Source organism: Crinia signifera, chromosome 12 (genome assembly GCF_055691185.1).
Source record: "Crinia signifera chromosome 12, ASM5569118v1, whole genome shotgun sequence".
In the NCBI taxonomy this organism is placed as follows: domain Eukaryota; kingdom Metazoa; phylum Chordata; class Amphibia; order Anura; family Myobatrachidae; genus Crinia; species Crinia signifera.
The window spans coordinates 2,305,603-2,377,691 of NC_139228.1; the positions used below are offsets into that span (position 1 = coordinate 2,305,603).

The window sequence follows — 72,089 nt, forward strand, 5'->3', positions numbered from 1 at the left end:
AGAGCGCAGATGCACATGATGAGACGCAGAGAGCGCGCAGATGCACATGATGAGATGCAGAGAGAGTGCAGATGCACATGATGAGACGCAGAGAGCGCGCAGATGCACATGATGAGATGCAGAGAGAGTGCAGATGCACATGATAAGATGCAGAGAGAGCGCAGATGCACATGATGAGACAAGAAGAACATTGCCCATAGCAACTGATCAGTGAGAATGTGAGACGACCGAGGCGTTAGGACAGGGAGTGAGGAAGAGAGTGTCAGACTGATCATTAGCGAGACAGTCAGGAAACAGACTGAGATATCAGTGGGTTATAAAGGCAGCACAGAGTTGCTGGAGAGCTGCAGAAGTGACAACAGAGTGAGACACACAACAAACGTGACACTGGCAGACTGGGGGAATCACTGCACACTGTGTGACGATGCTGGCCACAGCTGGACATTGGTACTCCTATCTTATGGTGGTCGGGCTCCTGACACTGGCTGGGACCCAGGAAAGCAGCTGCCCAAAGCCAGGTAACATCTACCCCCCTGTGACCTCACCTTGCTCTCTGACCTTTCACCTGCAGCCATACCTCACTCACCTGCCTATTACACCTCTGCAGTGCCTGTCTCCTCCTCTATCTCCAGTCTGTAAGAGTCACCTATTGTATTCATTATCTGTAATACAGAAAGGGATAATGTGGGCAAGCAATGACACCAAGGCTGCCAGTCCTGTACCAAGAGCTTGCAATCTATTGGTAACACATCACTGCTGTCCAGTCTGCTCCGACACTGTGCCCCACAGCTTACAGAACCGGGACACTGCTCCATGCTGACCTCACAGTCTCAGAGTATAATAGCAGACTGTCCCAAAGAGCTTACAGTCTGGCGGAATAACAGGTACCATAATGTATAGTATTAAGTAGCTAATTATTACTTTGGGGGAGGTGTATCATAGCTGGGAGAGAGATAAAGTGCATGGCAGAGAGATAAAGTAACTTCTGTCATATACCTAGAACGCCAGAGCGGATATACATAATACTCATAGGGATTGCTGCAGTTGCAGAGCATTGCAAGGGACAAGCATAATGTATATATACAGTACTGCCGTGTACACCGAGCTCCCTGTATATACCGGGCACATCACACCTGCTGTGTACCCCAAGCTCCCTGTATATACCGGGCACAGCGCACCTCTCCTTCCAGTAACACAGGGGATGTACTGTATAATGTATATGTACAGTAACTGCCGTGTACACCGAGCTCCCTGTATATACCGGGCACAGCGCACCTCTCCTTCCAGTAACACAGGGGATGTTCTGTATAATGTATATGTACAGTAACTGCCGTGTACACCGAGCTCCCTGTATATACCGGGCACAGCGCACCTCTCCTTCCAGTAACACAGGGGATGTACTGTATAATGTATATGTACCGTAATAGCCGTGTACACCGAGCTCCCTGTATATACCGGGCACAGCGCACCTCTCCTTCCAGTAACAGCGGATGTTCTGTATAATGTATATGTACAGTAACTGCCGTGTACACCAAGCTCCATGTATATACCGGGCACAGCGCACCTGCTGTGTACACCAAGCTCCCTGTATATACCGGGCACAGCGCACCTCTCCTTCCAGTAACACAGGGGATGTACTGTATAATGTATATGTACACTAACTGCTGTGTACACTGAGCTCCCTGTATATACCGGGCACAGCGCACCTCTCCTTCCAGTAACAGGGGATGTTCTGTATAATGTATATGTACAGTAACTGCCGTGTACACCAAGCTCCGTGTATATACCGGGCACAGCGCACCTGCTGTGTACACCAAGCTCCCTGTATATACCGGGCACAGCACACCTCTCCTTCCAGTAACACAGGGGATGTACTGTATAATGTATATGTACAGTAACTGCCGTGTACACCTAGCTCCCAGTATATACCGGGCACAGCGCACCTCTCCTTCCAGTAACATAGGGGATGTACTGTATAATGTATATGTACAGTAACTGCTGTGTACACCTAGCTCCCAGTATATACCGGGCACAGCGCACCTCTCCTTCCAGTAACACAGGGGATGTTCTGTATAATGTATATGTACAGTAACTGCCGTGTACACCGAGCTCCCTGTATATACCGGGCACAGCACACCTCTCCTTCCAGTAACAGGGGATGTTCTGTATAATGTATATGTACAGTAACTGCCGTGTACACCAAGCTCCATGTATATACCGGGCACAGCGCACCTGCTGTGTACACCAAGCTCCCTGTATATACCGGGCACAGCACACCTCTCCTTCCAGTAACACAGGGGATGTTCTGTATAATGTATATGTACAGTAACTGCTGTGTACACCAAGCTCCATGTATATACCGGGCACAGCGCACCTGCTGTGTACACCAAGCTCCCTGTATATACCGGGCACAGCACACCTCTCCTTCCACTAACACAGGGGATGTTCTGTATAATGTATATGTACAGTAACTGCCGTGTACACCAAGCTCCCAGTATATACCGGGCACAGCGCACCTGCTGTGTACACCGAGCTCCCTGTATATACCGGGTACAGCGCACCTCTCCTTCCAGTAACACAGAGGATGTTCTGTATAATGTATATGTACAGTAACTGCCGTGTACACCGAGCTCCCTGTATATACCGGGCACAACGCACCTCTCCTTCCAGTAACACAGGGGATGTACTGTATAATGTATGTGTACAGTAATTGCCGTGTACACCGAGCTCCCTGTATATACCGGGCACAGCACACCTCTCCTTCCAGTAACACAGGGGATGTTCTGTATAATGTATATGTACAGTAACTGCCGTGTACACCAAGCTCCATGTATATACCGGGCACAGCGCACCTGCTGTGTACACCAAGCTCCCTGTATATACCGGGCACAGCACACCTCTCCTTCCAGTAACACAGGGGATGTTCTGTATAATGTATATGTACAGTAACTGCTGTGTACACCAAGCTCCATGTATATACCGGGCACAGCGCACCTGCTGTGTACACCAAGCTCCCTGTATATACCGGGCACAGCACACCTCTCCTTCCACTAACACAGGGGATGTTCTGTATAATGTATATGTACAGTAACTGCCGTGTACACCAAGCTCCCAGTATATACCGGGCACAGCGCACCTGCTGTGTACACCGAGCTCCCTGTATATACCGGGCACAACGCACCTCTCCTTCCAGTAACACAGGGGATGTACTGTATAATGTATGTGTACAGTAATTGCCGTGTACACCGAGCTCCCTGTATATACCGGGCACAGCACACCTCTCCTTCCAGTAACACAGGGGATGTTCTGTATAATGTATATGTACAGTAACTGCTGTGTACACCGAGCTCCCTGTATATACCAGGCACAGCGCACCTCTCCTTCCAGTAACAGGGGATGTTCTGTATAATGTATATGTACAGTAACTGACGTGTACACTGAGCTCCCTGTATATACCGGGCACAGCGCACCTCTCCTTCCAGTAACATAGGGGATGTACTGTATAATGTATATGTACAGTAACTGCTGTGTACACCGAGCTCCCTGTATATACCGGGCACAGCGCACCTCTCCTTCCAGTAACAGGGGATGTTCTGTATAATGTATATGTACAGTAACTGCCGTGTACACCGAGCTCCCTGTATATACCGGGCACATCACACCTGCTGTGTACCCCGAGCTCCCTGTATATACCGGGCACAGCGCACCTCTCCTTCCAGTAACACAGGGGATGTACTGTATAATGTATATGTACAGTAACTGCCGTGTACACCGAGCTCCCTGTATATACCGGGCACAGCGCACCTCTCCTTCCAGTAACATAGGGGATGTACTGTATAATGTATATGTACAGTAAATGCTGTGTACACCGAGCTCCCTGTATATACCGGGCACAGCGCACCTCTCCTTCCAGTAACATAGGGGATGTACTGTATAATGTATATGTACAGTAAATGCTGTGTACACCGAGCTCCCTGTATATACCGGGCACAGCACACCTCTCCTTCCAGTAACAGGGGATGTTCTGTATATAACTGCTGTGTACACTGAGCTCCCTGTATATACCGGGCACAGCACAACTCTCCTTCCAGTAACATAGGGGATGTACTGTATAATGTATATGTTCAGTAATTGCCGTGTACACCGAGCTCCCTGTATATACCGGGCACAGCGCACCTGCTGTGTACACCGAGCTCCCTGTATATACCGGGCACAGCACACCTCTCCTTCCAGTAACACAGGGGATGTTCTGTATAATGTATATGTACAGTAACTGCCGTGTACACCGAGCTCCCTGTATATACCGGGCACATCACACCTGCTGTGTACCCCGAGCTCCCTGTATATACCGGGCACAGCGCACCTCTCCTTCCAGTAACACAGGGGATGTACTGTATAATGTATATGTACAGTGTCACGGACCCACCGGTCGCCTGCTCCGATACGTCAATCTGAGCAGCGCCGGCCGTGACTGGGGTTCACTCAGGACACTCGGGTCCTTTCCTTGAGGTACACTGCCACCAGCCAAAACCTGATTTTAGCGCCTGAAACTGCGCAAGGGGCGGCTTGGCTCGCCCCTGACCACACAATACAAGATAACAATGGTAACGTTTTCCAGCCTTTCTCTTATGAGGCTAATGAGTCTTAAGAACACAGAACCAGGACTGAGAATATGTATTATTTATTCCTAGAAATACTACAGAGCTTTAGACAAAAATAGTTACAAGATTTTACAGTGATTTTAAAAGTACACACGAGTTTTAAATGCAAATTTCAGAAATAAAATAAAAGGAAAAAAAGACAGAACCGTATCCTACAATCCTGAAGTGGGGGGGTCCTCCACAAGAAATCTCTCGTCGCCTACAGCCTGCTTGCTCGACCCCCAGGTAGTGACACTGACTATAGGGAGAAGGGTCTTGTTATACCTTGCAGACTCCCTCATCCCTCCCACCCTTGGGATTTTTAACCATTCCCTTGCTGAGCCTAGTGAAGGTCTCCAGATATAGGATCTTTCCCATAAAGAATTTCTCCCTGCTTTGAAGTAGATTTTATACATTCCTCAAGTGATAAGAGGTCATTTAGTGCAGGGCCAGAGCCACTTTGGCCGGTTGGCTGGACACTATTGCTCTCCCCCCCAATCTGGTTTATGAGGGGTCTCAGATCTTATCTTACATCCTAACTCCAGAGGAGTCCACAGATGGCTACACTCCCTGGGTCACCAATAGTCCACACACATAATACATGACATGTTCTGATCTCCCACATAATAATCACAGGCGGCATGATTTTACCAAACATATCAGACATACATTGATTGCACAGATAATCATAACAGGAGGCATACGTTAATTTGATCGATCACCTGATCTGATCGTTACACCTCCCCCTTTTAAAATGGCGCACAGAGGCGGTGACCCACGTCACCGTCTCATCAGTGCGCTATTAACTAAATCACCTGGATGGGTAGCAGTGGTCTCTGTGCTGAGACAGACTGCCACTGATTCTGCTGAATTTGTACAAACACTTTCTTATACTTGACGTCTGTCATGGCACCACCTGACGCCATAGCCGTGGCTAGGGTGGGCAATGGGCATAGTCCCTGTCCCTCTCGCAGGAGATGGCAAACTAAAAGCACACAGGTGTCCTCGAACCCATAGTCTGTGAGCACACTGATATAGTGGGAGCTGTGCCCTTCCCGGCTGGTATTGACACAGCCCACCACAGCTGTGCGTCGGACTCCTGGACACGGATTCTCCCCTGCAGCTGGCAGTTTGGCCTTACTCACTGAGATCAGTACCAGACCATTCCGCCACACCCCACACGGCCATCCCCCTGGGATTCGTAACTCAGCACGTTTAACTATACCACAGGTGTGGGGCATTCTCCCAGCACTATATACAGACTTAAACATGTCTTCCCAGCACCTCTCCTGAGCTGACTGACCCCCCCTCCCCTTCACTGGGGGGAAGGTCCACTCACTCAACACCTCACACCTCATCCTTTTGTGAGGAGATTCGCTCTCTGTGTCTGTGTGTGTGAATTGTGAAGGGGGGCACGTTTCTGCAAGGGGGAATACCAGCAGGTCATTGTCCCCTGTCTTGGGAACATCCCAGCTCAGCTTTTCTGAGGTTAATGGAGCTGAGTTTCCCTGTGCTTCGCGGGCCCTCCCACCCTTCTGGTTACACACAGCAGCTTCCCTACTAGCCACTGGCTCTATTCCTGAAACAACCCTCTCACTGTACTCAGGGGTATCTTTCCCACTTCCCAGGTATAGGGCAGCCTGTGCATCTTCCACAACACATGGGGCCCATCCTGCTGGCTTACAATTGCACCGTGGCAAAAACACTATATCTGGATCCCATTGTCTCTGAGCAGGAATGGGGTTATCTGAGCATGTTGTCACCAGTAACTTATTGGCAGGTACATGCGCTGCCTGCAACCAACTCAGATCGGTCCCATTTGTGTAGTTAGCGTCCCCGGGCACCATGTCACAACCAGACATCACTGGAGGAACAGGGTTAACGTCTAGCACAGCAACCTGAATGACATCACCAGCAGCACTCCTACCACTGGTGAGTGAGGGTGTCTCATTCCCAACTAGATTAGGGCATTCATTTAACCCCACAAACTGGCAAGGATTACCCACTATACCTGTCTCTAACTCACCCTCCACCTCTACCGAAGGTACGGCACTATCACAGATCATCCCAGGGGCTTCACACAAAATAACAACATTGCAATGTTCAGCATGGTTACATACTACCTGAGATGCATCATATGGTTCAGAAGGGTTAGTGACAGATATGTGTGGAGTTAATAAAAGTCCCACATCAGTAGTCCCACACATACTTGTGTGCAAACAGTCAGAAAGTCCCATTCCTATTTCCGACATAGTCTCTCCCCTGCATACTTTCACTATGCAGCCAGCCGCTTCCGGCAACAAATCTGGAGCAACGGGAGGGAACATGCTGCTCACATCTTCCAGCAGTTTAAACTGGGCCTTGTGATGTGAGGTCTCCTGAGCAGGTTCCATGACTGCTGTAGTAGGCAGAGGCACCTTGTCCTGGTAGGGCACCCCTGGTGAGAGCAAGCTGCTGACATCCTCAGATTCTGCTTCTCCCAACCGTTTAAACTGGAACTCTGCTTCCAGAGCTGGTAACACCAGCTGTTCTAGGCGACGCCACTCCACACCTATCCGGCGGCACTGATCTCCCCAAAATGGGGTATCCAGCTTTCTCCAAGCATCGACCTCCTGCTGCGCAAATTTGTAACATTGTCCCAGTTCTCTCAGCAGCACCCAAGGAGACGCGGATGGACCCCAGAAACGAAATGCTGCACGATACTGGCTGAAGGCATTGCACTCATCATAACTGGCCTGGATGAGCTGCATGATCATCTCCCCACGAGTATGGTTGTGGCAGGAGATACCTTGCAGCTGGCATTCTTCCGTTAGTTCCTCTGTGCTCAGTAGGGTAAACATATCATCATCCTCCACTGGGTCAATATACCCACTGGGCTCTTCTGGTGCTGTAGGGGATTGGTACTCTGCAGTCTCCCCGACTGCCACACATCCTACAGTCTCCCTGGTGCTAGCAGAGATGTCACCTCTCTGAGCATCTGTGGTAGTGTCCAGGGCCAGCTCATTATTCACAACCAAGCTGACACTCACTTGGCTTCCTCTGTCTGCTTCCAAGACAGGGAACTGTGCATGACGCGGTCCGGTGAAATTCGCGTCAGCGGTCATTTGGGACCTCTGTCCCTTGTTAGGCTCCCCATGATTGATAACAGAGTCCACACCATGATCCAACACATTATTTACTTCCGCAGACAGTAAAAGTTCAGTACGAAGCCCATCTCCTGCTAACTCAGTAGCCACGGCAGATAAAGTCTCACGTAAAGGTTCGCCATCATGATGCCCTGTATCATCCTCCACTGGTTCACCAACAGCGATCAGCCCCCTGAGCCTCACCAGTTCCAACTGGTACTCACGCTGGGCCTGACGCTCTGCAGCCTCACGTACAGCTTTGCGCTCCTCAGCCTCTCGTCTGGCTTTGCACTCCGCAGCCTCTCTGTCGACAATGGCTTTGCGCTCCGCAGCCTCTCTGTCGACAATGCCTTGGCAGAACTGCACCAGCTGCAAAGCGAATACGGGGTTCACATCCTTCAATTGCCTGCTAGCAGCTAGAAGGTCGCTCGGCAGTGTAGACTTGCTGGGTCCAGCAGAAGTGTTTGACCCTGGCGCGGAATCGTTTGTACTGTCCAGTGCTGACTGAGCCCCTGGGGTAGGATTGTCCATGGACTGGTTTCCTCCAGCAGCTAGAGTCCGATCGGCATCCACTAGTGCCTGAATCATACGTTTTCTACTCTGGCCAGACCAAGGGATATTCCTCTGCACACACACGACCGCCAGGTCATCTCTCCTCATCTGCTGGTAATCAGCCATCCTGAGTCTCACACTTGTCAAATAAAATGATAGGAAAGAAAAACAAGAGAAGGGAGGGAACAGAAATTGCATCCACTGTGTGACTTTTAAAACTATAGTAAAGCTCTGAGTTCTGATTCTGGTGATGTGGGTATTTCACACAAAATTCTACCCACACTCACTTAAGTTCTTAAAGAGAAAAATGAATTCTCCACCCCACCGCTTGCCACCAAATGTCACGGACCCACCGGTCGCCTGCTCCGATACGTCAATCTGAGCAGCGCCGGCCGTGACTGGGGTTCACTCAGGACACTCGGGTCCTTTCCTTGAGGTACACTGCCACCAGCCAAAACCTGATTTTAGCGCCTGAAACTGCGCAAGGGGCGGCTTGGCTCGCCCCTGACCACACAATACAAGATAACAATGGTAACGTTTTCCAGCCTTTCTCTTATGAGGCTAATGAGTCTTAAGAACACAGAACCAGGACTGAGAATATGTATTATTTATTCCTAGAAATACTACAGAGCTTTAGACAAAAATAGTTACAAGATTTTACAGTGATTTTAAAAGTACACACGAGTTTTAAATGCAAATTTCAGAAATAAAATAAAAGGAAAAAAAGACAGAACCGTATCCTACAATCCTGAAGTGGGGGGGTCCTCCACAAGAAATCTCTCGTCGCCTACAGCCTGCTTGCTCGACCCCCAGGTAGTGACACTGACTATAGGGAGAAGGGTCTTGTTATACCTTGCAGACTCCCTCATCCCTCCCACCCTTGGGATTTTTAACCATTCCCTTGCTGAGCCTAGTGAAGGTCTCCAGATATAGGATCTTTCCCATAAAGAATTTCTCCCTGCTTTGAAGTAGATTTTATACATTCCTCAAGTGATAAGAGGTCATTTAGTGCAGGGCCAGAGCCACTTTGGCCGGTTGGCTGGACACTATTGCTCTCCCCCCCAATCTGGTTTATGAGGGGTCTCAGATCTTATCTTACATCCTAACTCCAGAGGAGTCCACAGATGGCTACACTCCCTGGGTCACCAATAGTCCACACACATAATACATGACATGTTCTGATCTCCCACATAATAATCACAGGCGGCATGATTTTACCAAACATATCAGACATACATTGATTGCACAGATAATCATAACAGGAGGCATACGTTAATTTGATCGATCACCTGATCTGATCGTTACATACAGTAACTGCCGTGTACACCGAGCTCCCTGTATATACCGGGCACAGCGCACCTCTCCTTCCAGTAACATAGGGGATGTACTGTATAATGTATATGTACAGTAAATGCTGTGTACACCGAGCTCCCTGTATATACCGGGCACAGCGCACCTCTCCTTCCAGTAACATAGGGGATGTACTGTATAATGTATATGTACAGTAAATGCTGTGTACACCGAGCTCCCTGTATATACCGGGCACAGCACACCTCTCCTTCCAGTAACAGGGGATGTTCTGTATATAACTGCTGTGTACACTGAGCTCCCTGTATATACCGGGCACAGCACACCTCTCCTTCCAGTAACATAGGGGATGTACTGTATAATGTATATGTACAGTAATTGCCGTGTACACCGAGCTCCCTGTATATACCGGGCACAGCGCACCTGCTGTGTACACCGAGCTCCCTGTATATACCGGGCACAGCACACCTCTCCTTCCAGTAACAGGGGATGTTCTGTATAATGTATATGTAACTGCTGGGTACATTGAGCTCCCTGTATCTACTGGGCACAGCGCACCTCTCCTTCCAGTAACACAGGGGATGTTACTGGTAGAGGGGGCAGTAACTGATGAGGACTCTGTGTGACAGTACAAAGGTCACGGCCTGCACTGTCAGTGTTTTCCCTGAGGCGCCCCTTATCTCAGTTATGGACAATGTAGATGTAATGACGATGTGCGGAATCGCAGCCCCTGTGACCTGACTTATGAGCTGGTTAGGTGAGAGAGATGGGAGGTTCCAGCAGTATAATATTCCGGTTCTGCATTTATATTGCCAGAACCACGATGGATCTTCCAATGCTGAGGCAATTGGCCACCATCTACTCCTTACTATGTACTCCAGGGGTGGCCAAACCTGTCCTCAAGCTCTACCAACAGTTTATGTTTTTCAAGCAACCTGTGGATCTATAGTAGGATTGAATGCAGCATGTTTGAAATGTGACAGTTAGTAATGACCACAGCTGTGCACCGGCTAGGTGATCTGGGGAATGTGACCGTTAGTAATGACCGCAGCTGTGCAGCAGCTAGGTGATCTGGGGAATGTGACCGTTAGTAATGACCGCAGCTGTGCAGCAGCTAGGTGATCTGGGGAATGTGACCGTTAGTAATGACCGCAGCTGTGCACCGGCTAGGTGATCTGGGGAATGTGACCGTTAGTAATGACCACAGTTGTGCACCGGCTAGGTGATCTGGGGATTGTGACCATTAGTAATGACCGCAGCTGTGCACTGGCTAGGTGATCTGGGGAATGTGACCATTAGTAATGACCGCAGCTGTGCACCGGCTAGGTGATCTGGGGAATGTGACCGTTAGTAATGACCACAGCTCTGCACCGGCTAGGTGATCTGGGGAATGTGACCATTAGTAATGACCGCAGCTGTGCACCGGCTAGGTGATCTGGGGAATGTGACCATTAGTAATGACCACAGCTCTGCACCAGCTAAGTCAGTGGTCAGGAAACTCGGTCCTCATTACCTCACGCAGTGCATGTTTTGCAGGTCTTCTCACAGAATCACGAGTGAAATAATTAACTCCACCTGCGGACCTTATAAAATGTGTCTGTGAGTAATTAGTACACCTGTGCACCTGCTGGGTTACCTACAAACCATGCGCTGTGTGGGGTAATGAGGACCGAGTTCCCTGACCACTGGGCTAGCTGATCTGGGGAATGTGATCGTTAGTAATGATCACAGCTGTGCACCGGCTAGGTGATCTGGGGAATGTGACCGTTAGTAATGACCGCAGCTGTGCACCAGTTTGGTGATCTGGGGAATGTGACCGTTAGTAATGACCGCAGCTGTGCACCAGCTAGGTGATCTGGGGGATGTGACCGTTAGTAATGACCGCAGCTGTGCACCAGCTAGGTGATCTGGGGAATGTGACCGTTAGTAATGACAGCAGCTGTGCACCAGCTAGGTGATCTGGGGAAAGTGACCGTTAGTAATGACCGCAGCTGTGCACCAGCTAGATGATCTGGGAAATGTGACAGTTAGTAATGACTACAGCTGTGCACAAGCTAGGCGATCTGGGGAATGTGACAGTTAGTAATGACAGCAGCTGTGTACCAGCTAGGTGATCTGGAGAATGTGACCCTTATGCCCCTTTCAGACCGCACTTAAAAAACGGTATTTTGCCGATTTTTAACCGTTTTAAAACGGTAATCTGTGCTGTCTGAAAGGTGCAGGACCACTTTACCGTTTAAAACGGTTAAAATGGAGGGTCCTACCCGTTTCAGACCCGGTATTTTGGCATCAAAATCGGGTCTGAAACGGTATTTAGGACCCAGCCAATGAGCTGGGTCCTAAATTCAGCGCAGTGAATATTTAATGAGCGCTCATTAAATATCCACAGCATTGGAGCACTGGAAATAGTATATTCATGGAAATCACTGTAACATAGCATTCCGTATGCAGGTACAGCCACAGTCTCACACAGAATATAGGCATGCCACATATCATTTTAATCATCGGAAGCTCCTTGTCCTGGTCACATAACAATGCAAATAAGATGAATTTTCATCAAAAAACGGCACCCAACTGGCCGGGAGCTGCATGGCCTATTGAGGCAAGATGTATGAGGAAACATCTGTATCCAAGCAGAGGCAGAGGTCACAGTGTTAGCGGCTGTGCGAGTGCTGTCTGCGGGTGGGTTGGTTGTGCAATAGTGTTCGGCATATGTGTAAGGGGCATTATGTGTGTCATGTGTGTAAGGGCATTAATAATGTGCGACATGTGTAACAGGCGTTATGTGTGTCATGTGTGTAAGGGCATTAATAATGTGCGACATATGTGTAACAGGCGTTATGTGTGTCATGTGTGTAAGGGCATTAATAATGTGCAACATATGTGTAACAGGCATTATGTGTGTCATGTGTATAAGGCAGGGCTGGGCAACACCGGCCCTCCAGATGTTGATGAACTACACATCCCAGCATGCCTTGCATCAGTTTCAGCATGAACACATAGCAAAACTAATGCAAAGCATCCTGGGATGTGTAGTTCATTAACATCTGGAGGGCCGGTGTTGCCCAGCCCTGGTATAAGGGCATTAATAATGTGCAACATATGTGTAACAGGCATTATGTGTGTCATGTGTATAAGGGCATTAATAATGTGCAACATATGTGTAAGGGGCATTATGTGTGTCATTATGTGTATGAAGGGCATTAAATCAAGGTTGGCATAATGTGTAAGGGGCATTATGTTTATAAGGACATTAATAATGTGTGTCAGGTGTAAGGGGCATTACTGTGTGGTATTATCAGGGGTTCCGAGAGAAAGGGGTAGGGGGTACAAACTACCCAGGCCAAAGTCTGATGGAAGGGCCCAGTGGGGGCCCCGGGCCCCCTCCCCTTAAGTGACAGCAGCAGCTGCAGCTCTTCTCCTCTGCCCAGCACACACTGCTTTGTGCTGGGTTGCAGTGTGGCCATGGAGGTGCTTAAAATACAATATTTTCTCAGGATTGTTTTCTAAGGGTATAATGTGAATATTGTGAGGAGTAATGTACATAAGGTAAAGTGGTACTACTGTGTGATGTAACATGATATAAAGTTGCACTACTGTGTGGCATAATTTGAATTGGGGGTACTATTGTGTGGCCATGCCCCTTCCCCTGTTTGGGCTACGCACCGAATGTGTGCACTGTTTCTATTTAAAATATTGCGGGTAGGAGCACCAAAATGATGACTGCTATGATGAGGGTTGATGGTGCTGGGAAAGGGGAGCAGGGTCAGAGGCAGAACTAGTGGCGGTGCTAGGGGGCACCAGCCAAATTCTTGCCTAGGGCGTCATTTAGGCTAGGGCCGGCTCTGCGGTGGCGACACATACATGTTAGTTAGCACCAGAACCTTCTATTACTTATTGTCATTATGTTTTGGCATGTAGGATACAGACACCGGCTCATTTGCAGAAGTAGGACATGCAGTCTGTGTAACCCTGTAACCATTGTCTTCCTGCCCCATGTAGGACTCGGCCTCCGGCAGATGTTACCAGTATGTAAATGAGGCTGATTTGCATAGAATGCGCCCCCGGAATACATCCTGCGCTGAGCACAGAGGCAGGTGCTGTGGGTGCAGGATATTGGAGGACCCACATCAGCTTCCTCTGTACCAGAGGGCTCAGCTTCTGGTTGTCAGTGATTGCCCTGTGCTGGAGCTGTCAGAGTCTCTGTACCAGGCTGCCGCCATATTGGATTCTATGTCGCTGAGTTGCTGGACAGAGAGTGGACTGTCATGTATCAGTCACTAGGGGTCTCACCTCTTGGCCATACGTAACGAGGGCTTGTAGTGACGCAGTGCCCAATCACACATCAGGAGCGGGGTTATGTGTTGGGTGCTGGACGGCTCACCAACAGTCGGAATTCCGACAGTCATTACTCGGAATCGCGACTGCTCCCTCGTGGTGGTCCACGACCCCCATAGAGGGAGAATAAAATAGGTGGCGAGCGCAGCAAGCCCGCAAGGGGCTTCATTGCGCTCCCCCCGCTGTGCAGTCGGGACTCCGACGTCTGACTAATGGCTGTCGGTGTGTTATACCACACCCCATGTGTCAGTCACTAGTTTGCTGAGGGAGTCTATTTGGAGTCTCACGGCTTGGCACACCTAGGCCTCACGTAACGAGGGTTTGTAGTGACGCAGTGCCCAATCACACATTAGGAGCGGGGTCATGTGTCAGTCACTAGGAGTCTATTTGGAGTCTCACGGCTTGGCACACCTAGGCCTCACGTAACGAGGGTTTGTAGTGACGCAGTGCCCAATCACACATTAGGAGTGGGGTCATGTGTCAGTCACTAGGAGTCTATTTGGAGTCTCACGGCTTGGCACACCTAGGCCTCACGTAACGAGGGTTTGTAGTGACGCAGTGCCCAATCACACATTAGGAGCGGGGTCATGTGTCAGTCACTAGGAGTCTATTTGGAGTCTCACGGCTTGGCACACCTAGGCCTCACGTAACGAGGGTTTGTAGTGACGCAGTGCCCAATCACACATTAGGAGCGGGGTCATGTGTCAGTCACTAGGAGTCTATTTGGAGTCTCACGGCTTGGCACACCTAGGCCTCACGTAACGAGGGTTTGTAGTGACGCAGTGCCCAATCACACATTAGGAGCGGGGTCATGTGTCAGTCACTAGGAGTCTATTTGGAGTCTCACGGCTTGGCACACCTAGGCCTCACGTAACGAGGGTTTGTAGTGACGCAGTGCCCAATCACACATTAGGAGTGGGGTCATGTGTCAGTCACTAGGAGTCTATTTGGAGTCTCACGGCTTGGCACACCTAGGCCTCACGTAACGAGGGTTTGTAGTGACGCAGTGCCCAATCACACATTAGGAGCGGGGTCATGTGTCAGTCACTAGGAGTCTATTTGGAGTCTCACGGCTTGGCACACCTAGGCCTCACGTAACGAGGGTTTGTAGTGACGCAGTGCCCAATCACACATTAGGAGCGGGGTCATGTGTCAGTCACTAGGAGTCTATTTGGAGTCTCACGGCTTGGCACACCTAGGCCTCACGTAACGAGGGTTTGTAGTGACGCAGTGCCCAATCACACATTAGGAGCGGGGTCATGTGTCAGTCACTAGGAGTCTATTTGGAGTCTCACGGCTTGGCACACCTAGGCCTCACGTAACGAGGGTTTGTAGTGACGCAGTGCCCAATCACACATTAGGAGCGGGGTCATGTGTCAGTCACTAGGAGTCTATTTGGAGTCTCACGGCTTGGCACACCTAGGCCTCACGTAACGAGGGTTTGTAGTGACGCAGTGCCCAATCACACATTAGGAGCGGGGTCATGTGTCAGTCACTAGGAGTCTATTTGGAGTCTCACGGCTTGGCACACCTAGGCCTCACGTAACGAGGGTTTGTAGTGATGCAGTGCCCAATCACACATTAGGAGTGGGGTCATGTGTCAGTCACTAGGAGTCTATTTGGAGTCTCACGGCTTGGCACACCTAGGCCTCACGTAACGAGGGTTTGTAGTGACGCAGTGCCCAATCACACATTAGGAGCGGGGTCATGTGTCAGTCACTAGGAGTCTATTTGGAGTCTCACGGCTTGGCACACCTAGGCCTCACGTAACGAGGGTTTGTAGTGACGCAGTGCCCAATCACACATTAGGAGCGGGGTCATGTGTCAGTCACTAGGAGTCTATTTGGAGTCTCACGGCTTGGCACACCTAGGCCTCACGTAACGAGGGTTTGTAGTGACGCATTAGGAGCGGGGTCATGTGTCAGTCACTAGGAGTCTATTTGGAGTCTCACAGCTTGGCACACCTAGGCCTCACGTAACGAGGGTTTGTAGTGACGCAGTGCCCAATCACACATTAGGAGCGGGGTCATGTGTCAGTCACTAGGAGTCTATTTGGAGTCTCACGGCTTGGCACACCTAGGCCTCACGTAACGAGGGTTTGTAGTGACACATTAGGAGCGGGGTCATGTGTCAGTCACTAGGAGTCTATTTGGAGTCTCACAGCTTGGCACACCTAGGCCTCACGTAACGAGGGTTTGTAGTGACGCATTAGGAGCGGTGACATGAATACACACTGGGCAGAGATGAGGCACAGTAGGTGCTCCCCATAATTCCAGGGGTAGTCCTGGGGATGTGTGTACACAGAGAATTGGCTCCTGACTGCCAGGTTACAGTATGGGTTTGAGAAATGACAGTTAGGAGCTGGTTGGTACTTTATCTCTATCCAAGGCTTATTACATCTCATAAAATACAGAGGATAATACACAAAACTCCCGGCGGTGTGGGGGCATCACCCAGGTGTTGGAGGGCCAAGGTCCGGACACACCTTATGCGCAGATGCCGCTGCGACCCAAAACATGGCGGCTTGGTGATTGGGGTGTGCAGCCATGGGCTACCAATGCATACAGCACAGCGCTCACATGTACTAAACTAATTAGTTGCCCATGGAGAAATCGGGCAAATCGACTGTTAGTTAATGTGTGTTAAAGCCCCATCGGTTACAACCAATAAGTCGGTGAGATACGGTCCTAGGAGTATGAGACTATTACTTTGCATTACTGCCCATGGTGACTGACTCTCTCTGTTCTAGCGCTCTCAGAGAACACCAGGCTGGTTCCCCTCCTGTCCAGTGTGAGCCTGACCTGCCCGGGGTGTGAAGGCCGGGTGTACTGGACACGTAATAGCCAGCAGGTCCCCCCCAGGACGTTGGGGGAGACAGAGGGTGGCCATTTTGTCCTGAATGCGGTGACGTACAGCGATGAGGATAACTACACCTGTTACATGGACGGGGACGCTGTGTGTGTGGTGGAGCTAATGGTTAGAGGTGAGCGGGGACCATGGGAGGAATGAAATCACAGCCTTGGAGAGTGATAAGGCGCCACAAATTATATCAGGCCAGATGTGAGTCCGAGTGTGTGCTAGCTGATGAGTGTGGTAGGTGTGTCATATAGTGATGCTCAATCTAGTGTCAGAGGAGGAGTGAGTGTGTTACATACAGTAGTGGTGTATAGGTTATTGGCATAGGAAAAGTGAGTGTGAGTGCAGGATGATGGGTGTGTCCTCTGTATTACATAGTGGTGTATAGGAGACGTGAGTGCAGGATGATGGGTGTGTCCTCTGTGTTACATAGGGGTGTATAGGAGACGTGTGAGTGCAGGATGATGGGTGTGTCCTCTGTGCTACATAGTGGTGTATAAGATATTAGCAGAGGAGGTGTGAGTGCAGGATGATGGGTGTATCCTCTGTGTTACATAGTGGTGTATAGGAGATGTGAGTGTGAGTGCAGGATGATGGGTGTATCCTCTGTGTTACATAGTGGTGTATAGGAGATGTGAGTGTGAGTGCAGGATTATGGGTGTATCCTCTGTGTTACATAGTGGTGTATAGGAGACGTGAGTGTGAGTGCAGGATGATAAGTGTGACAGATGTGTTACATAGTTGTGTATAGGAGACATGCGTGTGAGTGCTGGATGATGAGTGTGACAGATGTGTTACATAGTGGTGTATAGGAGATGTGAGTGTGAGTGCAGGATGATGGGTGTGTCCTCTGTGTTACATAGTGGTGTATAGGAGACGTGAGTGCAGGATGATGGGTGTGTCCTCTGTGCTACATAGTGGTGTATAGGAGACGTGAGTGTGAGTGCAGGATGATGGGTGTGTCCTCTGTGTTACATAGGGGTGTATAGGAGACGTGAGTGTGAGTGCAGGATGATGGGTGTGTCCTCTGTGCTACATAGTGGTGTATAGGATATTAGCAGAGCAGGTGTGAGTGCAGGATGATGGGCGTGTCCTCTGTGCTACATAGTGGTGTATAGGAGATGTGAGTGTGAGTGCAGGATGATGGGCGTGTCCTCTGTGCTACATAGTGGTGTATAGGAGATGTGAGTGTGAGTGCAGGATGATGGGCGTGTCCTCTGTGTTACATAGTGGTGTATAGGAGACGTGAGTGTGAGTGCAGGATGATAAGTGTGACAGATGTGTTACATAGTTGTGTATAGGAGACATGAGTGTGACTGCTGGATGATGAGTGTGACAGATGTGTTACATAGTGGTGTATAGGAGATGTGAGTGTGAGTGCTGGATGATGAGTGTGACAGATGTGTTACATAGTGGTGTATAGGAGACGTGAGTGCAGGATGATGAGTGTGACAGATGTGTTACATAGTGGTGTATAGGAGACGTGAGTGTGAGTGCAGGATGATGGGTGTGTCCTCTGTGCTACATAGTGGTGTATAGAATATAAGCAGAGGAGATGTGAGTGTGAGTGCAGGATGATGGGCGTGTCCTCTGTGCTACATAGTGGTGTATAGGAGACGTGAGTGTGAGTGCAGGATGATGAGTGTGACAGATGTGTTACATAGTGGTGTATAGGAGACATGAGTGTGAGTGCAGGATGATGAGTGTGACAGATGTGTTACATAGTGGTGTATAGGAGATGTGAGTGCAGGATGATGAGTGTGACAGATGTGTTACATAGTGGTGTATAGGAGATGTTATTGCAGGATGATGAGTGTGACATATGTGTTATGTAGTGGTGTATAGGAGACGTGAGTGCAGGATGATGAGTGTGACAGATGTGTTACATAGTGGTGTAAAGGAGACGTGAGTGCAGGATGATGAGTGTGACAGATGTGTTACATAGTGGTGTATAGGGTATAGGATATTGTCAGAGGAAAAGTGAGTGTGAGTGCAGGATGATTGGTGTGTCCTCTGTGTTACATAGTGGTGTATAGGAGACGTGAGTGTGAGTGCAGGATGATGAGTGTGACAGATGTGTTACATAGTGGTGTATAGGAGACATGAGTGTGAGTGCAGGATGATGAGTGAGACAGATGTGTTACACAGTGGTGTATAGGGTATAGGATATTGTCAGAGGAAAAGTGAGTGTGAGTGCAGGATGATTGGTGTGTCCTCTGTGTTACATAGTGGTGTATAGGAGATGTGAGTGTAAGTGCAGCTGTGTAAGATTCTCCAGTCACACTCACTCCTATCCACAGATGAGCTGGAGAAGCCGGAGATCTTGTGTTACCTCAGGCATCCAACCCATAATATCACCTGTGAATGGAAACCCACCAAGAATGTGCACCCACTAATAAATGTCACCTTGACTGCATGGAGGTAAGTGCACAATGCCGCCCCCAGCAGATGTGCATGTGGAGTATATTGTGAGGGGGACATGGGTGTGAATGTAAGCACGAGGTATACCGCTACATACCTCAGTGAGCGTGTATTATACCGGAACATACCTCAGTGAGTGTGTATTATACCGGCACATACCTCAGTGAGCGTGTATTATACCGGTACATACCTCAGTGAGCGTGTATTATACCGGTACATACCTCAGTGAGCGTGTATTATACCGGCACTTACCTCAGTGAGCGTGTATTATACCGGTACATACCTCAGTGAGCGTGTATTATACCGGTACATACCTCAGTGAGCGTGTATTATACCGCTACATACCTCAGTGAGCGTGTATTATACCGCTACATACCTCAGTGAGCGTGTATTATACCGGCACTTACCTCAGTGAGCGTGTATTATACCGGCACTTACCTCAGTGAGCGTGTATTATACCGGCACTTACCTCAGTGAGCGTGTATTATACCGGAACATACCTCAGTGAGCGTGTATTATACCGGAACATACCTCAGTGAGCGTGTATTATACCGGCACATACCTCAGTGAGCGTGTCTTATACCGGTACATACCTCAGTGATCGTGTATTATACCGGTACATACCTCAGTGAGCGTGTCTTATACCGGTACATACCTCAGTGAGCGTGTATTATACCGGAACATACCTCAGTGAGCGTGTATTATACCGGCACATACCTCAGCGAGCGTGTATTATACCGGTACATACCTCAGCGAGCGTGTCTTATACCAGTACATACCTCAGTGAGCGTGTATTATACCGGTACATACCTCAGCGAGCGTGTCTTATACCAGTACATACCTCAGTGAGCGTGTCTTATACCGGTACATACCTCAGTGAGCGTGTATTATACCGGTACATACCTCAGTGAGCGTGTATTATACCGGTACATACCTCAGTGAGCGTGTCTTATACCGGTACATACCTCAGTGAGCATGTATTATACCGGTACATACTGTACCTCAGTGAGCGTGTATTATACCGGTACATACCTCAGTAAGCGTGTATTATACCGGTACATACCTCAGTGAGCGTGCATTATACCGGCACATACCTCAGTGAGCGTGCATTATACCGGCACATACCTCAGTGAGCGTGCATTATACCGGCACATACCTCAGTGAGCGTGTATTATACCGGTACATACCTCAGTGAGCGTGTATTATACCGGTACATACCTCAGTGAGCGTGTATTATACCGGTACATACCTCAGTGAGCGTGTATTATACCGGTACATACCTCAGTGAGCGTGTATTATACCGGTACATACCTCAGTGAGCGTGTATTATACCGGCACTTACCTCTGTGAGCGTGTCTTATACCGGTACATACCTCAGTGAGCGTGTCTTACACCGGTACATACCTCAGTGAGTGTGTATTATACCGGTACATACCTCAGCGAGCGTGTATTATACCGGCACATACCTCAGTGAGCGTGTATTATACCGGTACATACCTCAGTGAGCGTGTATTATACCGGTACATACCTCAGTGAGCGTGTATTATACCGGCACATACCTCAGCGAGCGTGTATTATACCGGCACATACCTCAGCGAGCGTGTATTATACCGGCACTTACCTCAGTGAGCGTGTATTATACCGGTACATACCTCAGTGAGCGTGTATTATACCGGTACATACCTCAGTGACCGTGTATTATACCGGCACATACCTCAGTGAGCATGTATTATACCGGCACATACCTCAGTGATCGTGTATTATACCGGCACATACCTCAGTGAGCGTGTATTATACCGGTACATACCTCAGTGAGCGTGTATTATACCGGTACATACCTCAGTGAGCGTGTATTATACCGGTACATACCTCAGTGAGCGTGTATTATACCGGCACATACCTCAGTGAGCGTGTATTATACCGGCACAAACCTCAGTGAGCGTGTATTAATTAATTAATTTTGAGTGTTCTCCTGTCCCGGACAGCACACATCTCTGATGAAGTGGGCAGGAGTCCCACGAAACGCGCCACAATGCTGATTTCCAGCTGTTACTATTTCACCCATCTCTAGGTTTACATATTCATTTTTTTCCGAACACCCCTACAAGCTATGAGTCTCTCAGCCATATACAACATATTACCCAGTAATACTCTTCATTCTGTCGCCCACGGTTAACATACCCTCCTAGGTGAGACTGAGTGAATGGAAGGTATTTGAGGAAACTGTGTGATACTCAGTAGTGATAGTGGTCTATGCCTCTCACTTGTAGTATTACAGGGACCCACACTGTCAGCATCTGCACCTTTATAAACTTCACCAAGACATTCACCTGTTCCTCACCATACAGCGAAGGAACCAACGGTCAGCACACGTTATCCATGTGTGTAACCAGCCGGACAGCCAGCCAGTCCAGCAACACTGTGATGACATACATGAAAGATCAAGGTAATTATATTCAGAGCCTTGCAATAGTGTCCAACCACTAAAAAGGTCAAAATGTAGTAGGAGACTATGATATCTCCCATCCATTCCAGGAGAGTAGGAGACTATGATATCTCCCACCTGTTCCAGGAGAGTAGGAGACTATGATATCTCCCACCCATTCCAGGAGAGTAGCAGACTATGATGATCTCCCACCTATTCCAGGAGAGTAGGAGATTATGATTATCTCCCACCTATTCCAGGAGAGTAGCAGACTATGATTATCTCCCACCTATTCCAGGAGAGTAGGAGACTATGATGATCTCACACCTATTCCAGGAGAGTAGGAGACTATAATTATCTCCCACCCATTCCAGGAAAGTAGCAGACTATGATTATCTCCCACCTATTCCAGGAGAGTAGGAGACTATGATTATCTCCCACCTATTCCAGGAGAGTAGGAGACTATGATTATCTCCCACCTATTCCAGGAGAGTAGGAGACTATGATTATCTCCCACCCATTCCAGGAAAGTAGCAGACTATGATTATCTCCCACCCATTCCAGGAAAGTAGCAGACTATGATTATCTCCCACCCATTCCAGGAAAGTAGCAGACTATGATGATCTCCCACCTATTCCAGGAGAGTAGGAGACTATGATGATCTCCCACCTATTCCAGGAGAGTAGGAGACTATGATGATCTCCCACCTATTCCAGGAGAGTAGCAGACTATGATTATCTCCCACCTATTCCAGGAGAGTAGGAGACTATGATGATCTCCCACCTATTCCAGGAGAGTAGAAGACTATGATTATCTCCCACCTATTCCAGGAGAGTAGCAGACTATGATTATCTCCCACCCATTCCAGGAAAGTAGCAGACTATGATTATCTCCCACCTATTCCAGGAGAGTAGGAGACTATGATTATCTCCCACCTATTCCAGGAGAGTAGGAGACTATGATTATCTCCCACCTATTCCAGGAGAGTAGGAGACTATGATTATCTCCCACCTATTCCAGGAGAGTAGCAGACTATGATGATCTCCCACCTATTCCAGGAGAGTAGGAGACTATGATGATCTCCCACCTATTCCAGGAGAGTAGCAGACTATGATGATCTCCCACCTATTCCAGGAGAGTAGGAGACTATGATTATCTTCCACCCATTCCAGGAGAGTAGGAGACTATGATTATCTTCCACCCATTCCAGGAGAGTAGGAGACTATGATGATCTCCCACCTATTCCAGGAGAGTAGCAGACTATGATTATCTCCCACCTATTCCAGGAGAGTAGCAGACTATGATGATCTCCCACCCATTCCAGGAGAGTAGGAGACTATGATTATCTCCCACCTATTCCAGGAGAGTAGCAGACTATGATTATCTCCCACCTATTCCAGGAGAGTAGCAGACTATGATTATCTCCCACCTATTCCAGGAGAGTAGGAGACTATGATTATCTCCCACCTAATCCAGGAGAGTAGGAGACTATGATTATCTCCCACCTATTCCAGGAGAGTAGCAGACTATGATGATCTCCCACCTATTCCAGGAGAGTAGGAGACTATGATGATCTCCCACCTATTCCAGGAGAGTAGGAGACTATGATTATCTCCCACCTATTCCAGGAGAGTAGCAGACTATGATGATCTCCCACCTATTCCAGGAGAGTAGGAGACTATGATGATCTCCCACCTATTCCAGGAGAGTAGCAGACTATGATGATCTCCCACCTATTCCAGGAGAGTAGGAGACTATGATGATCTCCCACCTATTCCAGGAGAGTAGGAGACTATGATGATCTCCCACCTATTCCAGGAGAGTAGGAAACTATGATTATCTCCCACCTATTCCAGGAGAGTAGCAGACTATGATGATCTCCCACCTATTCCAGGAGAGTAGGAGACTATGATGATCTCCCACCTATTCCAGGAGAGGAGACTATGATGATCTCCCACCTATTCCAGGAGAGTAGGAGACTATGATGATCTCCCACCTATTCCAGGAGAGTAGGAGACTATGATGATCTCCCACCTATTCCAGGAGAGTAGGAGACTATGATTATCTCCCACCCATTCCAGGAGAGTAGGAGACTATGATGATCTCCCACCTATTCCAGGAGAGTAGGAGACTATGATGATCTCCCACCTATTCCAGGAGAGTAGCAGACTATGATGATATCCCACCTATTCCAGGAGAGTAGCAGACTATGATGATCTCCACCCATTCCAGGAGAGTAGCAGACTATGATGATCTCCCACCCATTCCTGGAGAGTAGCAGACTATGATGATCTCCCACCTATTCCAGGAGAGTAGCAGACTATGATTCCAGGATAGAGGGAAGCTACAATTAGCTCCCACCCATGTCTGTGCCTGCATTCTGAAGTCCTTGGGAAAAGGTGTCGACATTGTAGCATGAAATGCGCTGTTGGGCCAATACACCCACATGGAACACAGGCTGTTATTTAAATTTCATTAAGCTCTACCTAAAAAAAAATGTTTTCCCTTTAGGCAGGGTCACCCCTCTCAGACATAGAAGTCTATTGTATATTCAGTAGTGGGAAATGGCTGTAACAGATATCACTGTTTTGTTCTCATCAGTGCGACCTGACCCTCCCATCAATGTCACAGTGACTCCCGTGAAGAATGAACCCTGGAGACTCCATGTCTCATGGAGATGCCCACAGCTGTGGGTGGGCGGTTTCTACCAACTGCATTACCAGGTCCAATACCGTGTAGAGAACTCACAGCACGTCTCCAATGTGAGCTTTGGTAACATCCGGACATAACTTTTACCTCACCATCAATGTTTTTAGTGAAAGTGAAACCGTGCTGTGGTGGAAACAGACAGGGCTTGTGTCATGCTCACCTCTACTCTTTATCACCACAATCTTCTATCTGCCTTGCACAATCAGCTCTTTCCTTTGTTAAAAAAAAAAAACACAAAACACATAAATCCTACCATAGAAACCACCTCCCCACGATGACGGCTGCGGCTGCACAAACTTTTGTCCCTAACAAGGCAACAGATGATTGCTCACATTCTACATGGTGAAAACAATGCTCACTGTAAGTAATCTCATTCCCTACACTAACATACACTATACTGAGAAGGCAGATATGTAACATGCAATACATAACGACAATGGTGTCTACCCCTACTAGGAAGATTGTACTGTACCAGCCTGCACTATACCCAATATGTGACACAGGCTGGCTGTGCCCAGGTGTGCTTTGATTTTAATTAGCACTCCAAGGCGGCACATAATTTCAGCTTCTGGGAGACTTGGCGGCAAGCTAGAAGGGCAGAAAAGTCTCCCAAGGTGCCAATAAGTCTCCCAATGGCCCTTACTCTGTACGGACGGCTGCGTGTTCGGTCGGACGGTCGATGTATTGTGTTTGCGCATGTGCATAGGTGTTTCTGCGCATGTGCGAACGCCGTGCACGTCCGAATACGGCGTGAATTCCATACAGGAAATGATTGGTTGGAACAATCCGAGCAGGGGGTGGAGAGTGGCGTGACGGCCTGTTTGAGCTCATTACCATTTTCGTATGCCCCACATTTCATGATCATTCCCATGAAAACTCTGGGTGTGCGTATGGTAATGCTGCCGTGACGCACGTGTAGGTGGCAGACAGCTGACATACCTGGATGTCAGCTGCTGCCCATATCCCTGCTTTCATACAGAGAAATGTCCGAGTGGTCTGGAGCACTCAGTGCTGCCTGACTGCTCGGTCCATCATTCGATGGTCGGCGACCATCGGAGGATGGGGGAGGTTCCCAAAGATGGGGGAGTTGTTCACATGAAACATCCACTTGCGGTCAGTACGCTCGGCGTATTACCGCATTCGGTCGCTGTGAGCGATCCGTACGGTAGGCGTGGCTAAGAACATTCGGTGGCCGTCCGAAAATACGCATCGGTCCGAGTCAACTAGAATAGGGGCCTATGTGCAGAGAAGTCTCTGCAGAAGTGTTTCCTGAAATAGTCACATCATGGCACAGCGTTCCACAATTAAATAGAATTTTAAGATCCAGCCCTACCGTAACTGCACAATACAGAACTATCAATAGAACATACAGGTGCATATATGTGTGTGCGCACAGAACATTTGGTCGTTTACTGCAGTTTTGTGCAGATTTTACTATTAATATATATATATATTGTACTTTCATCCAGGACACAACTACAGAGACCTTCTTTAAAATTAATGATGCTTTGATGGGGCAGAGGCATGTCATCAGGGTGAGAGCTAAGGAGGAGTTTCTTACACTTTGGGGCTCTTGGAGTGAGGAGGCGGTGGGCACTCCATGGACAGGTATGAAAACCATATGGTGCCAGCGGTCTATATAAAAAGCACAGACTCCGCTATCATTGCTGCAAGGACACTCACGCTCCTATTCACTAAACTACACTCTGTGGCAGCTGACTTGGGAACTGCGGCACTTCTGTGCAAAGGGTGGGGGGGGGGGGGTGTTTAGCAGCTCGGACACTGCACAAAGTAACATAGTAGTTGAGGTTGAAAAAAGAGTTACGTCCATCAACTTCAACCTTATACAAGACCCGTTGGAGGGTATAGACTATAGATGTGATATCCCTTTTTCAATTTTACTCTTTGTTTCAAGGCTAGATAGTGATTGGTCATGTGCCCCCCAGCTCATAACACACCACAGCAGAGATGTATTTATAGCATACTGACATTGATTTCCTGTAAACATCGGAAAACATCTGTCCTGCTACTGCCATATGCACTGTGCCGGCCAGGATCTTACTGACAGGACATAAATAACTTACACACAACACAATCCCCAGCTATTTCTGTGCCTCTGTAACGGTCTCCCGGTCAGAGCAGCACTGGATCCTCTGCACAGACATTTATAGTCAGCTCTATAGCCAAGCTGCAATGTCACCAGATTCGGGAGATCTCAGCAGTTACTCCGCACTTCCTCCTTCGGCAGCTGCCCACTCAGCCGATTTCTGTGCGGTTATTACCCAACTCTGCGCTAGTCTTTCCATGTCCCACAGCATTTACACCAGCCAATCTGCGTGAGCCTGACTGCGTCCCGTTTCGGATGCGCCATAACTACCTCCAAGGGGAGATTAGTGATTTTGAAGAGCTATGTTGTACCATCAACACCAAATCTGCATTGCTGGATATATCGGGTCCCAGAATTGGGGCTGTCCTGCCTAACTCAGGAATTAGGGGACAACAACGTCCTTAGCACTAAGGGCTTATTCTCAGTCAGACATACAACCGTCCCAAATTCAGCTTTTAGGACTTTCATCGCAATTTCCAGCAGGCTGGAAGGGAATAACATACAAACACTGTAAAAATGTAATTTGTATGTGAATAATGCAGGCCAGGGGGCGTGGCTACTCACACTATGGCATGTCATACAAGTGACATCACTACTCTCTCTCTCTAGATATATATATATATATATATATATATATATATATATAAATATATGTACACAACACATACATCAGAGCATATGGTGGTGTTGTACACGGATAATAACAACCCTTTGTTCTCTGTACAGATGATAAAGACAAGATTCAGACAACACTGGTGAGTGTAAGTGGGAGTTGGGGAGGGATATGTCCTTATAAAGAGAATTTGTTACTAATTCTGGACTTTCCCTGGCAGGTCCCCAGTGCATATTACGCATATCAGGAAGAAGACCCAGAAGATAATAGTAAGGGAGTCTGAATAGTATAATGTCTTATTTAAGGATGTGATGTGAAAAGAATTTTCTGGAAAATAAATATATGGAAAACTACTGACATTGGGTTCAGCCCCCTGGTCACGGTCTATACAGACATAATAAGTCCGCTGAGCAGAGTTTTATAGATTCGGTTATGTCATTGTGGTGGTGGTGAATAGCATTGAAGAGATAGGGTTGAAGGGTGCATAGGGCCAGGATAAGGGATACAGAAGGTAAAGAAGAACAAGAGAAGATAGGCAGATGGTGAAGAGCACCAAGAAGAGAGGGGCATAGAGTAGAAAGCACATGAAAAGATCGGCAGAGGGTTAAGAGGAGCAGGAGAAGAAAGACAGACTAGAGCAGACCAAGAGGAGGGACGCAGATGTGTAGAGAACCAAGAAAAGATCGGCAGATGGTAAAGCCCAAGAAAGAGAGGCAGGCGGTGAAGACCAAGAACAGACAGGCAGATGGTGGAGAGGGCCACAGAAGAGCTAGAGTAGAGGGGACCAAAAAGGAGCAAGGCAAATGGTGGATAGACAGAAGGTGAAGAGGTTAAAGAGAAGTGAGGTGTATGGTGGAGAGTATGAAGAGAAATGAGGTGTATGGTGTAGAGCATCAAGAGAAGTAAGGTGTATGGTGTAGAGCATCTAGAGAAGTGAGCTGTATGGTGTAGAGCATCTAGAGAAGTGAGCTGTATGGTGGAGAGCATTAAGAGAAATGAGGTGTATGGTGTAGAGCTTTAAGAGAAGTGAGGTGCATGGTGTAGAGCAGTGGTAGCCAACCCTAGCCCTCGAGAGCTACCAACAGTTCACATTTTCCAGACAACCTAGCTGCTGCACAGCTGCACTCATTAATCACTGACACATTTTAAAAGATACACAGATGGAGCTAATTAGCTCACTTTTGATTCTGTGAGGAGACCTGCAAAACATGCACTGTTGGTAGCTCTCGAGGACTAGGGTTGGCTACCTCAGGTGTAGAGCATCTAGAGAAGTGAGGTGTATGGAGTACAGCATCAAGAGAAGTGAGGTGTATGGTGTAGAGCAGTGATTTTCAACCTTTTTACCTTGCGGCACACTTAGGAGGTTATTCTGATCGGAGCGGCCAAACGTGCGTACGTTCACTATTAGCGTACGCTCTCCGTACGCGGCCGTTGGGGTTAAGTCCACCCACAACTCAGCCGCATACGTACGGCCAGAAACAACGTCGAAGGGGAGTGGCGTACAATTGAGCGTACGCCAACGTACACGGACGGACCAGCCCTTACACTCCGACAACTGGCGTACAACAGAGCGTACGCCACCGTTTACGGACGTCTCTCGTCCGTCTTCCCACCGACTTCTTGCGGCTATCTGAGCGTACGCCAGCTTGCACGGACGGGTCCCTATTGTTTTCAATAGAAAACTCAGCTTATGTCACCGCTCGTGAGAGTGAGCGTACGTCCGTGTACGCTGGCATACCCTTCACATATATGGACCTGCAAATCTTGCCTTTCAACTATAATTATGAAAATTAATTAATTGATTGAATTAATTAATGTGCAAAATAGTGGGCATGGGCTTAAAACATTGCTGAAACATCCTTTGTAGGTGTTAGATGTGGTTTATGTTATTGTATCATAAATACAAAACCTATGTTTGTATTAGAGTGAACACGTTGACACATGTCGACTTGTGTAGATTGAGTGTGCTACTGTGTAAAGTCTATGAAAGCACGTAGTGAATGTGTATAACTGTTTAACAAATACCTACCTTAGCATATATAAGCAGGTCTTAAAAAGATTCTTACCTTAAATTAAACAAACCTTTAAATGTAGAGAAGTATAGAAAGATAAGCTTGCAATGTGTTTGAGTGCTGTGTGTGGCTTGCAGGTAGTGAAATCATGGTTTGGACTTAATAGACTGCAGCATTGCTTATTACATTCAGGTGTATGTGTTTGAGTAGTAATCAGCGTAAATTAGCAAACCCAGGCGCACGCTGGCATGCGGTATCTGTAGGGGTGGTCTGAGGTGGCGGTTGGCGGCCGCCTGTTTTGTGTCCGAAATGAACGGTGCTTTAGGCGATCGTGCGGTAGTAGCACCGTTCATTTTTGGTGCACACCCCCGTGTACGCCCATGTTTACGCCCATTTTCCCTCATTATTTCGGCCGCTCCCCTCAACACGCCCCTATGCCGCCCCCAATGCCCGTACTCTCGCGTACAGGTTTTTTCGCACGGAGAGACCCGTCCGTAAGCGTTGTGGAGTGTTCGCGCCTGCGCATTGGCGATTGTACGCATGCGCAGATTATGAAAAACCCCGGAACGTACGCGTACGGCCCGGCCGCACCAACCAGAATAAGGCCCTTAATAAGATTATAAAATGGCCAAGGCACACCATGAGATCCCCACAGGGCAAAACACATTCGCCCCCACAGGAAAAAACCCATTGGCCCCCACAGGTAAAAACGATCACAGTGGTCCCCACAGGTAACAAGAATAAAATGCATTGGCCCTTTACATGAAAAGAAGAGACCAGTAAATACCAGTTGAACTGGTGGTGGCTGTAAACTGGTTTGGGCATCTCTAGATCTGGGGGCACACTTGAGAACAGCTCAAGGCACACTAGTGTGCCACGGTACAGTGGTTGAAAAACACTGGTGTAGAGCATCAAGAGAAGTGAGCTGTATGGTGTAGAGCATCAAGAGAAGTGAGCTGTATGGTGTAGAGCATCAAGAGAAGTGAGGTGTATGGTGTAGAGCAGTGGTCGCCAACCCTAGCCCTCGAAAGCTACCAACAGTTCACATTTTCCAGACAACCTAGCTGCTGCACAGCTGCACTCGTTAATCACTGACACATTTTAAAAGATACACAGATGGAGCTAATTAGCTCACTTGTGATTCTGTGAGGAGACCTGCAAAACATGCACTGTTGGTAGCTCTCGCAGACTAGGGTTGGCTACCCCAGGTGTAGAGCATCAAGAGAAGTGAGGTGCATGGTGTAGAGCAGGCATTCCCAACCACGGTCCTCAAGGCACACCAACAGTGCAGGTTTTAGTGATATCCAGGCTTCAGCACAGATGGTTTAATCAGAATCACTCAGGTACTAATTAAATCACCTGTGCTCAAGCCTGGATATAACTAAAACCTGCACTGTTGGTGTGCCTTGAGGACCGTGGTTGGGAATGCCTGGCGTAGAGCATCAAGAAAGTGAGGTGCATGGTGTAGCACATCAAAAGAAGTGAGGTGCATGGTGTAGCACATCAAGAGAAGTGAGGTGCATGGTGTAGCACATCAAGAGAAGTGAGGTGTATGGAGTAAAGGTTAAAGAGAAGTGAGGTGCATGGTGTAGAGCATCAAGAGAAGTGAGGTGTATGGTGTAGAGCTACCAACAGTGCATGTTTTCCAGATCTACTTACAGAATCACAAGTGAAGTAACTAGCTCCACCTATGGATCATTTAAAATGTTTCAGCTAGTAATGAGTGCACCTGTGCAGAAGCTAGGTTGTCTGGAAATGTGAGCTGTTGGTAGTCCTCGACTGGAGTTGGCTACAACTGGTGTAGAGCATCAACAGAAGTGAGGTGCATGGTGTAGAACATCAAGAGTAGTAAGTTGTATGGTGTAGGGAATCAAGAAAAGAGAATCATATGGTAGGGAAGACCAGGGCGAAAGGCAGAGGGTGGAGAGGACCAAGAGAAGTGAAGTAGATGTGGAGAGGACCAAAGGAAGCGGGGCATATAGTGGAGAAGAAAAAGAGAGAAGATGCTGATGTGGAAAGGAACAGGAGAAGGGAGATAGATGGTGGACAGGACCAAAAGAGTAGATGCTCATGGTGGAGAGGACCAAGGAAAGAGGGGCAGATGTAACACTCTCCCACATGCACACACATTACTACACTCACTGCTACTGCTTACTGAATAGGGTAACTACACGGCTGTTGGGTATTAATATGTCCCACCCTTCAGTTGAATTCCTACCCTTAGAATTAGTAGACAACATTACAGAAGTAGCCGGCAGTCTCTTTACAGGACGCGCACGTCTGTAGGTGGTGATGTAGGTGAATATCCTCTCCACAACAGGGAGAGACTCAGCATAAGTCATTACATGTTATTAACACTAAACATATATTGCACATTCTACTCTAATAGAAAATGTATGCAAAAACAATGTCTTCTCTGTAATCGTAGTGTTCGCAACTGTCGCTTATAATCAGTGAAGGCGGCCATATTATGACCCAAGCACTTCATTGGCTAAGAGACAGTGACACCAGGCAGGCACACACAGGGAATCCCTATGGGCACTGTCTAGAAAATGGCCGCCTTCACTGTCTGCAGGTGACGGGCGTAACTATACACGTGGTTATGCACATGACAGGTTTAGAGCAATGTAACTATGTATTCTACAGGTACGGAGTCAACGGTGATGCCGGCAGCCCCCAGATACCCCTGGCTTCTAGCCGGACTCAGTGCGGCCGTGGTCATTCTGCTCTTCATGATGATATTGATAAGGTGAGAGGAACAACAGGTTAGATTGAAATTACTACGTTTTTTGTTGGACAGGTCTTTGCCAGACCTTGCTTAGCGTCCATGTAAGCGTCCTGTGGGCACATGCAGCTAGAGGTGCAAGTTATTCTGTGCTGCGTGTATGGAGAAAGGGAGGCCGTAGCTGATGGATATCTTGATGCAGCTTCCGGCACACGGTACAATTTGCACTATAGATTTTGACTATATACTCAATATCGCATAGCACATAGGCCCTTATTCTAGTTGACTCGGATGGATGCGTATTTTCGGACGGCCACCGAGTGTTCTTAGCCCCGCCTACCGTATGGATCGCTCTCACTGTCCGAATGCGGTAAGACGCTGACCGAACGGACCGCGGGTGGATGTTTCATATGAACACCTCCTCCATCTGTGGGAACCTCCCTCATCCTCCGATGGCCGCCGACCATCCAATGATGGGCCGAGTGCTCCAGACCACACGGACATTTTTCAGAATGAAAGCAGGGATATGGGCGGGCAACTGGCATCCAGCTATGTCATATGTCCGCCCCCCACACGTGCAGCGTCACGACCAAACGTACGCCCAGCGCTTTCATGGGAATGCCCATGAAATGCGGGACGTACGCATATGTTAAGGAGACTAAACAGCCCTTCACGCCCCTCTCCACCCCCTGATTGGATGGTTCCATATGATCATTTCCTGTACGGAACTCACGCCATGTTCGTACGTGTGAGGCATTCGCACATGCGCAGATATGCCTCCGCACATGCGCAAACACCAACCATCGGCCATCCGTCCGCATTCAAATCCATCCGACTCAACCAGAATAAGGGCCATAGTGCAAATTGCACTGTGCATTAGCCCTACTCCCAGGAAATGGACACACCCACTTACACTCAACCACGCCCTTGCTTAATGAAGCTCCACTGACCTCAACAAGCACAACCCCTGCGCTACACAACCACGCCCATGCACTCTGCTACCAGGGCGGTAATTGTATCCTTCCCTATGTAATGTGCAGTGTTACTCATGTATTGACTGCAGAAATATCAAGTGCTTTATGCGCAGTGGCATACACACGTCTCTTATTAAAAAATGTATATAGTGTATAACAAATACATATTACAAAAGTGTATTTACATTGTCCGGACCCTGGATATTGCAATCTAAAATGTCTTCTTTTTAGGCACCATAAGGCGAACCTCCGAGGTTTGAAAAACAGACTGCTGAGGACCCTGTTCCAGGCCCTGCCGAAAGTCCACAGAGCGCAGCCGATGGCGGGCGAAGGGCTCATGCTTTCCTGCCCGCCCCCTACAGCAGTAACCATCTCTGCCCCTATTCTGACTGGCAGTGACTGGGAGCTTGCAGAGGGCACCAAACAGGAAACGTATATGGCAGCAGCAGCAGGACTCTGACATCGCTGAGGGTCATAGACCTTTTATGATCATGAGAACATTTTATGGAGTTTTACCAGAGAAACATTATTATAGACTTTGGATAAAGTTCCTGTGTCCATGGCACCAGCCTGGCGAATACGGTGTGGATGGCGAACTACCTGGCAGTGTGTATGTACTGTGCGGGCGTCTGGAGGATGCGGCTTGCTGGTGCCAGGAAACCACAAATCTGGCTGTGACATTACAGTGACTGCGGGTGTTACATGTCAGAGGAGGACTACACCGTCACCAGGAGCGGCAATGTATATGATTGTACATAAGATACAAAGGGTCTATGTCTTACTGGGCTTTTCACCTCTTCATAAACAGACTCACCATAGTGGTCTATGGGCACAAGTTTGTCATTGATCATCTGCAGGATATTTCCCGGAATTAAGGATGTACCATGCAGAGATCCCAGCAGATAACTAGAATATTCGCCACAGTTCCTCCATTTCCCACTGCAAAATGTTTGTGTTTACATAGCTGGAGTGCGAGCGCTTTCCTATACAGCGAATACCGGCTGCCCCCTGGCTGCACAACATAACCGCGACACCAAGAGCAGGCCAGCCGCGTTGTCCAGACCGTACCCCAGAAATGGCCAGTTGCCGTACCAGATCTTGTGCAAGACCATTGGCCAAATCAGTGACCCTGTGTTACTCACACTGACCCGCCAAGCTCCACAGGAGAGACCCTGATAATGTAGACCACAGTCAGCTAGGAATCAGGCCCTATGTGGCAATGTGTAGTGATCTGGGGCACTTTGTGAAGTGTGTGTGTGTGTGTGTGTGTGTGTGGGGGGGGGGGGGGGTGCAAAGTGTGCCACTACAATGCTTTAAAGAGACCATTCAAACTATATAGAAACTGCTTTATTTTGGTATATCAACAAGATGGACTCAATACAATATACAGCATAAATCAGTGACCGTCCAACAGGTTCGCAAGATCTACCACCATTCCATGTTTTCCAGAACACCCAGCTGGGGCACAGGTGCAGTCATTACTAACTGTCACATTTTCAAACCTGTGCTGCATTCATTCCTAACTGCCACATTCTATAGATCCACAGGAGGGCTTGAAAACATGGAGTGCTGGTAGCTCCTGAGGACCGGTTTGGCCACCCCTGGCATAAATGAACAACCACTTTGGACTAAGGCAGGGCTGGGCAACACCGGCCCCTCCAGATGTTGATGAACTACACATCCCAGCATGCCTTGCATCAGTTTCAGCATGGCCACATAGCAAAACGAATGCAAAGCATCCTGGGATGTGTAGTTCATTAACATCTGGAGGGCCAGTGTTGCCCAGCCCTGGACTAAGGTGTCTAAAGAAAAACACAGGGGACCCCCAAACGGTCCCTGTCTGACTGCCGGGGCACAATTGTACTGTAACTTAGATGCAGGGCATGAATTGGGTTGGGTTTGGTGTCCATCAGGCCCATAGTTTGGCAACCACGGTGTTCCCATCTATTTGTAGCAGCGGTGATTCCACAAAGTCACCGAAACTTTCCCTAATCTCACAATAGTATCAGTTCTGCTTCTCCGCAGTCGCTAGCAGAAGTCACAGAAGGGGAAGAAGCATCTAAATGTGTGTGTATATATATACATACACACATACACATATATATATATATATACACACACACACACACACACACACACACAGTATAAAGGGACCAAATTCCTCCAGTTACCCACATATGTGCTGACAGCGCACAGGGTGCGGTATGTACAAGAGGAACAGGCACAACTACCCCCCCCCCAGAAGTGCTGATAGTGCAGAGGATGAGGTGTGTACCAGAGGAACAGGAACAACTACCCCCCCCCTCCCCGCCCACAGATGTGCTGATAGTGCAGAGGATGAGGTGTGTACCAGAGGAACAGGCACAACTACCCCCCCCCCCCCCGAAGTGCTGATAGTGCAGAGGATGAGGTGTGTACCAGAGGAACAGGCACAACTACCCCCCCCCCCCCCGAAGTGCTGATAGTGCAGAGGATGAGGTGTGTACCAAAGGAACAGGCACAACTACCCCCCCCCCCCCCCCCGAAGTGCTGAGAGTGCAGAGGATGAGGTGTGTACCAGAGGAACAGGCACAACTACCCCCCCCCCCCCCCACACCACGAAGTGCTGATAGTGCAGAGGATGAGGTGTGTACCAGAGGAACAGGCACAACTACCCCCCCTCCCCTCCCACAGAAGTGCTGATAGTGCAGAGGATGAGGTGTGTACCAGAGGAACAGGCACAACTACCCCCCCCCCACGAAGTGCTGATAGTGCAGAGGGCGAGGTGTATACCAGAAGAGCAGGCACAACCCCCTCCCCTCCCACAGATGTACCGATAGTGCAGAGGGCGAGGTGTGTACCAGAGGAACAGGCACAACTACCCCCCCCCCCCCCCGAAGTGCTGACAGTGCAGAGGATGAGGTGTGTACCAGAGGAACAGGCACAACTACCCCCCCCCCCCCCCGAAGTGCTGATAGTGCAGAGGATGAGGTGTGTACCAGAGGAACAGGCACAACTACCCCCCCCCCCCCACAGAAGCGCTGATGAGGATGAGGTGTGTACCAGAGGAACAGGCACAACTAACCCCCCCCCCCCCCCTCCACGCCCACAGAAGTGCTGATAGTGCAGAGGGCGAGGTGTGTACCAGAAGAGCAGGCACAACTACCCCCCGACAGAAGTGCTGATAGTGCAGAGGATGAGGTGTGTACCAGAAGAACAGGCACAACTACCCCCCCCCCCCCCGCCCACAGATATGCTGATAGTGCAGAGGATGAGGTGTGTACCAGAAGAACAGGCACAACTACCCCCCCCCCCCTCACCCACAGATATGCTGATAGTGCAGAGGGTGAGGTGTGTACCAGAGGAACAGGCACAACTACCCCCCCCCCCCCACACAGATGTACCGATAGTGCAGAGGGTGAGGTGTGTACCAGAAGAACAGGCACAACCCCCCCCTAACAGATGTGCTGATAGTGCAGAGGATGAGGTGTGTACCAGAAGAGCAGGCACAACTAGCCCCCCCCCCCCCCCCCCCTCCCACAGATATGCTGATAGTGCAGAGGGTGAGGTGTGTACCAGAGGAACAGGCACAACTAGCCCCCCCCCTCCCACAGATATGCTGATAGTGCAGAGGGTGAGGTGTGTACCAGAGGAACAGGCACAACTAGCCCCCCCCCCCCACCTCCCCACAGATATGCTGATAGTGCAGAGGGTGAGGTGTGTACCAGAGGAACAGGCACAACTACGACCCCCCCCCCCCCACCCCCCCCCATCCACAGATGTGCTGATAGTGCAGAGGGTGCGGTGAGTAATGGGCACAACTACCCCCCTCACCCACAGATATGCTGACAGCACAGAGGGTGCGGTAAATAATGGGCACAACTACCCCCTCACCCACAGATATGCTGACAGCACAGAGGGTGCGGTAAATAATGGGCACAACTACCCCCTCACCCACAGATATGCTGACAGCACAGAGGGTGTGGTAAATAATGGGCACAACTACCCCCTCACCCACAGATATGCTGACAGCACAGTGGAGAGATTGGAGATATCTCGAAACATGTTGATCTTCATACTCAGTCTTTTTATCTAGAAATTGGCTGAAGCTATTTGGGTGAGTAGAAGTTCAGTGTGTCTAGGGATTCCAGATCCGGATCTTTGGTTTCCCAGGGTAACGCTGTTACCTCCCTCACACCATACTGAAGCTGATACTAGACTTTATTTTTATTCCTGTTATTTGTTTTTACTATTTTTTATAATAAATACATTTACACCTGAAAAACAAAAGAAACCTTGATGGGAGTATCTTTGCACCGTATATCGTGTGTACCAGAGGAACAGGCACAACTACCCCCCCCCCCCCCACACACAGATGTACCGATAGTGCAGAGGGTGAGGTGTGTACCAGAAGAACAGGCACAACCCCCCCCTAACAGATGTGCTGATAGTGCAGAGGATGAGGTGTGTACCAGAAGAGCAGGCACAACTAGCCCCCCCCCCCCTCCCACAGATATGCTGATAGTGCAGAGGGTGAGGTGTGTACCAGAGGAACAGGCACAACTAGCCCCCCCCCCACCCCCCCCATCCACAGATGTGCTGATAGTGCAGAGGGTGCGGTGAGTAATAGGCACAACTACCCCCTCACCCACAGATATGCTGACAGCACAGAGGGTGCGGTAAATAATGGGCACAACTACCCCCTCACCCACAGATATGCTGACAGCACAGAGGGTGCGGTAAATAATGGGCACAACTACCCCCTCACCCACAGATATGCTGACAGCACAGAGGGTGTGGTAAATAATGGGCACAACTACCCCCTCACCCACAGATATGCTGACAGCACAGTGGGAGAGATTGGAGATATCTCGAAACATAGTTCAGTGTGTCTAGGGATTCCAGATCCGGATCTTTGGTTTCCCAGGGTAACGCTGTTACCTCCCTCACACCATACTGAAGCTGATACTAGACTTTATTTTTATTCCTGTTATTTGTTTTTACTATTTTTTATAATAAATACATTTACACCTGAAAAACAAAAGAAACCTTGATGGGAGTATCTTTGCACCGTATATCGTGAGTACCGGTACGCCATTGATTTTAACAAAGATACCTTTATGAATGTAACTGCAGTGCACCATTACTCATGTGAGTCCTGGTACGCATTTGCTTCCAAAGAGAACCAGTATACAAGAATCTGAGAGTTTGTGTTACAGACTCACCCATTGTATATATAAACCACGATCCCCTCAATGTAAACAACGAACTTGGAGGAAAAAAGAAAACAGAAAGAAGACACACGTGAAAGGGGCGCCTTGTCTTAGTATCAAAACCTGTCCCCTTACCTGTACCTATTAGGAGATCTATGGGTAGTTCTCCGTATACATAGACTGGCCGAACCCCAAGTGTAGCGCTTATTAACCCTTCAAAAACCTTTATATCTTAGCGCAGAGGATGCGGTAAATAATGGGCCACAACCACCCCCTCACCCACAGATATGCTGACAGCACTGAGTCCATAGTAATGGGCACAACTACAAACAGGAAGTTCAGAGCGCTGTTGCTGGAAGTACGCTGTATGCGTTCCACGTGCGATCCATCTCCTAATTCAGGAATGGAGGGATAACACAACCCCCTCCCCCCTTTTTTATCGTCTTCTTGTAATAAAAACATACTTTGTGACTTCCGGCTCTGGCGGCTACATGGACAGCGGCTGAGAGAAGCTGCTCCGCGCATACAGCCGTCCAAATCACCTTTTACAAGGCCCTGCGCCTCCACAAACAGCCCCCTGTGACCCCGCTGTGCCACTGACCATGTCCGCCACAAAGACAAATACTTTGCGGCAATGCTCAGCACCAAAAGCCACACTCACAAGGAGGAGAAGAGGGACAGAGAATCCAAGATGGCACTGAGCGCCGCAGCCAGCGTGTTTCTCCCTGCCTCCCCTGCACACAGCCAGCATGTGTCTGAAGATGAGCAGCTGAATGATGATACCACAGGTACCTCCTGACCTCCCTTCCCTAGCCCTGGTGCACTACTCAGTCAGTGTTAGAGGGTGTTGTGACCTGCCTGACTGTTAAAGGGCAAAATGTGCCCAGCCCCTCTAGCAGCGCCCTGTCCCTGCCGGAAGCACGGGGAAGCCCAGCGCCGCCGTAGATGCCCGATGCTTCCCCAGCAGTGACTTTGGCGGGGCCAGACCCACACATTTTGGCAATGTTGGTGGGTCCAGCCAGCCTCCTTTCTTGATGCCGTGGCCAGGCCCGCCCCCTTTCATGATGGCGGTGGCTGGGCCCACCCCTTTCATGATGTCGCACCCGGGCCCGCCCCCTTTATGCTGCCCTTGTGCAGCACCGTCCTGCCCAGTTCCTAGAAGGAACACTATCAGTACAGCACTTCCAGACCCCGCTGCCCCTGTTACCTATGGCGAATTGATTACAGCAATGAGGATGGCCATTAGTCCTCCTTACGGAACAAACTGCAGACATCACTAAGCAGCTAGCTCAGTTGCAGCAGAGGGTTCTTACCACGGAACACAGGGTGGGAGAGACATTAGCTGAGGTTACTGAAGATAAAAGGGTGACTGAAGCCCACACTGCACAATAAGGTCTAGGACCTGGAGAACAGGTCGATGCAAAATAATGAGACTTATTGGGCTGCCAGAGTCAGTCAGGAGCCGAGAGCTCTATGATTGTGTTAAAATCACCCTGACTGGCCTGCCACAAATACAGGACAGATGCAATGACCTCGTTACTGAGCGTGGCCATAGATTGGGCCCACAGAAGCCACAAGAGGGCGCCAGACCTACTATTGTCAAGACTTTGAATGTATTTTTTTTTTTTTTTACTCAATAATTTTTATTTAGATTATTGCATATAAAACAAAAACAGCAAACACCCCACACATAGAGGAGGGCAGTTAGGGTAACAATGTAAAACTGCAAAACAGTCAGGAGGAAATACAGCATAACTATACAGTGGTATTACATAAATAATTATTTTGGGTCGCTTCACGCAAGGCAAAGAATATATCCTGGGAGGGTCAGAAAACCCTGCTTTCCAGGACTATTCCGCTGAATGCTACATCCGGCTCTCTATGCTTTTATGCCTCACTAATATAACCCTCAGGCTGAAAATGGATATACAGTATAAGGCCATAGAGCCTGGCAATAATGGTTATTGTATGCTCCCTTTATCATTACATATTGTTACTTCATACCATTGTGAGAGCCACAATGCTACACAACGCTACACAATGCTACACAATGCTACTACCTTTTTTGCACTTTTTCATATAGAATTGTTTATTGAAACCCCCTTAGACAAAGATGCGGTTTACCTTATATAAATTGCTGCTCACATGTTCTAGTAAATATAAAATGGACGCTTGGTCTTAGGAGCCAGTCTTCTTAGGTATGCAAGTTTGGGGTACCCCTCCCCTCCCCTCCCACCCCTCTCTGACGACCTTAGTATGTTACAGGGAATGGGTTCTGCTATAGAGTGGACCTTGATTATGACAGTTATGCATGATATGTTATCTTACCCTCTACAGCAGGCATTTCCAACCACGGTCCTCAAGGCACACCAACAGTGCAGGTTTTACTGATATCCAGGCTTCAGCACAGATGGATTAATCACAATCACTCAGGTACTAATTAAGTCACCTGTGCTCAAGCCTGGATATCACTAAAACCTGCACTGTTGGTGTGCCTTGAGGACCGTGCTTGGGAATACCTGCTCTAGAGGACCCTGATGTCCCTCAGACTTGGAAGCTGGAACATTGGAGGCATTAACTCACCATGGAAATGTACGAGTGCCCTGATTTATTTGAACAGGCTAAGGGGCGCATTTATCAAGATCGCATTTTACAATGCGATCTGGGCGGAATATTACCGCCCAGGATCGCATTGTAAAATGCGATCATATCGGGGCAATGTATCATTTTTAAGGGCGCAGGGACAGGGCTCCGATAGGAGCCCGTCCCTGCGAAGCCCTAACCCGGAAGGTCAGCGCATGCGCGGTTATGCGCTGACCCCCGCCGACCTCTCTGACTGCACTGCCACTCGGGCAGTGCTAAGTGTAGCCATAGCCTACAGCGGGCTATCGCCATATCAGAATAGCGATAGCCCAGGACTGCGATGCCGGGCTGCCCGATGTTAATACATCGGGCAGCTTCGCATCCCCCATAGAAACCTATTGGGAATGCGGGCGGCAGCGCTGCAGGGGGGATCGCAGCAGGGATCGGAGATCCCTGCTGCGGTCCCCCTTTGATACATTTAGGAGATAGTTAATATTTGCGACTAAACCCCGAAAATGTGCGTTTTCGGGGATTTAGCCGCAATATAGTTTGATAAATGGGCCCCTAAATTTGAATGTGCCTCTTTTGCAGGAAACGCACCTAACCGCGGCTGCGGTTAAACTTTACTCCCTAGGCTGGAAGCTTACAGCCTCAGCCCCATATACCTCGGAAGCCAGGCACCTGGCTATTGTAGTGAGATTAGTGTCTCCAATGATGTAACCTTCTCAGCAGGCTGGTACGTATTGTGTCACATGTCTTATGAATCTCAATCATTTATTGGAATGACGGTATATGCCCCAATGTGTACTTTTCTGAAACTAGTAGCTCTTCTTATACCACACTTACACTTACCAATCATCCTGGGCGGTGGCTCTAATTTAATATCTTCACCTACACTAGACAGAGTTACCAAAGCTACCCAAATTCGGGGCCCCATCTTGTCTGCCCAACTCCAACTTTTTGATGTCTGGAGAGTGCTACACCCGATAGAAAAGACTTTACATGCCTCTTGGCCTCTACCGGTCAATGATCCAGAATAGACTACATTCTGACATCCTCCTGCCTCCTTCCCAGGATTGAGGAGTCTCATATTGAACCCATCACACGCTCAGACAGTGCTGTGTCATGGCTGAAACTGAAATGAACCAGGGAGAAATCCTCCCTTATCCTGGAGATGGCCATCTTCCCTTTTCACATCCCCGAAACTTAAAGAATTAATGCACACTGCATGGGATCCATACCATGTACACAACAGCTCCCCTGTCGCCTCAGACCCCAGCCTAGGGCCACCATTCGCGGAGAGATTATCTCTTTCTCTGCGTTTCAGAAACTCGAGACTACCCGGGAATACCTTAAAGCTCAACAGAGCCTCACAGATTCTTTCCAGACATTCAAAACCAATCCCACTCCTTTATCTAAATCCCAATATTCTATAGCTAGGACAGCTTACAAGAAGATACTATCTAAAATGGAGGCCTGGTACTCTTTTAATAAACCAGGGCCGACTTTTCCTATGGACTTAATGGGCACTTGCCCAGAGGCCCCAGGTGTATAAGGGCCCTATGCTGATACCTGAGGATCCCCTTTTTACAGGGATACCAGAATTTTGAAAATCAGCCCTGGGGAACTGGAGATCTGGAGATATCCAATATCTGGTGACGCTCCACGTCCCCCCCTTGTCAGGATTTCGGCGGTCAAGATTCCAGCTTTGGGATTTTGAACCCCGGGATTCCGACTGTCGGGATTCCATACCGAATCCGGCGACGACATTCTGGGATGATCTCCCTCAACTTCCACCGGAATTTAGCGAATCTTTGATTTGAGATATTACGTTAGAAGAAGTGGTTAATGCCATCTCTACACTTAAACCTTATAAAGCCCCGGGCCTGGACGGTCTTATGTCCAAATATTATCGACTACTTTCTCTTAAAATAGCGCCCTGTCTGGTAGTGGTCTTTAACTCTGTACTAAAGTCGTCTTCTGGTTTTAGCATGGCGAATGTCCGCATACTGCCTAAACCAGGCAGAGATCTGTCTGATCCGGCCTCTTACAGGACGATATCATTATTGAACTTAGATTACAAGCTATTAAGAGACACTTTAAAACCTGGTACCACTGTTGGTACATAGGGATCAGACAACGGATGAGGAATATTAGGCAGGTGCTAGCAGTGGTGTGTGACTCCCGGTCTCAAATATGCCTAAAGCCATATTATCCTTAGATGCGGAGAAAGCCTTCGACATGGCCCACTGGGACCACTTATTCCACACTCTTCAAGCTTTGGATTTCCCCCTGCTTTGTCGCCTGGCTCAGAACTATATGCACTGGCTCCTCATCGCGGATCCTGTGCAATGGTAATATCTCAGACCCTTTCCCCATCTTACGTGGCACGAGACAGGGGTGCCCCATGTCTCCACTCCTTTTTGCCTTGGCCTCTGACGGTCGCTCTTTGAGACTCACCATTATACCAGGGTATCTCGGTGCGGGGTGTGGACATGAGGGTATCCCTCTTTGCTGACGACATGTTGGTAGCTTCTCTGGCTACGGGATTAATGTCTAGAAGTCAGAACTACTCATGCTATGAGGCCCTACTCCATCCTTTTCATCTTCCCCGGATCTACCCTCCATCCAAATTAAACGCTCCCATATTAAATACCTAGGGATTCAGATCGCTAACAGACCAAGTGCTCTGTACATGCTCAATTTTATTCCAGCTACAGTATCTCCAAAGCTAAACATTCCACAGAGTCCTGGCAGGACCTACCTCTGTCCCTCTTGGGCAGAATAGAGGTTATTAAAACTAACGACCTCACATATTCAGGTACTAATGCAAATGTGTACAAAATGTATTTGGAAATCAGGCAAACCCCATATCTCTCTTCCTAAACTACAACTCCCGAAATCCGAGGGTGGCTTGGGATTTCCAAACTTAGTATTATACTCTAGAGCCTTACCTAATAGATGCGCCATGGTCTGGCTACTGGAATCAGATAACATAACCATATCGTACTCTCCTGGTGCCCTCTTCCATACGCCCAAATCTCAGATTCCTTAACACATTCTCTTCAAAGACACATACGAAGCATGGTGGTCTACATGCACAGCCATAGGGTGCTCCCCACTACTCTCTGAATGGTTACCATTACGGGGCAACCACATGTTCACCCCAGCTATCGAGAACCCTACTTTCCACCACTTGTACTCTAAAGGCCTCCAGCTTATCTCACAGGTCTTTGACCCAGGGGGCTGTCTGCTGACTTTCCAACAACTGAATCTTATGATGTGTACACACGGTGAGATTTGACGTTAGATTTTTAGTATATAGTCAAAATCGCATGCAGATCTCACAGGTTTTGACTGTGTAATGGTTACATTACTGCCTCACAGTGCTGAGGTCATGGGTTCTATCCCCACCATGTGTTATATATACAGGGCAGTACGGACGGTGTAATGGTTAGTATTACTGCCTCACAGCGCTGAGGTCATGGGTTCTATCCCCACCATGCAGTACAGATGGTGTAATGGTTAGCATTACTGCCTCACAGAACTGAGGTCATGGGTTCTATCCCCACCATGTGTTATATATACGGGGCAGTACGGACGGTGTAATGGTTACATTACTGCCTCACAGCACTGAGGTCATGGGTTCTATTCCCACCATGGCTCTAACTGTGCAGAGTTTGTATATTCTCCCCGTACTTGCCTGGGTTTCCTCCCACAATCCAAAAATATACTGGTAGGCTAATTGGCTCCCAACAAAAAAAATTAACCCTAGAATGTCTGTGTGTATATGTGGTAGGGAATATACAGTGTAAGCTCCACTGGGGCAGGGACTGTTCAAATATTCTCTGTACAGCGCTGCGGAATATGTGTGTGCTATATAAGAAACTGTTAATAAAGAATTAAAATAATAATACTGTACATTAATGCCACGTTTAATACCCAGGTCTCCTTACACCCCTTTCCATTGTTGTTTGCCAACTTTGATGTGTGTCAGTTCAATAGTAGACACACACACACACACACACATTATCCCTTTCCTAAGCTTCTTTGTCACGGCTGCAAAGAAATTGGATCCTGAGATGCTGGATCATACGGAAATCACCGTCACTGACGGAACGGCTCCAATTCCTCACAGGAACCATGTCGTATGATAAACACGATGCGTTATTGCATTCCACAGACTCTTCCAGTTTCCAACGTCGATGGGGTCCATTTGAAGATAGCATGTTGCCTTAACCCTATGCCTCCTTACAGTAGATATGTTTCTGTGTTTGCTGGTTTCATAAGATAGGTACCAAATCTGAAATTCCCTCCTGAAATATATTCTATGTTTCCAAGGATTCGACAGACCTACCCCTCATTACTTTCCCTCTTCTTCCCCCTCCCCAACATCAACTTTCTTTAAGTTGCAAATGTTTATATTGTGTTTAATGCCGGCCACTAACTGCAAGACATGGAAGATCACTGGGCATAGGCACCGTTGCCGGGTTTTGGCCACCTATGTATCTTACATCCCTATTTGTGTTTTGAGTGTTGATCGTGCTAATAATGTTGTAATATCAATTTACATTGGTGATGTTGAAAAACTCAAACGTATTTGAAGAAAAAACAACAACAACATACTGTGTACATAGAATACTTTCTGTGGTCACAGTGATTTCTCTGTCCTGATATTATCACCTTATTATTTATGGGGTATGTGCCAGAAGTATATAGATTGTTGGTACTTTATATGAATTAGGAGGGAAACCAAATGAAACCTCAGGCAGATACTTCATCCCGTCTCCCGAGCCGCAGGACCAGTGCAGACAGATACACAACTGTATGGAAATGCCGCCCACAGAAACCTCCCAGATGTGTGAGGGGAGAAGAGCTGCAGGTAGGGAGAAGGACACCTGTGATTTTATTATGAATTGCACATACAATGCTATCTGGGTAGTATCTTACCACCCTGCATCACACTGCAATAAACTGTACGCACTAATCAGCTGAAAGGAGCCCATCCATCAGGGGGGGGGGGGGCGGCATGTGCGGTCAGAGCTGAACCCTGGGTGACCACAGCTTTCCAGCACAGTAGCCACTGATTGTGCCGGTGGTGTGGGGCCAATGTCCACCATGCTTTGAATTCCAGATATTGGTAAATCTGGCAGCATCACATCCCCTATAGAAACCTATGGGGGATGCGGCTGCATGCCAGACTGGGGGGATCGCGGCAGGTATCGGCGTTTAGAGTTAAACTCAAACTGTTAAGGTGCCCATACATTAGTAAGATTTATCTGCAGATCTGGCTGGTTGGAATAAATACATGGTTATGGATGAGTGACAGTTTGTCAGTTTTCCAGCATTTTCAAGCAAATGGTCAACTGTCATTTGCGCACATCCGTAACCATGTTTTTGTTCCAACCAGCCAGATCTGCAGATAAATCTGTGTGTGTATGGCCACCTTCTTAATCACATTTTCTCTTCTAGACTATAGCGGCCTTAAATGTCATTTTACCAAATTGTTATACAGAAAATCTGGGGACACAGTAATTAGTACACAACACTTTATTACATCAGGTGTTTGGCCAAACTCACCGCTGCACTTACTGGACCTTAGAACTTGGGTATTGTTTGAATATCGCAGGATATAATGAATTAAGGTTGTATATAATTATGTGGCTGACGCTATTCACCAACACTGACATCTGCACCTAGTATATGGAATGGTATAAACAAGCTGGACATTTCTCCAGTCTGGTGCTGATGGCTGGTGAAGTTGTCACAGTCAGTTAGCTCCTTGTGACATCACACACGTGGTAGAACCAACTGCTGCCTCTGTACCCTCACTTCTCAATACGAGTTGCTTGGTGAAGGAGCTTTGAAGTGATTGCGAGTGAGATACCAAGAACAAGACCGAAAATTGTGAGACAGAGTCTGAAAATGACTCTGATAATGGAGGAGATGACCGCTGCCAATTATAGGCAGATGGTCAGGTACCATACCATGACATTTGGCACAACTCTTACCACCTACATTGGGGATGAAGAGACCACGGCCCCAAGGGTTGTTTACTACAATGGTGATGAAGAGGAGGATGGAAAGACCACTGCCCCAAGGGTTGTTTACTATAATGGGGATGAAGAGGAGGAAGAGGAGGTGGTCACCACTGAGGAGACACAGCCAGATTTGTGCACTGACACGGTTCATCCACGCGCTAGTGTCCACGTTGGAGGTGACAATGACGAAGAGTCTAGAGAGAATCTAGGTGAGAGGAACGCTCCCGGCCCCACTATTATAATGGAGGTGATGACTGCTGGTAATTATAGACAGATGGTCAGATACCACACTGTGACATATCGCACACTTGTCCCACCCCTCGCTGGTGACACAAAGGAAGATGGAGAGGCCCAAGGCCCAAAGGTTATATACTACACTGAGGATGAAGAGGAGGTCACCACTGAGAAGGGCTCTCTAGATGAGGCAGAAGAACCTGCAGGCCTCACACACATAGAAGCGGACAATGATCCAACTGTTAGTGTCCCCGTTGCTGGTTGGAAGGATGAAGAGGATGGCAGAGAGGCAGCCACACCTGATGCTGGCAAATATATCCAGAAGTCTAGCCAATACCTGCCAGATGATGGAGATACAGACGGCATCAATGAAGAAAAAGCCATCTGCAATAAAACACCTGTAGGTGAGGACACATTCCCCGGCCTCAGTGTCATCGAAGTGGACGAGCCACATTTAAGAGGCCATGAATATCTGGCGAATGCCACTATGGTCACCAGAAATAAAAAGGCCAAAACCAATGTCTGGACCTGGATTCAGACAAAGCTGGGCAGAAGACCTAAGATGGCCAACACTGAGAAAGCCAACATGGCAGTAAGAAAGACCAAAATAAGCTTTGTTGACTGGATCCGAACAAAGCTGGCCAGAAGACGTAAGACTGCCGACGCTGATAAAGCCGACACTGAAGATGGAAAGCCCAAGAAAGGGTTTATTGTATGGATCAGAAGAAAGCTGGGGAAAAGACATAAGACTGCCGATGCTGAGGAAGCCGACAGTGATGATGGAAAGCCCAAGAAAAGCTTATTTGCATGGATCCGAAAAAAGCTGGGCATAAAACCAGTGAGGTCCATGTAAGTAGTTTACAGTGAGGACAATCCATCCCCTGACCACCTACAGATGGAACAAATTCATTATTTACCATCCTAAACTACCAGCTGTATAACATCAAACCGCTGTATACCACCATAATATATCTTATACTAATAATAAATGTCACCACCACCAACAATCCAGTCTTCTCCGTTATTACCATTTCTTCCATTACTACGTATACTGTTATCTACTACATTGGTGCTGTTATATCTATGTATAAATACAGGGGCCTGGTAAGGTGACAACAGCCCTGATGCTATATAAACGCTCTGTGTATGTGATGGTTATGTGCAGGGTACAGTACAATGATAAGGAGGATTACTGGGATTACAGGTAGCGCACTGAGGACAGCGCTGTGCAGGATATAACTGTACATTGGACACATCACGGGGTATATACAGATGCAGTGTCACTAACACATACTGGAGCGCTGTGTATGTGATGGTTATGTGCAGGGTACAGTACAATGATAAGGAGGATTACTGGGATTACAGGTAGCGCACTGAGGACAGCGCTGTGCAGGATATAACTGTACATGGGACACATCACGGGGTATATACAGATGCAGTGTCACTAACACATACTGGAGCGCTGTGTATGTGATGGTTATGTGCAGGGCACAGTACAATGATAAGGAGGATTACTGGGATTACAGGCAGCGCACTGAGGAGAGCGCTGTGCAGCATATAACTGTACATGGGACACATCACGGGGTATATACAGATGCAGTGTCACTAACACATACTGGAGCGCTGTGTATGTGATGGTTATGTGCAGGGTACAGTACAATGATAAGGAGGATTACTGGGATTACAGGTAGCGCACTGAGGACAGCGCTGTGCAGGATATAACTGTACATGGGACACATCACGGGGTATATACAGATGCAGTGTCACTAACACATACTGGAGCGCTGTGTATGTGATGGTTATGTGCGGGGTACAGTACAATGATAAGGAGGATTACTGGGATTACAGGCAGCGCACTGAGGAGAGCGCTGTGCAGCATATAACTGTACATGGGACACATCACGGGGTATATACAGATGCAGTGTCACTAACACATACTGGAGCGCTGTGTATGTGATGGTTATGTGCGGGTACAGTACAATGATAAGGAGGATTACTGGGATTACAGGCAGCACACTGAGGACAGCGCTGTGCAGCATATAACTGTACATGGGACACATCACGGGGTATATACAGATGCAGTGTCACTAACACATACTGGAGCGCTGTGTATGTGATGGTTATGTGCAGGGTACAGTACAATGATAAGGAGGATTACTGGGATTACAGGCAGCACACTGAGGACAGCGCTGTGCAGCATATAACTGTACATGGGACACATCACGGGGTATATACAGATGCAGTGTCGCTAACACATACTGGAGCGCTGTGTATGTGATGGTTATGTGCGCGGCACAGTACAATGATAAGGAGGATTACTGGGATTACAGGCAGCGCACTGAGGAGAGCGCTGTGCAGCATATAACTGTACATAGGACACATCACGGGGTATATACAGATGCAGTGTCACTAACACATACTGGAGCGCTGTGTATGTGATGGTTATGTGCGGGGTACAGTACAATGATAAGGAGGATTACTGGGATTACAGGCAGCGCACTGAGGAGAGCGCTGTGCAGCATATAACTGTACATGGGACACATCACGGGGTATATACAGATGCAGTGTCACTAACACATACTGGAGCGCTGTGTATGTGATGGTTATGTGCGGGTACAGTACAATGATAAGGAGGATTACTGGGATTACAGGCAGCACACTGAGGACAGCGCTGTGCAGCATATAACTGTACATGGGACACATCACGGGGTATATACAGATGCAGTGTCACTAACACATACTGGAGCGCTGTGTATGTGATGGTTATGTGCAGGGTACAGTACAATGATAAGGAGGATTACTGGGATTACAGGCAGCACACTGAGGACAGCGCTGTGCAGCATATAACTGTACATGGGACACATCACGGGGTATATACAGATGCAGTGTCGCTAACACATACTGGAGCGCTGTGTATGTGATGGTTATGTGCGCGGCACAGTACAATGATAAGGAGGATTACTGGGATTACAGGCAGCGCACTGAGGAGAGCGCTGTGCAGCATATAACTGTACATAGGACACATCACGGGGTATATACAGATGCAGTGTCACTAACACATACTGGAGCGCTGTGTATGTGATGGTTATGTGCGGGGTACAGTACAATGATAAGGAGGATTACTGGGATTACAGGCAGCACACTGAGGACAGCGCTGTGCAGCATATAACTGTACATGGGACACATCACGGGGTATATACAGATGCAGTGTCACTAACACATACTGGAGCGCTGTGTATGTGATGGTTATGCGCGGGGTACAGTACAATGATAAGGAAGATTACTGGGATTACAGGCAGCACACTGAGGACAGCGCTGTGCAGCATATAACTGTACATGGGACACATCACGGGGTATATACAGATGCAGTGTCACTAACACATACTGGAGCGCTGTGTATGTGATGGTTATGCGCGGGGTACAGTACAATGATAAGGAGGATTACTGGGATTACAGGCAGCACACTGAGGACAGCGCTGTGCAGCATATAACTAGTTGTACATGGGACACATCACGGGGTATATACAGATGCAGTGTCACTAACACATACTGGAGCGCTGTGTATGTGATGGTTATGTGCAGGGTACAGTACAATGATAAGGAGGATTACTGGGATTACAGGTAGCGCACTGAGGACAGCGCTGTGCATCATATAACTGTACAGAGAACACATGTCAGGGGGTATATACAGGTGCAGTGACACTAACATACTGGAGCGCTGTGTATGTGATGGTTATGTGTGGGTACAGTACAATGATAAGGAGGATTACAGGTAGCGCACTGAGGACAGCGCTGTGCAGGATATAACTGTATATGGGACACATCACGGGGTATATACATGTGCAGTGTCACTAACACATTCTGGAGCGCTGTGTATGTGATGGTTATGTGTGGGTACAGTACAATGATAAGGAGGATTACAGGTAGTGCACTGAGGACAGCGCTGTGCAGGATATAACTGTACATGGGACACATCACGGGGTATATACATGTGCAGTGTCACTAACACATTGTGGAGCGCTGTGTATGTGATGGTTATGTGCAGGGTACAGTACAATGATAAGGAGGATTACAGGTAGCGCACTGAGGACAGCGCTGTTCAGGATATAACTGTAAATGGGACACACGTCAGGGGGTATATACAGGTGCAGTGTCACTAACATACTGGAGCGCTGTGTATGTGATGGTTATGTGCGGGGTACAGTACAATGATAAGGAGGATTGCTGGGATTACAGGTAAAGCACTGAGGACAGCGCTGTGCAGGATATAACTGTACATGGGACACATGACAGTGTATAAACAGGTGCAGTGTCACTAACACATACTGGAGCGCTGTGTATGTGATAATTATGTGCAGGGCACAGTACAATGATAAGGAGGATTACTGGGATTACAGGTAGCGCACTGAGGACAGCGCTGTGCAGCATATAACTGTACAGAGAACACATGTCAGGGGGTATATACAGATGCAGTGTCACTAACACATACTGGAGCGCTGTGTATGTGATGGTTATGTGCAGGGTACAGTACAATGATAAGGAGGATTACTGGGATTACAGGTAGCGCACTGAGGACAGCGCTGTGCAGGATATAACTGTACATGGGACACATCACGGGGTATATACAGATGCAGTGTCACTAACACATACTGGAGCGCTGTGTATGTGATGGTTATGTGCGGGGTACAGTACAATGATAAGGAGGATTACTGGGATTACAGGCAGCACACTGAGGACAGCGCTGTGCAGCATATAACTGTACAGAGAACACATGTCAGGGGGTATATACAGATGCAGTGTCACTAACACATACTGGAGCGCTGTGTATGTGATGGTTATGTGCAGGGTACAGTACAATGATAAGGAGGATTACTGGGATTACAGGTAGCGCACTGAGGACAGCGCTGTGCAGCATATAACTGTACAGAGAACACATGTCAGGGGGTATATACAGATGCAGTGTCACTAACACATACTGGAGCGCTGTGTATGTGATGGTTATGTGCAGGGTACAGTACAATGATAAGGAGGATTACTGGGATTACAGGTAGCGCACTGAGGACAGCGCTGTGCAGCATATAACTGTACATGGGACACATCACGGGGTATATACAGATGCAGTGTCACTAACACATACTGGAGCGCTGTGTATGTGATGGTTATGTGCGCGGCACAGTACAATGATAAGGAGGATTGCTGGGACTACAGGTAGAGCACTGAGGATTTGGAGAACCTGGTAACTTAGATAAGCAGGAAATAGAAGCATTTCCCCCGGATTTATGCTGTGGTACGATCACGCAGACTATGGTTATACGGGGAACACCCTATAATGAATTAAAGCAGCCAATCTGAAGAGGGAAAGGCCTGCAGAGAGCGCAGGGAACAACAGAAATATATGTAGTAATGGACGAGCCTACAACCACAGGACTATACCATTATACACAGCTCAGTGACACCTGTACCGTTATATACCACTGTATTATACACACACAGGACTATACCATTATGCACAGCTCACTGACACCTGTACCATTATATACCACTGTATTTTATACACACAGGACTGTACCATTATACACAGCTCAGTGACACCTGTACCGTTATATACCACTGTATTATACACACACAGGACTATACCATTATGCACAGCTCACTGACACCTGTACCATTATATACCACTGTATTTTATACACACAGGACTATACCATTATACACAGCTCAGTGACACCTGTACCGTTATATACCACTGTATTATACACACACAGGACTATACCATTATACACAGCTCACTGACACCTGTACCGTTATATACCACTGTATTTTATACACACAGGACTATACCATTATACACAGCTCACTGACACCTGTAACGTTATATACCACTGTATTATACACACACAGGACTATACCATTATACACAGCTCACTGACACCTGTAACGTTATATACCACTGTATTATATGCACACAGGACTATACCATTATACACAGCTCACTGACACCTGTACCGTTATATAGCACTGTATTATATGCACACAGGACGATACCATTATACACAGCTCACTGACACCTGTAACGTTATATACCACTGTATTATACACACACAGGACTATACCATTATACACAGCTCACTGACACCTGTACCGTTATATACCACTGTATTATATACACACAGGACTATACCATTATACACAGCTCACTGACACCTGTACCGTTATATACCACTGTATTATACACACACAGGACTATACCATTATACACAGCTCACTGACACCTGTACCGTTTTATATACCACGGTATTATACACACACAGGACTGTACCATTATACACAGCTCACTGACACCTGTACCGTTATATACCACTGTATTATACACACACAGGACTATACCATTATACACAGCTCACTGACACCTGTAACGTTATATACCACTGTATTATACACACACAGGACAATACCATTATACACAGCTTACTGACACCTGTAACGTTATATACCACTGTATTTTATACACACAGGACTATACCATTATACACAGCTCACTGACACCTATACCGTTATATACCACTGTATTATACACACACAGGACTATGGCCCCCATTTATCATTGATCGCATTTACAATGCGATCTGGGCGGAATATTACCGCCCAGGATCGCATTGTAATATGCGAACATTTTGTCCGAATGTATCACCTGCTGTGCGCAGGGACAGGGCTCCGCCTGGATCCGGAAGCCAGGGGGGTCTGCGCATGCACGGTTACGCGCTGACCCCCCGCGACCCCGCTAACCGCGGCTACATAGGCTAGGCTGCAATGGGCTAGGCTACAATGGGCTATCGCCATATCAGAATGGCGATAGCCCAGGGGTGCGCTGCCGGGCTGCCCGATGTTGATACAGGTTTCTGTGGGGGATGCGGACGGCGGCGCTGCAGGGGGGATCGCAGCAGGGATTGGAGATTCCTGCTGCGATCCCCTGTGATACATAAGGGGGATACTTAATATTTGCGGTTAATCCCCGAAAACGGGTGTTTTTGGTGATTTAGCCGCAAATATTAGTTGATAAATGCGGCCCTAAACCATTATACACAGCTCACTGACACCTGTAACGTTATATACCACTGTATTATACACACACAGGACTGTACCATTATACACAGCTCACTGACAACTGTACCACTATATACCACTGTATTATACACACACAGGACTGTACCATTATACACAGCTCACTGACACCTGTACCGCTATATACCACTGTATTATACACACACAGGACTATACCATTATACACAGCTCACTGACACCTGTAACGTTATATACCACTGTATTATATACACACAGGACTATACCATTATACACAGCTCACTGACACCTGTACCGTTATATACCACTGTATTATACACACACAGGACTGTACCATTATACACAGCTCACTGACACCTGTAACGTTATATACCACTGTATTATATACACGCAGGACTATACCATTATACACAGCTCACTGACACCTGTAACGTTATATACCACGGTATTATATGCACACATGACTATACCATTATACACAGCTTACTGACACCTGTAACGTTATATACCACTGTATTATATGCACACAGGACAATACCATTATACACAGCTTACTGACACCTGTAACGTTATATACCACTGTATTATATGCACACAGGACGATACCATTATACAAAGCTCACTGACACCTGTACCGTTATATACCACTGTATTATATGCACACAGGACGATACCATTATACACAGCTCACTGACACCTGTACCACTATATACCACAGTATTATACACACACAGGACTATACCATTATACACAGCTTACTGACACCTGTAACGTTATATACCACTGTATTATATACACACAGGACTGTACCATTATACACAGCTCACTGACACCTGTAACGTTATATACCACTGTATTATATACACGCAGGACTATACCATTATACACAGCTTACTGACACCTGTAACGTTATATACCACTGTATTATACACACACAGGACGATACCATTATACACAGCTTACTGACACCTGTAACGTTATATACCACTGTATTATATGCACACAGGACAATACCATTATACACAGCTTACTGACACCTGTAACGTTATATACCACTGCATTATATGCACACAGGACAATACCATTATACACAGCTTACTGACACCTGTACCGTTATATACCACTGTATTATATGCACACAGGACGATACCATTATACACAGCTCACTGACACCTGTACCACTATATACCACAGTATTATACACACACAGGACTATACCATTATACACAGCTTACTGACACCTGTAACGTTATATACCACTGTATTATATGCACACAGGACGATACCATTATACACAGCTCACTGACACCTGTAACGTTATATACCACTGTATTATATACACACAGGACTATAACATTATACACAGCTCACTGAGACCTGTACCGTTATATACCACGGTATTATATGCACACATGACTATACCATTATACACAGCTCACTGAGACCTGTACCACTATATTATACACACACACACACACACACACACAGGACTATACCATTATACACAGCTCACTGACACCTGTACCACTATATTATATATACACACACACACACACACACACACACACACACAGGACTATACCATTATACACCGCTCACTGACATCTGTACCACTGTATTAAACACACACAGGACTGTACCATTATACACAGCTCACTGACACCTGTACCACTATATACCACTGTATTATATGCACACAGGACGATACCATTATACACCGCTCACTGACACCTGTACCACTATATTATACACACACACACACAGGACTATACCATTATACACCGCTCAATGACACCTGTACCACTATATTATACACACACACACACACACACACACACACAGGACTATACCATTATACACAGCTCACTGACACCTGTACCACTATATTATATATACACACACACACACACACACACACAGGACTATACCATTATACACTGCTCACTGACACCTGTACCACTATATACCACTGTTTTAAACACACACAGGACTGTACCATTATACACAGCTCACTGACACCTGTACCACTATATACCACCGTATTATATGCACACAGGACGATACCATTATACACAGCTCACTGACACCTGTACCACTATATACCACTGTATTATACACACACAGGACTGTACCATTATATACAGCTCACTGACACCTGTACTGTTATATATACCACTGTATTATATACACACAGGACTATACCATTAAACACAGCTCACTGACATTTGTACCGTTATATACCACTGTATTATACACACACAGGACTGTACCATTATACACAGCTCACTGACACCTGTACCACTATATACCACGGTATTATACACACACACACACACACACACACAGGACTGTACCATTATACACAGCTCACTGACACCTGTACCACTATATACCACTGTATTATACACACAGGACTGTACCATTATACACAGCTCACTGACACCTGTACCGTTATATACCACTGTATTATATACACACAGGACTATACCATTAAACACAGCTCACTGACATTTGTACCGTTATATACCACTGTATTATACACACACACGACTGTACCATTATACACAGCTCACTGACCCCAATACCACTATATACCACTGTATTATACACACACAGGAGTATACCATTATACACAGCTCACTGACACCTGTACCGTTATATACCACTGTATTATACACACACAGGACTATACCATTATACACAGCTCACTGACACCTGTACCACTATATACCACGGTATTATACACACACACGACTGTACCATTATACACAGCTCACTGACACCTGTACCGTTATATACCACTATATACCACGGTATTATACACACACACAGGACCATACCATTATACACAGCTCACTGACACCTGTACCACGGTATTATACACACACACAGGACCTACCATTATACAAAGCTCACTGACACCTGTACCACTATATACCACGGTATTATACACACACAGGACTATACCATTATACACAGCTCACTGACACCTGTACCACTATATACCACGGTATTATACACACACAGGACTCTACCATTATACACAGCTCACTGACCCCAATACCACTATATACCACTGTATTATACACACACAGGAGTATACCATTATACACAGCTCACTGACACCTGTACCGTTATATACCACTGTATTATACACACACAGGACTATACCATTAAACACAGCTCACTGACACCTGTACCACTATATACCACGGTATTATACACACACACGACTGTACCATTATACACAGCTCACTGACACCTGTACCGTTATATACCACTATATACCACGGTATTATACACACACACAGGACCATACCATTATACACAGCTCACTGACACCTGTACCACGGTATTATACACACACACAGGACCTACCATTATACAAAGCTCACTGACACCTGTACCACTATATACCACGGTATTATACACACACAGGACTATACCATTATACACAGCTCACTGACACCTGTACCACTATATACCACGGTATTATACACACACAGGACTCTACCATTATACACAGCTCACTGAGACCTGTACCGTTATATACCACTGTATTATACACACACACAGTACCATACCATTATACACAGCTCACTGACACCTGTACCACTATATACCACGGTATTATACACACACACCGGACTGTACCATTATACACAGCTCACTGACACCTGTACCACTATATACCACGGTATTATACACACACAAACAGGACCATACCATTATACACAGCCCACTGACACCTATACCACTATATACCACGGTATTATACACACACAGGACTATACCATTATACACAGCTCACTGACACCTGTACCACTATATACCACGGTATTATACACACACAGGACTGTACCATTATACACAGCTTACTGACACCTGTACCACTATATACCACGGTATTATACACACACAGGACTGTACCATTATACACAGCTCACTGACACCTGTACCGTTATATACCACGGTATTATACACAGCTCACTGACACCTGTACCACTATATACCACGGTATTATACACAGCTCACTGAGACCTGTACCACTATATACCACGGTATTATACACACACACACAGGACTATACCATTATACACAGCTCACTGACACCTGTACCACTATATACCACGGTATTATACACACACAGGACTATACCATTATACACAGCTCACTGACACCTGTACCACTATATACCACTGTATTATACACACACACACAGGACTATACCATTAAACACAGCTCACTGACACCTGTACCACGGTATTATACACACACAGGACTGTACCATTATACACAGCTTACTGACACCTGTACCACTACATACCACGGTATTATACACACACAGGACTGTACCATTATACACAGCTCACTGACACCTGTACCGTTATATACCATGGTATTATACACAGCTCACTGACACCTGTACCACTATATACCACGGTATTATACACAGCTCACTGAGACCTGTACCACTATATACCACGGTATTATACACAGCTCACTGACACCTGTACCACTATATACCACGGTATTATACACAGCTCACTGACACCTGTACCACTATATACCACGGTATTATACACAGCTCACTGAGACCTGTACCACTATATACCACGGTATTATACACACACACACAGGACTATACCATTATACACAGCTCACTGACACCTGTACCACTATATACCACGGTATTATACACACACAGGACTATACCATTATACACAGCTCACTGACACCTATACCACTATATACCACGGTATTATACACACACAGGACTTTACCATTATACACAGCTCACTGACACCTGTACTGTTATATACCACGGTATTATACACACACAGGACTGTACCATTATACACCGCTCACTGACAGCTGTACCGTTATATACCACGGTATTATACACAGCTCACTGACACCTGTACCACTATATACCACGGTATTATACACAGCTCACTGAGACCTATACCACTATATACCACGGTATTATACACACACAGGACTATACCATTATACACAGCTCACTGACACCTGTACCACTATATACCACGGTATTATACACACACAGGACTATACCATTATACACAGCTCACTGACACCTGTACCACTATATACCACTGTATTATACACACACAGGACTATACCATTAAACACAGCTCACTGACACCTGTACCACGGTATTATATACACACACAGGACTGTACCATTATACACAGCTTACTGACACCTGTACCACGGTATTATACACACACAGGACTGTACCATTATACACAGCTCACTGACACCTGTACCGTTATATACCACGGTATTATACACAGCTCACTGACACCTGTACCACTATACACCACGGTATTATACACAGCTCACTGAGACCTGTACCACTATATACCACGGTATTATACACAGCTCACTGACACCTGTACCACTATATACCACGGTATTATACACACACAGGACTATACCATTATACACAGCTCACTGACACCTGTACCACTATATACCACGGTATTATACACACACACACAGGACTATACCATTATACACAGCTCACTGACACCTGTACCACTATATACCACGGTATTATACAAACACAGGACTATACCATTATACACAGCTCACTGACACCTGTACCACTATATACCACGGTATTATACACACACAGGACTATACCATTATACACAGCTCACTCACACCTGTACCACTATATACCACGGTATTATACACACACAGGACTTTACCATTATACACAGCTCACTGACACCTGTACTGTTATATACCATGGTATTACACACACACACACACACACACACACACACACACACACACACACAGGACTGTACCATTATACACAGCTCACTGACACCTGTACCGTTATATACCACGGTATTATACACACACACAGGACCATACCATTATACACAGCTCACTGACACCTGTACCACTATATACCACGGTATTATACACACACACAGGACCTACCATTATACAAAGCTCACTGACACCTGTACCACTATATACCACGGTATTATACACACACAGGACTATACCATTATACACAGCTCACTGACACCTGTACCGTTATATACCACGGTATTATACACACACACAGGACTGTACCATTATACACAGCTCACTGACACCTGTACCACTATATACCACGGTATTATACACACACAGGACTTTACCATTATACACAGCTCACTGACACCTGTACCGTTTTATATACCACGGTATTATACACACACAGGACTATACCATTATACACAGCTCACTGACACCTGTACCACTATATACCACGGTATTATACACACACAGGACTGTACCATTATACACAGCTCACTGACACCTGTACCGTTATATACTACTGTATTATACACAGCTCACTGACACCTATACCACTATATACCACTGTATTATACACACACAGGACTGTACCATTATACACAGCTCAGTGAGACCTGTACCACTATATGCCACGGTATTATACACAGCGCACTGACACCTGTACCACTATATACCACGGTATTATACACACACACAGGACTATACCATTATACACAGCTCACTGACACCTATACCACTATATACCACGGTATTATACACAGCTCACTGACACCTGTACCACTATATACCACGGTATTATACACACTCAGGACTGTACCATTATACACAGCTTACTGACACCTGTACCACTATATACCACGGTATTATACACACACAGGACTGTACCATTATACACAGCTCACTGACACCTGTACCGTTATATACCACGGTATTATACACAGCTCACTGACACCTGTACCACTATATACCACGGTATTATACACAGCTCACTGAGACGTGTACCACTATATACCACGGTATTATACACAGCTCACTGACACCTGTACCACTATATACCACGGTATTATACACAGCTCACTGAGACGTGTACCACTATATACCACGGTATTATACACAGCTCACTGACACCTGTACCACTATATACCACGGTATTATATACACACACACACACACACACACACACACACAGGACTATACCATTATACACAGCTCACTGACACCTGTACCACTATATACCACGGTATTATACAAACACAGGACTATACCATTATACACAGCTCACTGACACCTGTACCACTATATACCACGGTATTATACACACACAGGACTATACCATTATACACAGCTCACTGACACCTGTACCACTATATTCCATGGTATTATACACACACAGGACTTTACCATTATACACAGCTCACTGACACCTGTACTGTTATATACCACGGTATTATACACACACACACACACAGGACTGTACCATTATACACAGCTCACTGACAGCTGTACCACTATATACACCACAGTATTATACACACACACAGGACCTACCATTATACAAAGCTCACTGACACCTGTACCGTTATATACCACGGTATTATACACACACAGGACTGTACCATTATACACAGCTCACTGACACCTGTACCGTTATATACCACTGTATTACACACAGGTCCATACCATTATACACAGCTCACTGACACCTGTACCGTTATATACCACTGTATTATACACACACAGGTCCATACCATTATACACAGCTCACTGACACCTGTACCGTTATATACTACTGTATTATACACAGCTCACTGACACCTATACCACTGTATTATACACGCACAGGACTGTACCATTATACACAGCTCACTGAGACCTGTACCACTATATACCACGGTATTATACACAGCTCACTGACACCTGTACCACTATATACCACGGTATTATACACAGCTCACTGACACCTGTACCACTATATACCACGGTATTATACACACAGGACTGTACCATTATACACAGCTCACTGACACCTGTACCGTTATATACTACTGTATTATACACAGCTCACTGACACCTGTACCACTATATACCACGGTATTATACACAGCTCACTGAGACCTGTACCACTATATACCACGGTATTATACACAGCTCACTGACACCTGTACCACTATATACCACGGTATTATACACAGCTCACTGACACCTATACCACTATATACCACGGTATTATACACAGCTCACTGACACCTGTACCACTATATACCACGGTATTATACACAGCTCACTGACACCTGTACCACTATATACCACGGTATTATACACACACAGGACTATACCATTATACACAGCTCACTCACACCTGTACCACTATATACCACGGTATTATACACACACAGGACTTTACCATTATACACAGCTCACTGACACCTGTACTGTTATATACCATGGTATTACACACACACACACACACACACACACACACACAGGACTGTACCATTATACACAGCTCACTGACACCTGTACCGTTATATACCACGGTATTATACACACACACAGGACCATACCATTATACACAGCTCACTGACACCTGTACCACTATATACCACGGTATTATACACACACACAGGACCTACCATTATACAAAGCTCACTGACACCTGTACCACTATATACCACGGTATTATACACACACAGGACTATACCATTATACACAGCTCACTGACACCTGTACCGTTATATACCACGGTATTATACACACACACAGGACTGTACCATTATACACAGCTCACTGACACCTGTACCACTATATACCACGGTATTATACACACACAGGACTTTACCATTATACACAGCTCACTGACACCTGTACCGTTTTATATACCACGGTATTATACACACACAGGACTATACCATTATACACAGCTCACTGACACCTGTACCACTATATACCACGGTATTATACACACACAGGACTGTACCATTATACACAGCTCACTGACACCTGTACCGTTATATACTACTGTATTATACACAGCTCACTGACACCTATACCACTATATACCACTGTATTATACACACACAGGACTGTACCATTATACACAGCTCAGTGAGACCTGTACCACTATATGCCACGGTATTATACACAGCGCACTGACACCTGTACCACTATATACCACGGTATTATACACACACACAGGACTATACCATTATACACAGCTCACTGACACCTATACCACTATATACCACGGTATTATACACAGCTCACTGACACCTGTACCACTATATACCACGGTATTATACACACTCAGGACTGTACCATTATACACAGCTTACTGACACCTGTACCACTATATACCACGGTATTATACACACACAGGACTGTACCATTATACACAGCTCACTGACACCTGTACCGTTATATACCACGGTATTATACACAGCTCACTGACACCTGTACCACTATATACCACGGTATTATACACAGCTCACTGAGACGTGTACCACTATATACCACGGTATTATACACAGCTCACTGACACCTGTACCACTATATACCACGGTATTATACACACACACAGGACTATACCATTACACACAGCTCACTGACACCTGTACCACTATATACCACGGTATTATATACACACACACACACACACACACACACACACACAGGACTATACCATTATACACAGCTCACTGACACCTGTACCACTATATACCACGGTATTATACAAACACAGGACTATACCATTATACACAGCTCACTGACACCTGTACCACTATATACCACGGTATTATACACACACAGGACTATACCATTATACACAGCTCACTGACACCTGTACCACTATATTCCATGGTATTATACACACACAGGACTTTACCATTATACACAGCTCACTGACACCTGTACTGTTATATACCACGGTATTATACACACACACACACACAGGACTGTACCATTATACACAGCTCACTGACAGCTGTACCACTATATACACCACAGTATTATACACACACACAGGACCTACCATTATACAAAGCTCACTGACACCTGTACCGTTATATACCACGGTATTATACACACACAGGACTGTACCATTATACACAGCTCACTGACACCTGTACCGTTATATACCACTGTATTACACACAGGTCCATACCATTATACACAGCTCACTGACACCTGTACCGTTATATACCACTGTATTATACACACACAGGTCCATACCATTATACACAGCTCACTGACACCTGTACCGTTATATACTACTGTATTATACACAGCTCACTGACACCTATACCACTGTATTATACACGCACAGGACTGTACCATTATACACAGCTCACTGAGACCTGTACCACTATATACCACGGTATTATACACAGCTCACTGACACCTGTACCACTATATACCACGGTATTATACACAGCTCACTGACACCTGTACCACTATATACCACGGTATTATACACACAGGACTGTACCATTATACACAGCTCACTGACACCTGTACCGTTATATACTACTGTATTATACACAGCTCACTGACACCTGTACCACTATATACCACGGTATTATACACAGCTCACTGAGACCTGTACCACTATATACCACGGTATTATACACAGCTCACTGACACCTGTACCACTATATACCACGGTATTATACACAGCTCACTGACACCTATACCACTATATACCACGGTATTATACACAGCTCACTGACACCTGTACCACTATATACCACGGTATTATACACAGCTCACTGACACCTGTACCACTATATACCACGGTATTATACACAGCTCACTGACACCTGTACCACTATATACCACGGTATTATACACAGCTCACTGACACCTGTACCACTATATACCACGGTATTAGACACAGCTCACTGACACCTGTACCACTATATACCACGGTATTATACACAGCTCACTGAGACCTGTACCACTATATACCACGGTATTATACACAGCTCACTGACACCTGTACCACTATATACCACGGTATTATACACACAGCCTTTCTGGTCCCTGATATATTGCTCTGTGTGTACGGAGCTTTAGGGGTACTTGAGGACCGAGGTTGAGAAGCACTGTGCCAGGGGACTTCCAGGAGTGTGAGTACCAATGAATTAGATCAGATGGAGTAACGGAAGCATCCTACACATGAAAATGGTAAATTTACAAACATTTATTAACTACAGTAGTGTACATTATAATACAAGCACATTCTCTTAGGAACTTTGCATGGAGAGCAGAAACGATATACAGTCCTTTGCCACCTGCTGGTGTCCGGCGTGAACTGCAGCACTGTCCCAGGGTCACTTTATTTCACAAGATGAATTTGTCATTTTAGCTCTGGAGATTTTTGTTTGTTTGTTTTACTTATTTTGAGTGGCTTTAAACCATTGTCACCAACCGCTATGTGCAGCCAGCAGGTTATGTATCATCATTAGGAAACCAAGCAAGGAATTTGTTAATGTCAGGCAGAGCGGTGTGTATTCACTTGATGATGCAAATGCCACCCCCTACCACCTTATAATGTGCCTGCAGGCAGCCGCCCTACCACCTTATAATGTGCCTGCAGGCAGCTGCCCCTATCACCTTATAATGTGCCTGCAGGCAGCTGCCCCTATCACCTTATAATGTGCCTGCAGGCAGCTGCCCCATCACCTTATAACAGTGGTAGCCAACCCTAGCCCTCGAGAGCTACCAACAGTTCACATTTTCCAGACAACCTAGCTGCTGCACAGCTGCACTCATTAATCACTGACACATTTTAAAAGATCCACAGATGGAGCTAATTAGCTCACTTGTGATTCTGTGAGGAGACCTGCAAAACATGCACTGTTGGTAGCTCTCGAGGACTAGGGTTGGCTACCCCAGCCTTATAATGTGCCTGCACGCAGCTGCCCCACCACCTTATAACATGCCTGCAGGCAACTGCCCCACCACCTTATAATGTGCCTGCAGGCAGCTGCCCCATCACCTTATAACGTGCCTGCACGCAGCTGCCCCATCACCTGAACTCTCTGAGCCGAGTACACACCTAAACTTGTATCTGTCCAATCTATGCGGTGGGAACAAGAGTTAGGTAATGTATGGAAGCATATGAGAATGAAACATTTGCTCCCAAACACCAGAAGACAGACAATGGTCTCCCAGACAAAATGGATAAATCCACTAGATTTAAGAAATATATCCAAACAATTGTTTTTATCTATTTTCCTCATTTGGGTGCGAATGGTTTATTGACATATGCTCCCACACATTGCCAGAGCTTTGTTCCCACCGAGCTAAAGCTTTAGCAGTGTACCCACTGGGGGTGGGGGCATTGAGGTCAAAGTGGTGCCCAAGTTTTTCCTGCATTGCAGCAATTTGAGTCATTATCATGAAAATCCAGAAGTAGCGCTAAGCCAGTTGCTGACCCAAGGCAGAGGGGGGGGATGGAAAGTTTTGGATAGTACCGCCAGAAGCGCGGTGGCCGCAGGTGTGCAGACAGGGGGATCCCAAGAAGGATGGGGCCCGCAGAACTCAGTGGATTCTGGGCACCGGATACAATAGGCTCATGTGTTCTGCCCCCTTGAAGGGCAGCTTTTGGCTGGAGTAGTAATGGACCACCTCCGGGATGCTGCAGAAGACGCCACTCGTCTGATTCAAAGTGAACTTGTTGTCTTTAGTTTGTGCCACGATAATATGGACGCAGCCCTGACTAGTCCTGCAGGGAGGTAGAAGAAGGTTTTAGGGTGCATCATCCAAAAGCAGTTTAGCAATAACAGGCAAGGAGGGCCAACATAAAATAACTCCACACAAACTACACCCCCCGCCCCCCCTTCCTCAGCAAGCCTTAAAGAGGGTATGCTATACCACATGCCAGCCACCAGAAGGCTACACCAGCCGAGCACAGATTAAATCTACTCACTTCAGGGCAATGGAGTATTTGCTGTTGCCAGATTCGCTGTTGCGCAGTAGGTAGCTGGCCTCGCGACAGGACTGCAACCTGCTCTCTGCCTCAGCGCGGGTCACGGCTCCGTGGTACCAACTGTGGCCAGAAGAGGGAGCAAAAGAACACAATGAACTGCAAAACAGCCGGAAGATATGCAACAGGCCTCAGACTGCGCGGACCTGATCAGCAGCAGCAAAGTGCTCAATACAGACAGAATAGGGAAATAATGAAAATGCATGAGAAATGGATGAGCATGCAGTCACAACCCCACCTCTGCTTCTCCAGGGGGACGCTTGGGTCCACTTTGTCACTGTGTTCTGGCTGGGGCTGCTTCAAGACCTTTGCTGTCCAGCTTTTCTGGCGCTGGTGCAGTCGGGCGACCTCCTCTTTCACCGGGCAGCGTTCGCTGCTTTCGAACTGGACTGCAAGCCGCAGGGAGCAATAGGAGAAGAGGTGTGAGGCACAGACTCTGTTCTGATTGTAGAGATCTCCAGTTAATATACATAGATACACCTGGATGTAATACGGCAGCCGTACAATCAAACGGTTTGCATCTTTAATGAAGGATGGGTGGTGCTCCTCTACCTAGGTTCATTCTGCTACAGCCAACTTTAGGGCAGCCGTTTTTAAGCTGTGCACTGCAGCACCACGGTGATCCGGTCCCACTACATGGTCACTGGTTACGAGCTGCCTGTTCCCAAACCTTCCCCAATGATTTACTGCCAAGAGCCTAGACCCATCTCCAGGTATTCATTTATCCCTGCAGAGCCAACTCATTGTAAGCAGTGCCTCTGCTCCGCCCCTCCCACCCAAGACCACCATTTGCCTAGCCTCATGCTCTAGTAAGGCATCATATTGACATCAGATGATGTCAATATGTAAATTCTGGAAGGGTCCCATCTACACGACGGTATACATGAGAGTGAGTGTGTGTGTGGTGTGTGTGTGTGTGTGTGTGTGTGTGTGTGTAAAAAGTCATTCTAATTTGATTTCCAGCCCCTTGTGCCATAATAATGGTGATCATCTTGGAACCAGCAAGCTAACAGTAACCAGTAAGCTGAAAGTAATGGGATGAACCATGAAAAGGTTATTTGGTACTCTTTACCTAGCACAGCGCCCACGATTTTGATCGTGGGCATCGCAGGTAAAAAAATCGCGGGCATCGCGGCCATTGAATGCACTAAAAATCAGGTGCGACGCGACCGACGCGATGCCCGCGATTTCTCATAGGGAACAATGTTAAATGTCTCAATTGACCCGATTTTCATGTTCAATGCCTCAATTGACCCGGAAACAATGTTAAATGGCCCACAGAGGCCAAATAGCCACCCTGAAGTGTGAAATGGCCCCCACAATTGTTAACGCCACCCCACGATCAACGTCAACCCGAAGCGTGGCGAGCGCAGCGAGCCCGCGAGGGGCGTCGGTACGCGTCCTACAACTTTTTCATACCCCCACTATCCACATCGGCGTGGAGTTCAGAATAGAATAGTGTGGCGAGCGCACGCGCATACCTGTGAAGCCCGCGAAGGGACACGTTTACCTGTGAAGGTATCCGCTGCGCTCGCCACGCTTCGGGCTCGGTGGCTCGCTGCGCTCGCCACACTATTCTATTCTCAACTCCACGCCGACGTGGATAGTGGGGGTATGAAAAGGTCGTAGGACGCGTACCGCCGCCGCTCGCCACACTTCGGGTTCACGTTGATCGTGGGGTGGCGTTAACAATTGTGGGGGCCATTTCACACTTCAGGGTGCCTATTTGTCCTCTGTGGGCCATTTAACATTGTTTCCTATGGAAAAATCGGCTCAATTGAGGCATTGAACAGGAAAATCGGGTCAATTGAGACATTTAACATTGTTCCCTATGGGAAATCGCGGGCATCGCGTCGGTCGCACCCGAATTTTTAGTGCATTCAATGCCCGCGATGGCTGCCGTGATAAGTAAAGAGTACCCAATAAGACTAAAGACAGAGTGGAAGTCTTCTTGAGGGGGACAATGTAATAGATCATATTAATAATTATTTCTGCTCTGTATCACTGCTGAAAGAGAGGGGAAGGGGCCACAGTTAAGTTGCAAGTATGGCCACAGTTAAGTTGCAAGTATAGTCAGAAAACTGAGGGAGAGACAAGTACATTTACAGAGGAGAAAGTCCTCACAGAACTCTCAAAACTGAAAGTGGATAAATCAATGGGGCCAGATGGGACACATCCAAGGATACTAAAAGAGCTTACAGGGGAGCTGGTAAAACCAATAACAGAATTATTCAACCAGTCACTAGCTACTGGAGTAATCCCAGAGGACTGGAAAACAGCAAATGTAGTCCCACTGCACAAAAGTGGAAGCAAGGAAGAGGTAAGCAACTATCGACCAGTGAGCCTCACATCAGTAGTAGGGAAATAAAACAAAGAGTTGTAGAATATCTCAAAACCAGCAATTTACAGGATCCAAACAGCATGGGTTTACTGGGGGAAGATCATGTCAAACAAATCTTATTGACTTTTTTGACTGGGTGACTAAAGAAATAGATCAAGGTGGGGCTGTAGACGTAGCTTATCTAGACTTTAGTAAAGCTTTTGACACGTACCAGGAAAGACTAAAAGATCTTAATATGTATACTTTGGAGCAGAGAAGTGAAAGGGGGGACATGATAGAAACATGATTGGGATAGGCATACTGATATCCTTACAAAAAAATTAAGGATCAAATATGGTTTGAGGTAACAAAAGGGGCAGACTAGATGGGCGTAGTGGTTCTTATCTGCCATCACATTCTGTGTTTCCTCTATAAAGCGCCATGCACTCGCACAAGCATCTCCACCTCCCCAACCAGCCAACGCTTCTCAGCATTGTGTGGTACATGTATGTAATGTCTGACTATAGTACTGTGCCACAACGTGCAAAGCATTTATCCCACAAGTTCCTGTAATCAGGAGGTGGTCTAGTGTGTCCTCTAAGTGAGCAGTTGTGACCATTACTCAGATGAGCCATTCCTACAGAGAGCCTTGTACTGTAGGTCAGGTAAGTGATTGCCTTGCACTGTAGGTCACAATCGCGATGAAAGAGCCGATGCACAAAGCAAAGAAACATGTTGGTGGCCCCAACAAGAACAATGTAGTAATACAGAAGAGCCATTGGTGGTCCAGGCGGCCACGTCTATGGGTAAGGCAGGGAAATAATCATTTCTCACCTGAAAGGGCTCTTACAATATGCTCCTTTTTCCACTCCCATGGCTGCTCGTATTCCTCTGCCGGCCTCTCATCATTCTCAGGCCGAGTCCCATCCATAGCCCGCTGCTTTTTCTCCTGTCCCTCTCCTTCTAGGTCTGTCTTGGGGGGCTCGTAGGGTGTGTCGTACAGCTGTGGTGGCTTTCCCAGGAGCTCCTGGCAGCCCTGCCTCTTGGTCTCTATCTTCACATCGCATGAGGAGCCCAGTTCCAGCAGCAAGAGCTCGGTGATCAGTTGGTCCTTGGATCCCCTGCGCCGGATCTCTGAAATGCACCAACAACGTATTTACAATAGGAAGAGTCGTTTATGCATGTGTCGTACTGCCATCATACTGGAATATGGAGCGCGGTTCCAATGTAACAGATCATGTTCCAGCGATTATCCGGCTGTTCTAGTTACACATGTATCTTGTGGTTCTTGCCGTTTTCACATAGAGGTCACACAAACCTAGGTAAGTGGGGACATATTTTATGCAGCTGTAGGATTCTGACATAGGGGCCCCTTTACTATGGATTGCATGTACAATACGATCTGGGTGGAATCTTGATTTGTAATATGTGATCGCAACGTTCAACATTCAGGGAATACTTAATTGAGGATAACCCACCCCCTTCCATGGGAAGTTAGCTGCAACTACTACATGATAAATGATCTAACCACTTACAGCCTGTAGGTGGCGCCACACAACAATATTATACCCAAAACTTTAAGGCAGGGGTCTTCAACCCATGGCCCGCGGGCCACGAGTGGCCCACGGAGCTGATCTCAGTGGCCCTCTGCCCACCGGCCAGCCATGCACAGGATTTTTTTTTGTTTTTAAGTAAAAGAAAACGCTGCCGAGGGAGGCAGGGTAATGGAGTCCCCCCGGGTGCCGCCTACCCGATTTTTCATTGGCTGCAGGCAGGGCAGAGGAATGGATCCAGCGCGGCTGAGGGAGGAGGAGGCACGTCTGGTGGGAGCTGGGGAGTTGGGACCCGGCGAAGCTGCAGGAGGAGGCGACGCAGCTGGGGGGAGCAGGGGACCTGGTGTAGGAACTGCAGGAGGAGGAGGCACAGCTGGCGGAGGGGACCCGGCGAAACTGCAGGATGAGGAGGTACAGCTGGCTGGAGCAGGGGACCTGGCAAAGCTGCAGGCATTACTGGGGGCATTGTGTGTGGGGCATTACTGGGGGCATTGTGTGTGAGGGGCACTGCTGGGGCATTGTGTGTGAGGGGCACTGCTGGGGCATTGTGTGTGAGGGGCACTGCTGGGGCATTGGGTGAGGGGCACTTCTGGGGCATCATATGTAAAAGCAGGTGTACTGCTGGCATTATGGTCTGTGGCATAATGGGCATCAGTGTGGGGCATAATGTGCAATGGGCATAATTTTGTGTGGATTAATGTGTAGTGGGCATCACGGTGTGCGGCATAATGTGTAATGGGCATTACGGTGTATGACATAATGTACAACAGGTATTACGGTGTGTGGCATAATGTCTAATGGACACTATGGTGTGATGCACAATGTGTAACAGTTTATATTGATTTAAGTAGCCTTTCATTGTTTGGGCTTGATCTGTGAGGCATACTAGTTCACTGTGTTGGGCCTTCATGCTTATATGTCACTGTGCAGCCTTCAGTCAACTTAAGCGTGTGAGGACAAAGACCATTCCTGCGGTAACCAATGTCTGGTCATGCAGGTTGCAAAAGAGGTGTCAGGTAATTGTTTTCCTGCTAGTTCACACTCTTTAAAATTAGACCACGCCCTTATAATTAGGCCACACCCCTTTTTGTTTGGGAGCGCGCCTACGGCGCGTGCAATTTATTCAATATCAAATTATATATGGGGGCCACATATTTCACTGTTTGCACTGGATCCCAAATTGGCTGCTGATGACTATTGGGGTGTGTGTGGTGGGGGGGTTTGTGCTGAGTATGGGCGGCTGTGCCAACTATCTATGAAGGACTGTGCTGATGTTATAGGGGAGCTGTGATTCTATGGGGCTGTCCGAAATACCGCAGTAGAGTTTAGTGGCCCTCGGGCTTCACTGGATTTTTTTAGGTGGCCCACGTTGTCTTAAAGGTTGAAGACCCCTGCTTTAAGGTCTCTTGTATTTAAAGAACATCATGGAGAATTATTAAACTTTTTAAA

At 47.2% G+C, this 72,089-nt stretch overlaps 2 protein-coding genes across 5 annotated transcripts in view; one reads left to right on the forward strand and one right to left on the reverse strand.

Annotated features, from left to right (window-relative positions):
• The first annotated feature begins 252 nt into the window (after positions 1-252).
• IL6R (interleukin 6 receptor) lies at positions 253-35,323 on the forward strand. 2 transcript variants are annotated; one of them, XM_083167789.1, is made up of 11 exons: positions 409-518; positions 674-884; positions 16,713-16,946; positions 19,120-19,240; positions 21,511-21,686; positions 24,267-24,427; positions 25,844-25,982; positions 27,208-27,236; positions 27,315-27,363; positions 31,753-31,855; positions 33,037-35,323. In XM_083167789.1, exons 3-11 carry the CDS (start codon positions 16,904-16,906, stop codon positions 33,263-33,265), a joined length of 1,050 nt encoding a protein of 349 aa, XP_083023915.1. In that variant the 5' UTR covers positions 409-518; positions 674-884; positions 16,713-16,903; the 3' UTR covers positions 33,266-35,323. The 2 variants fall into 2 exon arrangements, with proteins under 2 accessions (XP_083023914.1, XP_083023915.1); XM_083167788.1 differs by lacking the exon at positions 674-884 and having other exon boundaries at positions 253-518.
• Positions 35,324-64,963: 29,640 nt separating this feature from the next.
• SHE (Src homology 2 domain containing E) overlaps positions 64,964-72,089 on the reverse strand; it is a 15,410-nt gene continuing 8,284 nt past the window's right edge. The window contains exons 3-7 of one of the 3 annotated variants that reach the window (XR_014466346.1): positions 69,922-70,221; positions 67,006-67,156; positions 66,711-66,830; positions 65,710-66,506; positions 64,964-65,357 (exon numbers count right to left, since the gene is read on the reverse strand). Coding sequence is in view for 1 of the 3 variants with exons in the window: in XM_083167831.1 (XP_083023957.1) it covers positions 66,323-66,506; positions 66,711-66,830; positions 67,006-67,156; positions 69,922-70,221 (755 nt within the window). In the remaining 2 variants the exon portion in view is untranslated. Of the gene's footprint in view, positions 66,507-66,710; positions 66,831-67,005; positions 67,157-69,921; positions 70,222-72,089 lie in introns of all 3 variants that reach the window. The other 2 variants (XR_014466345.1, XM_083167831.1) reach the window with 2 other exon arrangements.

Excerpts from the sequence above, each read along its gene's own strand:
- IL6R (XM_083167788.1), top strand. The coding sequence starts at position 425 with ATGCTGGCCACAGCTGGACATTGGTACTCCTATCTTATGGTGGTCGGG. Across the intron at positions 16,947-19,119 it reads GGTGGAGCTAATGGTTAGAG|ATGAGCTGGAGAAGCCGGAG; the intron begins GTGAGCGGGGAC and ends TCCTATCCACAG. Across the intron at positions 25,983-27,207 it reads GGTGGGCACTCCATGGACAG|ATGATAAAGACAAGATTCAG; the intron begins GTATGAAAACCA and ends TTCTCTGTACAG.